The sequence below is a fragment of the Peromyscus eremicus genome, chromosome 2 (genome assembly GCF_949786415.1).
Source record: "Peromyscus eremicus chromosome 2, PerEre_H2_v1, whole genome shotgun sequence".
NCBI classification, from domain to species: domain Eukaryota; kingdom Metazoa; phylum Chordata; class Mammalia; order Rodentia; family Cricetidae; genus Peromyscus; species Peromyscus eremicus.
This window is the reverse complement of record NC_081417.1, coordinates 139034333-139106421: the sequence shown is the minus strand read 5'-3', so window position 1 is coordinate 139106421 and position 72089 is coordinate 139034333. Positions and strand designations below refer to the sequence as shown.

Here is a 72089-nt window from a genome sequence, read left to right as displayed (position 1 = left end):
CAGAAAAGTTTGTCTACAAATGGTGCCCAATGTCTGGCCACATCCACAAAGACCTGAGAAAGCTTTAAAAAGGTTCTAAACACACAAAAACAGCCAAACACAGCTTCCTAGTCTTGTGTCTTTCATGCCGACCACAGTACAGAGACAAGTCTCTTGGCAGCTGCTTGAGTGCTTAAGCTGCCAGTGTGCCATGAGCTAAGCCTCATGGGTTTAAGGTCATGCAGACAGAGAAGGGTACAGATACTCAGTAAAGCAGGTTCAGATGGAGAAAAACTCTAACCAGGTTACAGTGTGTTTAACAATGTGGGTTAGAAAATAATATTAAGAAAAAATATGGGTATAGACAGTCATGGAAAAAATAGTTTGAAAATAATAAAATCTTTAAAGAGAGAGTAAAGTAATAAAAAATCAGTCACATAAAGATAGGAAATACACAGGGAGTCTGGATCCTATATGTGTCTTGTTAACTTTGAATTACTTAAATGCTAATGTATAAAAAACAAGAGCTTCTGAGAGACATTGGATTATAGAAACTGCTAAATTAAACCAATCTATGTATTTTAAAAATGTCCCAACTTCAAAATGGACATCAGACAATGTGTTGCATTGGGGGAGAGGTTATGCCTTTGTTTCCACAGGAAACAAAAGACTGTGGATTCCTTCCAGAATAATCGAAATCAGATTTGACCAGGGGAGACCTCCTGAGTGTCTTGGCTACAGACATGTGGGAGAAAGCAAAAAAAGACTACAGGACAGGTGATGTGTAAGCTGATCCCTTGACATGAGAACAGCTCTGAGATGAGACATGATAAATCTTGTTGGCTAATAAATCATGCTTTATTATTACATGCCATCTTTTCATGTGGCATGGATAAAGATTTTTATTACAGTTTGATTATATAGTTCAAATGGACTTATGAAGTTGACAGATACCTTTTACCTGCTCAAATATAAAACAAAAAATCTTCTTTAACTGACTTCTGCACAACCACACATTCCATACTTGTGTTAATGCAAATATGCATGTTACCTTTGAAAGTTTATGTGTTTTCAGAACAAGGAGATCAGACACCAATAAAAACAGGTGACCCAGGTGATCCAGCATCTCAGAGTGCCTCTGTTGCAGTTTCCTCAGAGTTCTGCATTCAGAACAGCTTCAAGGCTGCTGGCTGAGATGGTTCAGCCTCACAGACTACTCCAGCCAGGACTTCAGATAACTCTTGTACTTTTCCCATTGCACAGAGACTAGACAACAAATAATACAGCTAACTCTCCCAGAACATGACCATTATACCAATTTTCCCAGGGTCTCCTAAAGATGCCAGTACCCCCAGACAACAGGAAGCAGTCTAGAGAACATGATGCCCACATTCCCAAGAGGTAGAGTAGATAAATTTTGGTCATTCAATGGGTTATAGATGCTTGTCATCATTTAGGGAGGTTGGTTACAAGTTGTAATTAGTGATGGTCAGGAAAAATGCTAAACAAAGGAGTTAGATTCAAGGATCTCTTTCTGAAGGAAAAAGGGGGATATAGCATAGAAATGATAGGATAAAAGGGTGAAGTGTTAAGTCTACTATTGAACAATCACTAGTCTCCAATATTTTACATTGGTATGAATTTTTTATATTGATACAAATTTAAGATTATTTTTGTTAGAATATACTCTATGAAGGCCGGGCGGTGGTGGCGCACGCCTTTAATCCCAGCACTCAGGAGGCAGAGCCAGGCAGATTTCTGTGAGTTTGAGGCCAGCCTGGGCTACCAAGTGAGTCCCAGGAAAGGCGCAAAGCTACACAGAGAAACCCTGTCTCGAAAAACCAAAAAAAAAAAAAAAAACTCTATGTATGTTTCTATTCTTGTTTAAGGCATTGTACCTATTCTACCCATTTAACAATGTAATGTAAATTTCTAGTCCTTGAAAATTATTATTGCAAACTATTTAGGATAACAAAGAAATGAAAATTAGTAGCTAGTCGCCTCCTGTAATCAAAATTGTAGTCATGTTAGATATGTTTTCAAGGTCAAACAAATATATTTTAGATGTACTGTGGTCTTCAAACACTTTAGATATATACAGAATACGGCATTTAAGATGTTTTAATAACATAAAGTTCCTTTTTTAATGACAATAAGACATCTCTGCTCCTGGCAGCACCAATCTACTTCAGAGAAGATGGTGGGCATCAAAGAAATTCCATTTGGAGTTTGCTTCCTTTGTGGCAAAAGTTAGCCACAGGGCAAGAAATTGCCCTTGCTCCGACTGCTTGGAAGCAGGACACAAAAGGAAGCAACTGCTGAACTTTGCCAAGACAAAGTGGGACAGTCCTTCAAAATTCCTGCTTCACAGAAAAGTCTGTCAGATATTCTAGGACTGTAGGCCAAAGATGGATGCCTCAACATTGCAGAGGAATCTTGAGTGACTGTCCAGTCAGCCAAATGTCTGTCATTTCTATAGGTTTGGAAGTGGCTTACCCTGCACTTCTTGTTTACTCAGGTAATATTATCTGGGGTCTTTGATGAGGTTGAAGACTATATAGTTGTAGTTTTCCTTAGTTATAATAGAAGGTAAATTAGGTACAGAGCTTTGGACTCATCAAGATAGAATAAATAATGAACTGCTTTCCCCAAATATGCTAAAAGCAAACGAACTGGACATTGTAAATGTAATTCTTACCTGATAATTGTTCTTATTGTTTATAGTTTTATTATGTTAGAGTTAAAAACATTTCCTTTTTATTTAGACAAAAGGGGGAAATGTTGTAGAATAATCTTTTTGTACACTGTGAATATGTGTCACTCAGATTGGTTTAATTAAAAGCTGAACAGATGATAGCAAGGTAGGATTTTCAGGGCAGAGAGAATCCTGGGAAGAAGAGTGGAATCACCACAAGACACCAGGAGATGCAGAGCAAGCAGGATGGGAAGTACATAGATGAGGTAAATAAGCCTTGGAGAAGCATATAGAATGATAGAAATAGGTAAATTTAAGTAATAAGAGCTAGCTAAAAATAAGCCTAAGCTGAGCTTTCTTAATTAATAAGAAGTCTCTGTGTGGTTATTTGAGAGCTATCAGGCTAGATAGAAAAGTCTGTCTATAGCTCTACTCCAGCCCTACTTATCTTCAGCCTTCTCAGACAGAACAAGCCCTCTACTGTATTGGGCTTAATAGACTCTATCCTATGTGCCTTTATATTCTCTGTTCACTGTATATGGCTAATTGCTTCTGATGTTATATTTGTATTCAAAACAAAATGTATGTTTACATGGAAACACACAGATATAAGCTTTATAATTCTGACAGCTTGATAGACACCCATGTAACCCAGATCTCTTTTGAAAACGTTCCCTTCCAGTTAATCTGTCCCACCCCAGAGGTGAGCCACTGTTCTGACATGTTTTGTTCCTTGTTTAGAAATTCTTGCACACATGTTTATCCAGTGTGAGATCTTTTTGTGCCTGGCTTCCTTTGTTCCAGCCACATCTGTGATGCTTATCCATGTTGATGCAACATGTCGTTTTATTATGGAGTATTTCATTGTATGAAATATCATGATATTAAGACTCATTCTTCTATTCATATACATTTAGATTATTCAGTTTTTCTGTTATTATGATTAAATTTGCCACAAACAACTTTTCCAGTGGAGATCTGTTTTCATTTCTCCTGGGTAAGTGCCTGGAACTAGGATTTCTGGCTCACAGGAGATTCTTGGCTTAACTTTGTAATACACTTGCTGGAGCTCTTCCAGTGTAGAGCGGCTGTTCCCAACTCCACTCACAGTAGATAAGAGTTCAGACTGCTCCGCACTCAGTGATATTTTGGTTTTGTTCTGTTGATTTTTTTGTTTGTTTGTTTTTTTGCTATTCTAATGAGTTGTAATGCAGCTAACTGTGATTTTAATTTGCATTCCCCTGACAACTACTGAGATTGGGAACCTTCTCATTTGCTTTCTGACCGCTCCTATCCATTCCGCTGACTCTCTCTGAGACACTTTGGATGCGCCTCGATTCCTTTATCTGTGTATTTATTGGGCTGTTTGCCTACTTTATTTTGGACTTGTGGTTCTTTACAATTTCTGGATACAAGTCCTTTGTAAGATGTATGTTCTCTGAACATTTGCCCCTGTGCTGTAGATTGCCTATTCATTTTCCTAATGGTGTCTTTCATGAGAAGACCATTTAAATTTTGATGAAGTCTAATTTATCAATTTCCTATTTTATACTCATACTTCCCATGCCAGCCCCAAAAAGACAGCTCAAGGTCACAATTGGATTTTATGGCCTTTCCCCCTTAAACCTTCATAGTTTCAAGTTACACTTAAGGCTGTCTATACACCCTAAATTGATTTTTTTGTTTGTTTTTTTAAACAGAGTTTCTCTATGTAGCTTTGGAGCCTTTCCTGGATCTCACTCTGTAGCCCAGGCTGGCCTCAGACTCACAGAGATCCACCTGCGTCTGCCTCCGGAGTGCTGAGATTAAAGGTGTGCGCCACCACAGTCTGTGTACCATGTGCATGTGGTGCCTAGGGAGGCCAGAAAAGGTGTCTGATCTTCTGGAACTGAAGTTACCAATAGTTGTAAGTCACCAGGCAGGTGCTAGCCATCAAACCCAGGTCCTCTGGAAGAGCAGCCAGTGCTCTTCACCACTGAGCCATCTTTCTATTGCTTTTGTTTTTTGTAGTCCGGTGTAGCACTAGCTGGACTGGAGCTTACAGACATTCATCCGCCTCTACCTTCCATGCCAGACTTTCCTCCTTCATTTCTGAAGGGCTGCCTTGTCAGATACCAAATTCTTCACTGATACCGTTTCCCACCCAGAGCTCTAAATAAACTATTAACGTCCCTCTGGCCTCTATAATTTATGATGTACAATTAACATTTTGAGGACCTAGTATGTACAAATAGCTCTTTGTTGCTGCTTCCAAAACATCCTCTTTGGTTTTGGCTTTTGATAAACTGATTATAATGTGTTTCTTTATTTTTTTAATTTATCCTACATGGAATGTGTTGACTTCTTGGACTTGTATGATCATCTTTCTGAACAAATTTGTGCAGTTCTTGGCTATTTCTACAAATACCCTCCCCTCCCCTTTCTTTTTCCCACCCAGTACTTGCCATCCATATGCTGGTTGACTTGATGGCATCTCACGGAGCCCTCTGATTCCACCCATTTTCCTTCAGTATCATTTCTTCCCATTTCTCTGACTATAATTTCACGCTCCTACCTTAATTTTACCACTTCCTGTTGTTGAGCACTGTTAATGAAATTCTCATTTCCATTCCCCTCAGTAATGACAAATCAAGCTTGGCATAGTTTATTTGTCAATGTTGGGAGGCAGACACTATGAGCTTAGAGCTCCCCACATTGTCATTTTTGCTCGTGTGATTGCTTAGAATAAAACTTTCTTTGGTGTCTTTGTTGAAAAATCAAGTGACTGCAGCAGTGGGAGTCAATTTCCATACTTCGCCTTCTGTGGCATCAATCCTGCGTGTTGTCTGATCCTTTAATGCTCGTCCTGGAGGGGAAGACTAGTGTATCCTATTGACCTAGATAGTTTTCATTTTTGCTTCTACCCTTTTGTTTCTCATGTCTCAAATTCTCTGCTGGAGTACTCCCCTATCTCCCAGGCCTTCTTTTAGCAAAACCGGTGAGTCTTTTTGAGAACCGGGAACCCTTTCTTACACCATTTCCTCATCTGATGATGTCAGGCCTGAAAGACTGTAGTTGTTGTTTTTCTGGATATAGACCTGGATTGACAGTTTCCTCCAGTATTTAAGACGTGCTGGGGCATTTGCTCCTGGCCTCTGTGATTTTGAATGAGGAACCCCCAGTCATACAAACCATTTCTTTATAACAATACGGCCCTTTCCTCTGGATGCTTTCAAAACTGCTCTGTCTTTAGTTTAAGATATATCAGTGCTGCTTGGAGATGACTCAGTCCATAAAGTTCTCACCTTGCAGGTATGAGGACTGGAGTCCAGATTCCCAGCATCTGTGTAAAAGTTGGGCGTGGCCACATGGCTGCATACATGCACTGGGTGATGGAGAGAGGAAGATCCCCAGAGTTCACTGTCCAGCCAGCTTAGCCAGATCAAAAAAATCTGGGTTGTGGGAGACAGCCTGTCTCAAACAATAAGATGAAGAGCCTTAGGGGAAGACACCCTCATCATGCACACACATACATGCATACACACATACCCATACAGAACACTTATAAACACCACACACACAAAGAGACATCAGAAAGGTGGGAAGTTTGGGTTTGCTGTGTTTGATATTCACTGAACTTGCTGAATCTTTCTTAAACGCAATCAAATTTAAGAAGTTCCTAGGCATCACCTACCTTCACGGTGGATAATTTTTCCACTTGCTTCATGAATATGTACATCGTCTGTTGGAACATTTTTGTAACAGTGACTTTTTTTAGTATTAGTCAGATAATTCCAACATCAATGTCATCTCAATGTATGTTGACTATCTTTACCAAAAGTGTTGAGATTTTCTGATTACAAGAAATGCTTCAATTGTATTCTGGCCATTTTGAATAATTTGTTATGAAACATTGCCACTTACATATTCCTACACAGAGGCTGGTATTTTAGGGAGCAATCAACCAGTTAGCTTCAGTTTGAGTTCAGGCCTTATGTGGGCGGCTATTCCGAGGTAAGTGCAGTATGTTTGACGCCTCTTTGTGCGCCACCTAGAGGCCTGCCAGGGAATTGGTCTATCTGTTAGATTGGGTCTCAGAATCTTTTTTTTTTTTTTTTTTTTTTTTTTTTTGGTTTTTGGTTTTTTGAGACAGGGTTTCTGAGTAGCTTTGCACCTTTCCTGGAACTCACTTGGTAGCCCAGGCTGGCCTCGAACTCACAGAGATCCACCTGGCTCTGCTTCCCGAGTGCTGGGATTAGAGGCGTGCGCCACCACCGCCGGTCTCAGAATCTTTAATACGCTGATTGACTGTCTTCACACATACATAATTTGAGCGTAAACCCAAGAGTTCAGACTAATTTTTGGAGACTTATTTATTTATCTCTGTTCTTTATGTGATTTACCCAATACTTCACGATTCCCCGAAGAGCCGCTTTTTGGTTCTCTGGCCATCAAATTGGAACTTTAATTATCCTATTCTGTGGGCAAGCTTTTGTAATTGTCTCACTTCCAGGGCCAAATCTGAAGAGGAAAAGGAGAGGGGGAGATCGCAGAGGGATTTCCTGAGACTTTTTTGAGACTAAACCAGAGACTTTCACACTCCAAGTTTGTGAAACTCCCCTCCTGCTCCTAGAGTTAGAACTAATGACTTCTCTTGTATCAATCACCAGGGACTGGAGAGCGTGTATTGCTCTTTTGGAAGGACCAAAGTTGGGTTCCCAGCACCCAGGTCCAGACGCTGTCAACAGCCTGTAACTCCAGCTCTGGGGCACCTAACGCCCTCTTCTGGCCTCTGTGAGTAACTCTACTCACAAGCACAAAACCCCACACAAACTCACACATATACACAAACAAATTAAAAAAAAACTTTTTAAATTTCACTGAGTTTGGGATGGTTGGGATTAAATTTATGGATGATAGAAGAGGAACATTCTGGAAAATTCTGCACAAGTATGATGGCACCTCAAATTCTCTGTCTTTCCGGATCTGCTTCCGACTGTTTTCTTTCCATAGCCCCAGTCAGCTGCTCTGTGTAGTCCGTCAGAGCCCTGTAGCTGCATTCAGTGGGAGAAGCAGGAGTTTGCTCACTCGGTTCTGCGATGGATGTCTGGGCAACCGATTTCCACTTCCCTCATCTAACCAAAGTTAAGTGCCTCAAATTTTGATGAGTTGGTTTTCGTTATCATTCTTTGTGAATAGGTTCTGTTTTCCCTTGTGACATCTCCCTTTGGCCACATGGCTAATTTTAGAGAGTATTGTCTAATTTAGAAATATGGCTTTCTGGTTGGATCCTCCCTACCTGTGGTGTGTGTGTGTGTGTGTGTGTGTGTGTGTGTGTGTGTGTGTGAATATGGTGTTGTCTATGTGTGCTGTGCATGCACATAGAGTGGGGCTCTGCTCATTTAGATGCCAGAGTAAGACAGAGGGTATCATCCTCTCCTGCTCTCCCCTTTATTATCTTGAGATGAGGGTCTCTCACTGAACCAGAATCTTGACACCAGGTTGGTTGGTTTTGGAGATGCACCTGTCTCTGTCTCCCAGTGTTAGAGTTATAAGCACACTCAGCCATGTCTGTTTATTTAGATATATGGTAGGGACTTGAACTCATGCATGCTGAACAAGTGCTCTTACCGCTGAGCCATCTCACAAACTCCTGGATATATTTTTATTAATTACTTCTTATGTTGGCTAGAGAACGTATCTTGGTAACATTTAAAGATTGGGAGGGAAACTTGACAGAGATGTGGTTTTGACCCAATATATTTTTGTCTTGTTGAACATTCAATGTGCCTCTGAGAAGCATGCATTTTTTGTCACATAGGTCAAAGCAGTTGGCAGTGTTATTTAGAACCTTAAAATCTTGCTTTAAAAAATTGGTTATCTTATGAATTTCTGAGAACTCAAATTACATATTTTCTCTGTCTTCCTTTAATTCTATGAATTTTAGCTTCCTGTATTCTGAAACTCTATTATTAGATGCAAATGTATCTGTGTCTTAGTTCATTTTCTGCTGCTGTGATTGTGGTGGTTTGAAAGAAAATGGCCCATAGGGAGTGTCACTATTAGGAGGCATAACCTTCTTGGAATAGGTGTGGCTTTGTTGGAAGAAGTGTGTCACTAAGGGATGGACTTTGAGTTCTCAGATGCTCAAGCCATGCCCAGTGTGGCATTCTCTTCCTGCTGATTCAGATGTATAACTCCAAGCTACCTCTCCAGAACCATGTCTGCCTGCATGCCACCATGCTTCCTGCCATGATGATAATGAACTAAACCTCTGAACTGTAAGCCAGCCTGATTAGATGCTTTACTTTATAAGAGTTGCCTTGGTCATGATGTCTCCTCACAGCAATAAAACCCTAACTAAGACAATGACAAAGTATCACAGACTATGGAATTTATAAATAATAAAGTTTACTTGGTACTGGGATGCACCAGTATTTGGCAAGGACCTTTCTGGTGTGTTGTTAGATGGTAGAAAACAAGAGAACTCACAGGCAAGATGGAGAAAGCAATCATGACCTCTCTGAAAGTAAATCCACCATCATGATAGCAAACCCACCTGCTTAATAATTGGCATTAACTCCTTCATGAAATAAGAGAATTGAAAATCTTATTATGCCTACTTGTCTATCATTTAACACCTGGGATTAAGTTTCTAAAGCATAAACTTTTGTGGATACATTTAAACCATAGCAATTTGTATTCATTATGTTTTCTAAAGTAGTGACATTTTAATCTTTTGATTGAAAAAAAAACCTGGCAATATGCCCTGCCTTAAAGTCTGTTTTGTCTGGTATTTACCCTATTTCACTTCTTAAAAATGTTTTTATGCATGGAATATTATTTTCCTTATAAAAGAATATTTTAAAACTAAGCCTGGCATGGTTGCATGCTTTTGTAATTCCAACTCTGGAGGCTGAGGCAGGAGAATTCTAAGTTTCAGGCCAGTGCAGACTACATAGGAGTTCAAGTCCAGCTTTGGCTACAGAGCAAAAGCCTTTTTCAAAACAACAAACAAACAAACTAATTTACACTATTTGTGTCTTTGTATAAGTGGTATGTCTTATAGACAGTCTATAGGCAGGCCTTCACTTTTCCCTGTCTAAAAAGATCTGCCTTTTCCACAATCCATGTTTTTCTGTTCTAATTTGATTCTTGTTGCTGATTTGATCACAACACCTTAGGAAAGAAAAGGGTTTATCTCACCAACAGGTCAGATCTATCACTGAGGAAAGTTAGGACAAGAACTCAAGCAGGAACTTGAAGCATAAACCATGGAGGAATGCTGCTTGCTGGCTGCCTCACTCAGGCTCATCCTCAGCCATCATTGTTATACAGGTTGGGAGCTCCTACCTAAGGACAGTGCAGCCTCCAGGGTGCTGGGCCCTCCTACATCAGTTAACAATCCACACAAATCCCTACACATGCTCACGGTCCAATCTGATCCAGGCAACCCATCAACAGAGATTCCCTTCTCAGATGACTTTAGGCTGAGTCAAGCTGACAGTGAATGCTAATTAAGACACTATTTAACATAATTTTTATAAATAAGTTTGGGCTTGGGGGCACAACCTGCTAATTGATCTCTAATATAAATTTTATTGAAATAATTATAAATTCACATGCAATTACAATATAGTTAAAAGAATGCTAACTAGGATGCTTTTTAACATAATTAAAAATAAATTTGGGCTTAGGGGCACAACCTGCTAATTGATCATTAATATAAACTTTATTGAAATAATTATTGATTCATATGTAATTACAATATGGTTAAAAATACAAAGTTTCAGATGTGCAAGACAAAACACTCTGGAGTGCTATAACCAACCAACTTGCATGTATTTTTTTTAAGATGGAGTCCCATGTAGCCCAGGCTAGCCTCAATATCACTATGCATCCAAGGATAAACTCTTGATCCTTCTGCTTCCCCCTTCCCAATGCTGGGACTACATGTCACCAGTCTTTCTCTGTCCTGCCTGCCAGCTCCCAAATAACCACATGGAGACTTCTTATTAATTATGAATGCTCAGCCTTAGCTGAGGCTTGTTACTAACTAGTTCTTATAACTTAAATTAACCCATGTCTTTTAACCTATGTTTTTTTACATGGCTCAGTGTACCAGGCTTTTTCTTTTAGGCCACCAACCAACTCCCAAATCATGACACAGACACTTATTATTAGTTTTGAGGGCTAGGCCTAGCTTAGACATGTTTCTGGATAGCTCTTTCAACTTAATTAATTTGTTTCTCTTCATCTACCTTTTGTCTTGGTGCTTATTACCTTTTTTACTTCTGTATATCTTACTTTCACTGCTTCTTTATGTCTGTTTGTCTGTCTAGCTTCTGCCTGGCTTCTTGCCCTGGGCATGTCCTCATTCTCTCCTCCTTCTCCTCTTCTTCTTCTTCTTCTTCTTCTTCTTCTTCTTCTTCTTCTTCTTCTGCCTAAATTTCTCCTCCTATTTATTCTTTCTCCCTGCCAGCCCTGCCTGTTCTTTCTCCTGCCTAGCTATTGGCCATCCAGCTTTTTGTTGGACCAATCAGGTGCCTTAGGCAGGCAAAGTGAAACAAATGCAACACATCTTTACATAATTAAACAAATGCAGTATAAACAAAACTAAAAGTAATATATTCTGCAACATAAACAAATGTAACACATCTTTACATAGAGTATTCCACAACAGTTCAGTTATCTTTACTCTGTACTGTCCTGCTTCCTCTATGCCTGGCTCACAACCCTGCCTTTCTTCTTTTTCCCTGAAACCTCTCTGTCTCCAGAAGTCCCACCTAACCTTTTCCTGCCTAGTTAATGGCCATTCAGCTCTTTATTAAACTAATCACAGCAACACATCTTCACACAGTGTAAAGGAATATTCCACAACAGGCCTGTGTTACCATATCTGGGTTTATGCAGTGTTGGAGATTGAACCCAGAGTTTTGTGTACACTAGGCAAACACTCTATCTCTAAGCTATATTCTCCAATCCCAACTATATGTATTGTATACTTAAAAACTGCTACAAGGGTAACTCTCTCATTAAGTGTTCTTACCACTAAATTAATAAAAACAGTAATACAGTCACAGGAAGAGACTATGGGAAGTCATGGATGTGGTCACAGTCCTGATGGTGGTAATGGTTTCATGAATGTTTAATTATCTCAAACCTTACCATTTGTATATATTAAGTATGTACAGGTTCTCCTATGTTAACCACACCTCAGCAAAATGTTTGTAAATGCCAAAAAATTATTAAAATAAAGAAGGAATAGTGTGGAGTCTCTTGTGATTTTGCCTACTTTCCCCTAAAGGTAATGTTTTGAAAAACCATCCATGATGTCACAGTCAGGATAGGAACATGGATGCAATCTCTCCTCTTTCTTACTCAGATGTCCCAAGTTTTGTCAGTATTGGAGTGTCTGTGTGTGTACAGTAAGTTCCATACATCTGTATAGATCTTCTCAGCAGCTGCCACAGCCACAGCCCTAAGAGTTCAATGCCATCCCATCCCTCCTGCTGTCCTTTTCTCTCCCAGTCTCCCCACTTCCCCTCCCAAACCCAGGGACACTATTGCTCTGTTCTCCATTTCTAGAAGTTTGTCATTTCAAAAATGTTCTGTAAATGGAACCCTAGTTACAGAAAAAACATGTGGAAGAAAGGCTAGTTGGAAGAGGAAATGGGCCATTAACAGGGGTCGTAGGAGGACAGGAGAAGCCATCGGCAGGGAATGTGATTGAAATACATTATGTACCTGTAAGAAAATGTCATAGGAAACTCATTCCTGTATACAGTTAATATAAGCTAATAAAACACTTTAAAAATGCATAAATGAGCTGAGTGTGGTAGCTTACAGCTTTAATCTCAATACTGGGAGAGGCAGATGGATGTCTGTGAGTTCAAGGCCAACCCGGTCTATCTAGTAAGTTCCAGGCCAGGTTGGCCTGTGTAATTTGAGACCCTGTTTCAAAAAATGTATGAATGTATGCACGAACACACACATAACACACATGCTCATGCACCCATGGACCACCATAGAATATAATCTCCTGTGCTCGGCTTTCTTTTTTCTTTCATCATTCTCCCTCTGAGATGGCACCCAAATTGCTGTCTGTATCAACAGTCGCTCTTTTGCTGGCACCTGTGGTAAACATATTCCACAGGTATGTGGTCATTGGCCAATGAACATCTGCACTGATTTCACTGTTTGCTACTAAAAAGAAAAGGTCATGAAGGAGTTATGTGTAAGCCTCTGTGTGAACACAACTTTTCCTTTCTCTGGGATAAATGTCCAAGAGGGTTTTACCAGTGGATTTAATGGTAAATGCATGCTAGTTTTCCCTTCTTTTCCTGAATTTTATGTTAAGTGACTGGGTGTTTTGTCTACATGTGTGTCTGTGTACCATATGCATGTAATGCCAGTGGATGCCAGAAGAGGGCGTAAGATTCCTTGTAACTGGGATTACAGATGACTGTGAGCCCCTGTGTGGGTGCTGGGAGACAAGCTGGGTCCTCCAGAAGTGGAGCCAGTGCTCTTAACCACAGAGCCATCTCTCCAGCCTCCTATATTTAGTTTTCAAAGTCACACTGTTTTCAGATTAGCTACATCTGTCATATTTCCCATAGCCATGAATACACAATCCAGTTTCTCTGCATCCTCACCAATATTTTGTCACTGTTTATTCTCCCTGTTGATAGGTGGGCTGTAATATCCCACATGATTTTAACTCTATTGACCTGATAGCTAGCAATGCCCCACATCTTCTTCCGAGTCATTTTCTACCCATGACTCTTCCACAGGGAAACATCAGCTCATATCTATTGTTCATTTGCTGACTGATTTTTGAAAGTTCTCTATGTGTTTTGGATTGCAGTACTTTGCAGAATGTAGTTGGCAAATATTTTCTCTCTACATGGTGTTTTCATCTTTTCCACACGGTCTCTCACAGAGTGAAAATTTTAAATTTTTATTTCAAAGATAAAAGAGACTCAAAGCACCAGGTTTTCCCTTTTATGGGTCTTGCTTTTGGTGATATAAGTCTAAGAACGCTTTCCTTGGCCTTAGATCCCAAAGAGTTTCTTATATATATTCTTTGCTAAGTTTTTCATTTTATATTCCATCTTGAGTAAATTTTTATTTGAGATGTGAGACTGAGTTGAAGTTCATTTTCCTGTTTATATATGTTCCAAATTCTAGCCCCATTTGTTAAAAACTCTATTCTCTTCCATTGGGTTGTAGCAAGACCTTTGGCAGAAATCACTTGGGCACATTTGTGAGAGCCCCTATTCCTTTCTATTGATCTACAGAGATTCTGAAGTTACCACATCTTTTTATTGCTACAGCTGTGGAATACGCTTTAGTGTTTAATGACACTGTCCATTTTACTCTTCTATATCAAAGTCATTTAAGCTATTTTAAGTATGTTTCTTTTTACACAAAATTGGAATAAATATATATTTGTTTCCATAAACCTTGCAGGAATTTCTTAAAGATATTCTACTAAAACTATAGATCAATCTGGGTAGATCTATCAGTCTACATCTTTGTTATATTAATTTTTCCACTTCACAGATATAGTACATCTCTCCATTTATTTAGTATTTATTTTCTTCATTATATTAAATTTTCATTCACATATATAGCACATTTTTCTATTTATTTAGCATTTATTTTCATCAGTAGTTTGACATTTTCTTTATAAAAAAGATTTTTTTATTTTTTAATTGTATGTGTGTGTGTGTGTGTGTGTTTATGCATGTGGGAGTGTACATGTGAGTGCAGTGCCTGCTGAGTCTAGTAGAGGGCACTAATGTCTCCAGAGCTGGAGTTACAGGTGGCTGTGAAGTGCCCAGTGTGAGTGCTGGGAACCAAACGCAGGTTCTCTGCATGCTCTGGGAACCAAACGCAGGTTCTCTGCATGCTCTGGGAACCAAACGCAGGTTCTCTGCATGCTCTGGGAACCACTAAGCCTTCTCTCCAGTCTCCTGTCTTTGACTATGCAACACACACGTTCACCAGTTCACGAAAATCATCCACTAATCATGGAGGGCTTGGGGGGTAGATTTTGTCTGTCCTGTCTGTGTATTCCCTCATGGCATCTGCAGATTTGTAGCCTTTCTTCCTTCCCAACCTCTACCTGCTAATGTCACACCTTTGTATTTTGCTTTCTTTGGACTTACTGTGAAAGAAATTGCGCTTTTAATTGTGGTTTCTGCACATTCATATATTTGTATGTTAGTACATAGAAATATAATTGCTATTTTATCTTGTGTCCTATTGTTCTATGAACATCATTGAACTTGTTTATTAATTTAGTAGGGTTTTTTTTTTTGAGGATGTCTTAGTTGGTGTTCTATTGCCACGAAGAGAGGCCATGACCATGGCAACTCTCATAACAGAAAGCATTTAATTGGGGCTTGCTTACAGCTTCAGGGGTTTAGTCCCTTCTCATGACAGGGAGCATGGCAGCACACAGGCTGATATGGTGCTGGAGGAGCTGAGAGTTCGACATTCAGATATGCAGGCAGTAGGAAGAGAGACACTGGGCCTGACTTGAGCTTTTGAAACCCCAAAGCCCACCCCCAGTGACACACTTCCTCCAACAAGACCACACCTACTCCTCCAAGGCCACACTCCTAATCCCTTTCAGGTAGTGCTGCTCATTGACACATTCAAATACATTAGCCTGTGGGGGCCCATCCTTATTTAAACCACCATGGGCATTGGGGGTGAGGTGAGGTGGGGTGGTGTCTGGATATTTTCTGTCACTATGGTCATCTACAACTAGATCGGTCTGTGCCTTTTCTTTCCAAATGGTAATGTCTGCTTATTATTTCTTTTATTTTGCCTTAGTGCTGTAGCTAGAATTTCCAGGTCTGTTCAGTAAGGGTCATTAGAATAGGAATCTGTGATGTAATTAACATTCCACCTTTAAATATGACATTAACTTGATTTGTGAAGGTGATTTTTACTTAATCAGGTTGAAATAATTTCTCCTATCCCTTCTTTTCTGAAAGATTTTCTCATGAATAAGCGTTGAATGTTTCAATTACTTTGTATAAATTTACACAATCTTATGATTTTTCTTTCCTCCCTTTAGTTTGGTGGATTATATTGATGGAGTATAGAATACTGAACTTCCCTGTTACACTGGAAGCCACATTTGGCTCTGGGACCTAACAGGCCTTTCACTGAGACGTAATTATTTTATACATTGTAAGCTTTGGTTTGTTCCTTTCTTTTGAGGGTTTTCATGTTTGAAGTTATGCAAGGTATTGTCCTGTGATTTTTTTTTGTGAAAAATTTAGGCTACTCTTGTCTGATTTTTATGTCAGAATAATACTGATTTCATAAAGAAAATTGGGTCGCGTGTACTCCATGTGTTACCCTCTTGAGTTTCCCGTTGCTATTGTAACAAATTACCACAAACTCAGTAGCTTACAACACAACAAAAAAACGGATCACTTTGCAGCTCGAGAGCTGACAAGCTAAAATAAAGATGTCCTCGGAGAGGCATTCCTTCTGGATCTTGGGGAGAATCTGTTCTTTCACTTCTTTTTTTTTTTTTCAGTTTCTAGAAGCCACCTGCACTTCTTGGCTCCTTCCCACATCCTCAAAGCTATCCACCGAGCATGGCCAAGTCTTTCACTCACGGGATCTTGCAGTTCCCCCTCTCAGTGATGAGGAAAGGATAATAGAAATCATCCCCCCTGAGCAACAGGGGGAAAGGAGACGAGGAGAGCAAAAGCCAGGAGCGTCAGACACCCGTGGGGCGATAACCAAAGGTCTAATGTCTACGTTGGGGTCCCAGAAGGAGATAAAAAGTAGTGCTGAAAGAATATTGGAAGAAACATTGGCTGAACATTCAGAAATGTGGCTAAATACAGAAACCAACAGATTGAACAAGCTTTCACAGACCTCAATCAGAATAAATCTTGTGATTACCCTAGATCTCCCTGGATAATCCAAGATGAAGTCCGTGTGATGGCTAGCCTCGGTTGTCAACTTGACACATGAAGGAAGGAACCTCGACTGAAGAATTATCCTCATCAGATTAGTCTGTGGACATGTCCATAGGGGTATTTTCTTTATTGTTAGTTGATGTGGGTGAGCTCGGCCAACTGAGGTAGTACCATCACCATCCCTGTGTGGGTACTTTTGGGATTCATAAGAAAGGTAGCAAGCCACTAAGCAATGTTATTTTGTGTTTTCTGCTTCAAGCCACTGCCTTGACTTCCCACAATTGACTGTAACTATTAAGATGAAATAAACCCTTTCTTCTTGCTTTTGGTCATGGTTTTTACCACCACAATAGAAGCCGAACTAGGATTGTCCCCATGTCAACATCCTTAACAGAATTTTTTTTTTTTTTTTTTTTTTTTCGTTTTTCGAGACAGGGTTTCTCTGTGTAGCTTTGCGCCTTTCCTGGAACTCACTTGGTAGCCCAGGCTGGCCTCGAACTCACAGAGATCCGCCTGGCTCTGCCTCCCGAGTGCTGGGATTAAAGGCGTGCGCCACCACCGCCCGGCTCAGAATTTTTTAATCGTGAAAAGTAACATTTGCAGGCCTCAGGGTCACTGTTCTGCCCACCACACTCCTCTTCTACCGTTTGGAAGAGATTGTTAGCAAGTCAATGATAATTCTTCTTTAATTGTTGTTCAGGTTCTCTGGTGAAGCCATCTGGGCCTGGATATTTTTTTGGGAATTTTTATGTTTATGTCTTCAATTTCTTTGATGGTCTCTATACTCTCAAGATTGCCTATCTTGTCTTGATTGAGTTTGGGTAGTTTGCAATTTTGGAAGCTTTCATTTCTCTAAGTTGTCAAATTCATGAGTATAAAAACTCTTTATCCATAATACAATAAATGTAAAACATACCTCTATTATCTTTTAAAAGCTAGATGGTTTTTGAAAGCAGTTTTAGATTCACAGATAAACTGAGCAGAAGGTACACAAATTTCCCCCATAGTCCCCGTCCCCCATCCCCTCACTCTTAGAGCTTCATACTGTTACCCTCTCCCACCAGACCTGTGCATTTGTTAAAACTGATGAATCTACAATGACACAAAATTATCATTCAACTTCTATAGTTTATTTTGACTTTATTCTTGTTATACAGTCTGTAAGTCTGGACAGATATATGAATCTATCATTTCAGTCTCACACAGTAGTTCCATGGCCCTAAAGATCCTCTGAGTTCTGCCTACTCTTCTTTCCCACTCCTAAACTCTCAGAAACCACCACACTTTTACTTTTGAGATAGAATTCTATTATGGAGTCCAGGCTGGCCTCAAACACACTGTGTTGGGCCAGCCTCAGACTCCTGATTGCCTCCCTCTAAGTGCTGAGATTTTACATGTAAGTTCTTCCACTCAGCACCTTGGATTCATTTGGTGTCTCCACAGGTTTTTTTCCCAGATGTGATAAAATTGGAACCATAGAATTGGAGACTGGCTTCTTTCACTGAGTAATTTCCAGTTAGGTTTCCTCCATATCTCTTTGTGGTTTGGAAGATCATACCTTTGCAGCCCTGACTAATACATCATTATTAATGAGGCTGCAGAAATGGCTAAGTGCTTAAGGATCTGGGTTCAATTCCCAGCACCACAGTGACTCATAACCATCTAAGCCCAAGGGATCCAGCACCCTCTTCTGGATTCTGAGGGCAGCAGGCATGCACATTGTGCTCAGATGTGCATGCAGGTAAACCCTCACACACATAAAATGAACATATCTTTAAAAATATATATTGTATTGTATAGAGGGGCCCCATATAGTTTATCTAGTTGTCTCCTGAGTTATAATTTGATTGCTTCCAATTTTTGACGGTTACCTGCACAGGTGTTTGTGTGGACATACATTTTTAACCCCTCGGAATAAATGCCAAGAAGTGGGACTGCCGACTCCCATTGCAAGCCATCTTCCAAAGCAGCCACATTGTGCTACACTCCCACCAGTAATGTGTGAGTTTTCGGTGCTCCAGGCCTTCATCAGCATTTAGTGTTGTCAGTGTTTGGATTTGGGCCATTCTAATACATGCATCACATACCCATTGTTGTTTCAGTTTGCATTTCTCTGATGACAGATGATGTGGAACATCTTTTCATGTGCTTATTTCCCTCCTTGTATCTTCTTTGGCAAGGTGTCTGTTCAAGCCTTTGACCTAGTTTTTGTTTGTGTTGTTTGTTTACTTATTGCCCAGCTTTACAAGTCCTTTGTGTGTTTTGAAGAATAGCCTTTTATCAGATATGTCTTTTGCAAATATTTTCCCACAGCCCGTGCCTCATCTCTTTATTCTCTTGACAGTATTGTTCACAGAGCAGAAAGTTTTAATTTTAATAAAGTCTATCTTACCATTTATTTCTGTCATGGATGGTGCTTTGGTGCTATGTCTAAAAAGTCATTGCTAAATGCTGAGTTGTCTAGATTCTCTCTTACATCTATGGTTTTGTAGTTTGACAGTTTACATTTAGGCCTGTGATCCATCTTAAGTTATTTTATATTACATTTGTGTGTGTGTGTGTGTGTGTGTGTGTGTGTGTGTGTGCGTGTGCATGTGCCCTGGCCCATGTGTAGAGATAAGAAGACAATTTGCAGGAATTAATTCTCTCCTTCCATCATGTGGGTCTCAGGGATCCAAGTCAGGTCACCAGGCTTGGCAGCACATGCCTTTACCCGCTGAGCCATCTCCCTGGCCTTTGAGTTAATTTTCATGAAAGGCATAAAGTCTGTCTCTACATTCTTTTTTGGCATATGGACGTCCAGATTTTCCAACATCATTTGTTGGGTAAACCATCTTTTTTGCAGGATATTGCCTTTATTGTTGGCCATGAATGTTTTAGCACCCCCTCTTGATTTGTTAGAGGGAATTTTTCTGGTTTTCTTAGTGTTTGTCTGAGTACCATAATATATACATTCGATGCAGCCTGCTGCTGTCCACATTTGATCACTCGGACTAATCCACAAATCCTTTGCCTTCCACTTAGGTCCTTTGAGCCTCCTCATTTACATATGTTTGACCAGGTATCAGATGGCACCTTAATTACCTCCTCATAGCTGCGACAAAATTTCTGACAAGAGCAATTTAAGAAGGCAGGGCTAATTTTGTCTATCATAGCAGAGAAACCATCGCAGCGCGAGCTCTATACTGGACACACTGTATTCTCCATCAGGAAACAGAGGGATGGGTGTTCAGCATTCTTTCTCCATTTAGTTGAGTCAGGGAACCCAGCAATGGCTCCACCTGCTGTTAGGGTGGACTGTCCATCTCAGTTCACCTAGTCTACATAATCCTTCATTGGTCTATCCAGAGGCTACCTAGATCTAGAAACTCCCTGACAAATGTACCCAGAGGCTTATCTCAATGATTATAGTTCCCGTCAAGTTGGTACTCAGTATCAACCATCACAAATGTATACAGCTTTGTTTCAATCATCAGATAGGACTTGTAAGGTAGATGATTTAAAGGAGGGTTCATTGTTCTGCCCATAATCCCACTCTTGCCCTGTCCATCTCTTCTTCCCGATACTCCAGGATTCCTACCCTGACTTCCCTCTGTCCAGAGAACTCTATTTTCCCACTTAGAAGCACTGGTCTGTTGGTGATGAGTCACTTTAGCCGTCTCTCCTATGAGCATGTTTTTCTTTCCCCCATGATTCCTTAGGGAGAGTCTTTCCAGAAAGAGACTGCAGTGACAGCTCTTTTCTCTCACCCATGGAAAATACGACGCCATCTCCTTATGGACTCCATCATTTCAGGCACACCACCGTTCAAACTGGAGTCCCTTCCTGGTGATGTGTCCTTTTCCCTGGCGCTTTTCACACTTGGCAAGATTTCCAAAAGTTTCATTTTGATGTGCCTCAGCGTGGGTACCCTGGGCTTCACTTGGGGTTTTCACAGGCTTTGTTACCAGTCAAATTTGCAGTTTTATCCAGCATTTCCTCAAATATCTTAAAGCGCCCCCCTTATCTCTCCTTCTGGGGCTCTGAGAACATACATTAGTTGGTTTGTTATTGTCCTACAGATAACTGGGTTCTGAGTGTGTGTGTGTGTGTGTGTGTGTGTGTGTGTGTGTGTGTGCACCATGGCACAGCCTCAGGAGTTGATCTTTGCCTTCTTCCTTGAGTCAGGGTCTCTTGGTTGTTTCTACTGTGTACTCCTGGCTACCTGCTCTCTGAGCTGCCAGGGGTTCTCTTGTTTCTACCGCCCATCTTGCTGTAGGAATGCCAGGTTTATAGTCACTTACATTACACATCAGGCTTGAGTTGGGTTCTGGGACCCAAACTCAGGTCCCCATGCTCACATAGCCAGCATTTCACCCCTGAGTCAGCTCCCCGGCCCTGGGTGCTAATTTTTCCACTCTGTTTTCCCACTGGCGTTCTGCCATTCTTTCCTCAGTCTACCAACTCTCTCTTGTCACCTCTGCTGCCTCTGAGATCAGCCAGCCAGAGCCTCATTTATTGTCCTCCAAGTTCTAGACTTCCAAACTGACAATTTCATAACCTGTGCTTCTTACTCAGATTCGCTATTTTTAATCATTTCAGGAAACAGTGTGATTAATCATTAAAAATTCTTTATATTGTGGCTCTAAAACGTGTGTTATATAATTCCAGTGTCTGAGTCAACTCAGTGTCAGCATTGGTTAATTATGTGCCTGTGCTTCTGCCGTTGTCCATGCTAAGAACTGGGAGAAAACATGGGTGTCGAGGAGAAGCAGGGCTCTGATGTCTGGGGGTGCTCTCAAAGGCCAGACAGCATTGTGGGGGTCTCAGAGGCCAGACAGCGCTATGGGGTCTGGGGCTGAGGTCTGTTGCAGTCACCCACTGTTTACCTGGTCTTGGCAGATTGATGTTTCTTATTTACATTGTGGGTTTCTCGGTGTTGGCTTTTTGTGATTAACAATTCTTCCATGGTACTCAGGACACATACATAATAATACATCTAATTGATAGAACCTCGTTGTGAAGCTTTGTTCTGGCTCCTGCTGGTTCCTCCTGAGGAGAAGGAAGGGGTTTCCAAAGGTCTGCATGACTGGGTGCCAAGGGAAGGAAGAGATTTGGAAAGGATACAGTTGTCTTCCAACTATCTGGCTTCTATTAGTTGGTGAGAAAAGTTCTAGGTCTTTGGAGACAACAGGACTTCCAGGGCCATGCCACGGTCTCTGTCTGGGTCTGTCACTAGGACTATTAGCCTACCTAGAGAAAGAGTCTCCAATCTGTGTGGACAGACAGGCTTCCAAATCCTAGCATCTTAGTGGATCTTCTTGGATTGTCCCCCTCACCGTCTGATATCTAAGTATAGAAAGAGGAACTGTGGGTTCAATGCGAAAGAAGAGCACCCCTCTGGCAAGGAGACTCCCCCTGTTGACGTTATACTCATTGGCTTTATTCAAAGGCTGCTGCTCAATCCAGTGGGGTAGGAGTGGGGCCATTTGAATTGAGATGAGTGAGTCCTAGTCTTTTGCTAGACTGGAGTTCAGGAAACATCAGAATGGATGAGTGTCCTCTGTTCCTCTTTTAGGAAAGTGTAAGGTTCTCTGTCATCATGCTTTTCTTTCTGAATTCCTACTTCCTTCTCTCTAGAGGTCTCTGTCAGTCTCTTCTGTCATGCCCAAGTCTTGTAGCTCCTCACCAAGGAGGAGCTGGGAGATGGGTGTGCATCTTTTTTCCTGGACGACTATTCTGCTGGTCCTTTCTCATCTTGTCAATGCTGTGTTCCTCTATCCTGCTTTTCCTGTCTTCTTTTGAGTTAGGAGAATACTTTTAGCACTCTATTTTGATTACTGTCTTGGCTTTTTATCTATATCTCTGCTGTATTTTTTTTTGTGGTTACCCTGGAGATTATAATGCACATATTTCACTTGTCTCAGTCTCCTGTATTGTCTTCCAGGAGTTTTATAGTTTTGAGTCATAGATGTAGGTCTCATGTACATTTTAAATTAATGTTATGAAAGATGAATGGTCTGTATTAGATTCATTGCTTTTCGTGTGGGTGTATAATTGTCCCAGCCCCACTTGCTGGAGAAACTATCATTTCTCTGCTTGTTGTCTATGTTTCTTTGTCAAAGGTTAGTTGTCTTTAAATGGGTCAATTACCATTTTGTTCCATCAGTCTACTCATCTCTTCTCTAAGAAAATACCCCCGTATTGATTCAGCTGTACTAAGTGCTGAGATAGGTACTCTCAGTCCTCCAACTATTCTCTGTTGTCTGCTTTTCCATATAAACTTCAGAATTAATTTGTCAGTATACAAATAACAACTTGCTGAGATTTTGTTTGGGATTGCATTGAAGCAATAGCTTATGTTTAGAATGACCGACATCCTCATCTCAAGCCCCCACCGGAAAAATCTCCCCATTGGCTTATATTCTACTTCATTTCGTTTTTAGAGTTTCAGGGCTTTCCTGATATGGATCCCCTCCTCCCTCCCTCTAGTTTTATCTGTACCTCTGTATTTCCTTTTAGGTAAGCTCACATCAATGATGGTCTTTAAAATTCTAATTACAATTTTTAATTTTATTACATCTCTTAGTTACTTTTCTCATTGTGGTGGCAGAGCAGCCGACAGAAGCAAATTAAGGAAGATGTGGCAGTCTGGACAGGAAAAGCCCCCATAGGCTCATATACTTGACTGTTTGGTCCCCAGTTGGTGCAATTGTTTGGGAAGGATTAGAAGGTGTGGTCTTATTGATGAGGTGTGTCACTGGACTTTGAGGCTTCCAAACAGCTACCCATCTAGCCCCGTGCCTGCCTGTCTTCCTGCTGCCATGTTCCCTACCATAATTAAGTCACCCTCTGAAACTGTAGCCCCCCCATAAACTCATTGTTCTCTAAGTTGCCTTGGTCATGGTGTCTTATCACAGTGATTGAAAAAAAAATCACAAAGGCAAAGGGCTTATTTTGGCTCAGGGTTTGAGGGTACCGTTCATTGTGGTGGAGAAGGCAGGGCAGCAGGAACCATGATGTGGCTGCTCACATTATGTCCGCAGCCAGGAAGCAGAGAAAGATGGATGCTGGAAATCAGCTTGCTGTCTCCTGTTTCAGTCAGCCTCTTATCTCAGCCCATGGGACAGTGCTGCCTGCATTTGGAGTGGGTCTTCCTTCCTTAGGGATACCTTTGTGGAAATAACCCCATAAACACAGACTAAGACATTTGCCTTATTGCATTGTCTAGGGTGTTGGAAGTGTATAACACTATTCCTGATTTTCCTAGGAAAATGTGTAGTTTCTTATCATAAAACAGGTTGCTGGCTGTGGGGCTTTGTAGGGATATTTTGTCAATTTGAGGAAATCTGCCTCTTTTTTATATTTTGCTGAGCATTCTTATCATGAATGGATGATGGGTTTTTTTTTCAAATAGCCCTTTATGGATTTATTTATATGCTCCTATGATTTTTCTTCTTTGGCCTGCCAAGGTGACGGATTACATTAATTTCTCCCCACATAGTTTTAACCACATTTCTTACTGTTGTATGTGTATACACATTGTTTACCCGTTTTTTTTTCTGTTGTTTCCATTAAGATGGAAAGCCCAACACATACTGTATTAGCACTCATAAATATTAATCCAACAAGTGAAGTCTCTCCAACTTGTATCCATGGTGGAGCTATGGAAGAAGGAGAGAGCTTGTTTGAGTCCAGCTACAGGATAGAGATGGAACAGACTAGAGGGAGACATGGCCTCCTAGTCTATTCCTCTCTGTCCCAGATGGCAGGTTTGAGCCTCACTGGGTAGGGCGTGAAAGCCAGTAACGGATTGAGTTGTTTTGTTGAGGGCTATTATGGATTTGTGGACAAGTAAACCACTTCGGGCCTAGGTGGCAGACTGTGACAGAACTGTCAGGAAAACTGTGATTCTGTTTTATAAATTTTGTAATCCAGCAGGTGGGAGCTTGGAGCCATGGTAATTTGAGCATTAGAGATGACACCTTTTGCATCTGAGGGCTGCATCTGAGGTCTATGAAATATACAAAATAATCAGAGCTCTACTTGATATGTCTCCAATGTTTTGGTTTTCTCAAAACCCAGCCAGTTTCTTTCCCAGGCATTTTTATCTTTGCTCTGAGTCTCTATCCCACGTAACATCCTGGTCTGCCGGTTCCAAATGTACTCTTGTATGGTACCCAAAATGGGCTGCTAGGTGCTTCTGGACCCCAAGAACTGCTGTGACCCAGAGCCCTCCAGGCCCAAAGGAGTTCTCCAAAAAGCCTTTTCCCTTTCATAGCTAGCCATGATTTTTCTGATTTTATCAGCACTCATTATTGTGTTAGCTAGTTTTGTGTCAATTTGACACATACTGGAGTCATATGAGAAGGGGGACTCTCAACTGAGAAAATGCCTCTGTAATATTGGCCTGGAGGCAAATCTGTGGTGCATTTTCTTAAGGAGTGGCTGATTTAAGAAAGCCTGGCCTGTTGTGGGTGGTACCACCATGGGCTGGTGGTCCTGGAGTGTATAAGAAAGCAGTTTGAACAAGCCACAAAGAGAAAGTCAGTAATCAACACCCTCTACAGCCTCTGCATCAGCTTCTACGTTCAGGTTCCCACCCTGCTGGAGTTTCTGCCCTGACTTCCCTCAGTGATGGACTGTTATGTGGATCTGGAAGCTGAAATAAACCCTTTCCTCCCCAAGGTGCTTTTGGCCATGGTGTTTTATCACGGCAATAGAAACCCTAACTAGGACAATTGTCTACACTTCTGTGCGTTGCTCTCAGAAAAGCCCAGACTTTCCTGTTGCAATTTTCTGATTTATGTTCCATATTCTATTGCTAGCTGCCCGTAGTGAGCACTGGAATTGATGGCAGCTCCCATGGACACATCTAGGTAAAGAAGAGGAAAAAAGAACCTTGGATTCCTTTTCAGGAGCTGCCCCAAACTCTTATTGTGCAGGTCGGTTTGATACCTGTCAACTCTTGGGCGGGATCCCATTAGCTAAAACTGGTTAGGAACCGTGACTGGTTCAGGCAAAACCACCCAGCTTTACTGGTCCCCAAGAACTCAAACCCAGAACCCAGAACCCTTTAACCACCGAAAAACGGCGTGTCTTGCTGCTGGATGCAGACTGTGAACGAGGGAAGCTCTGGTGAGGCCGCTGCTTCCAGTGGTCCTCAAGGAGGAAGATGTCAAAGTGTCTATGTGGGGAAGAGCTGGACTGAATGAAAACACAAGGGGGAAAAACATCTCTCTTGGCAACACTGCTTCAACTCCTGCCCTCAGAGGGACCTGAAATTTAACTTCTCAGCTTTGTGATCCACAAAACTACCTTTCCGATTAGTAGTTCATTTTTTAAATTTTTCTATGATGTTCAGCAAAAAAAAAAAAAAACCCCAACACTTTACTTATTTATTGTACTTACCTTTGGGTGCTGGATCTGGAACTCGGGCCTCCAGCATGCCCAGCAAGCACTCTGTCGCTGAGCTGTATCCACACTTCCGTTAGGATGCTTACCCTGCTTAGAACAGTTTTCCCCCAAAGTTCCCTTCGGCTTTGCTCCCTGCTTTGAGTCAGCCCAGGTGTGGACTCTGGTGCATGCTCCTTCCTTGACTTTCTCGAACTTCGGATTGATGGTGCTTTGCTGTGCTTGTTCAGGCCTCCTCATGGGAATGTTTTCTTCGGATGCTACAGTCCCACCATCTATCTATAATGCTGACTTCTTGCCCATGGACACCGTCCTCAGGCAGACTCCAGATTTTGGCTTCTAATTAGGCACCTCTGAGATTGCATCACTACAGTGCGTGTCTGCCAAACTGTGCAAATTGCTAGAGCTTGCTGAGCTGTGTATCACAGGCTACTATCCTAATGACACAGGAGGCAGAGTCCAGAGAATTATAAGTTGAATACTTTCCTGAGCTACACAGAATGAGGCTTTACTATGGTCAAATTAGAGAGACCCTGACCCCAAATAAAAAGTAGAGTGAGGGGTAAGGGGGTGGCTCAGGGGAGAGCACTTGTCTAGCATGTGCAAGGCCTTGAGTTTAATCCCCAGTACTGCCAAAAATATTACTAACATTTATTCACAATTGCCAACAAGAAAGGCTTTTTTCTTCACTTATCAACTATGCATATATGTGCTCAGAACTCAGGAACGAGCTCCATGAACCCGTACCTTTAGAGATTAACTTATTTATATTATGTGCCTGTGTGTGTGCCTGAGTGGAGAAACATGTACCATGTGCATGCAGGTGTCTGCTGAAGCCAGAAAAGGCATCAGATCCCTTGGAGCTGGAGGTAAAGGCTGCCCAGTGTGGATGCTGGGAACCAAATCCAGGCCCTCTGTAAGAGCAGCAAGGACTCTTAACTTCCGAGCTCCCTCTCCAGCCCCTCATCAGTACCATGGTGTGTTGATCTTTGTGCCGATCTTGGAATTCTTAGGAAAGTGTGCTCGTTTCTTTTCTGTTGCTATGACAACCCTGACCAAAACAAAGGAGAAGGGGTTCCAGAGGGAGAGTCCGTCATGGTGGGGAAGATGTGGGAACGACAGGGAAGGCCTGGTGGCAAGAGCAGAGAGCTGGCTGGTCACATTGCCTCTGCCCTCAGGAAACAATCAAATAACAACAAGGGGAACCAAGCTACAAAAACCGCAAAGCCTGCCCCTAGTGATGTACTTCTCCCAGCAAGCCCTACCCCCTAAAGCTCCCATAATCATCCTAGACAGCACCATCAAGTGGAGACCAATTATTCAAACACACCATGAGCCTACTGGGGACATTTCATATTCATACCACAATAAGAGAGACTCAGTCTCTCCTTAATCCTCGCCTTCTGGGAGAACCTGAGAGAAGACAGACAAGGAAATTATTTGTGCTTCTTTGGAGGAATACGATGGAGACTGCGTGTAACTGACAGACATGGGTTCTACTCCAGTTTCTGATATTAGCTGAAAGTCAGGGTGTTCACACATGTTGATAAAACCCAGTGAATTATCCCGAAAGCCATTCCTGTTGAAGATACTCATATTCCTGAAAGTGCCAGCAGTAGCCAAGGTGCCATGAGGAAACAGAACCTCATCTTTTGGGGTTATCCTGCAAGGCAAGGCGGATTAGCCTTTCTTGCCTTTACGTGAAAGTACCAGAGACTGAGTCTCACCGGGCTGTATGTGTGACAGGGGCTGAAGGGCTTGAAAATAGCTTAAGTTGCTCTCTTGATACCCACAGAAAGGAAGCAAGGTCCCACAAGCTCCAGCGACTTGCCCAGGGTCACACAGGGTCGGGATAAACCGCTCAGCCTCTTTGCAAAGCAGTGCCCTTTGACCGCATCCCTTTGGAGCCTTCTAGTCACCGGGAGAATTTCCACAGGACTCGATGTGACAGAGCACATACTAGAGTCAGGAAAAAGTCAGATTTAAATCATTCATGTAAGGAACCACTTCCAGGGGCTGGAGAGACGGCTCGGTCCATGAAGTGGCTGCTCTGCAGCCATGAGGACCCAAGTTCAAATCCCTTGAACTCACATAAAAAGCCAGGCACAGTGGCGAGTGTAATCTTAGCAACGGGGAGGCAGAGACAGGAGTTAGTTGGTCAGTTAATCCTGCTGAACTGGGGAGCTCCAGGTTGAGTGAGAGACCCTGTCTCAAAGGATAAAGTGGAGAGCCGTTGAGGAAGATGCTAAACCTTACCTCTTGCCTCCATACACACGCGAACACACGTCCATACATCCACACACCCACACAAAGAAAGTGTATTCATTGGTTCATTTAGGATAATTAAGTTCTTCACATAACAACCGTTGGTGATTACTCCAGGTCATGGGGTTGGCTGATCAGTTGTCATGGTTGGGCTAGGGTGCCTCTAGAAGCTTTCACTCCCATGTCTCCTGTTTAATGGAAACTTGCTTGTCTAGACAGAGTTCAGTTGAGAGAGAGAAAGAGAGAGAGAGAGAGAGAGAGAGAGAGAGAGAGAGAGAGAGAGAGAGAGAGAGAGACTTTAGTCTTGAGACACAAGCTTTTGCAGGGACACTTTGTAAATTCTGGGAACTTCATGACCAGGGAGAGCAGCCTGACCTTCAAGGATGGCAGAGCCAGGCCCCTCCTCAAGACCATTCAAGTGGCAGACCTTGATTGGTCTCGGTTTCTGGGATGAGAACACACTGGGTAATGGTGTTCTTATTTCTGTGTTAGAAGACACAGTGTTTTCAACACAGACAAAATATTTCCCAGAAAAACCATCTCAAAAAGACCACACCAGCAAAAGGGGCCCTGCTTCGGGCAGCCACAAAACTCTCCATCCCTTCAGCACAGCTCACCTCCAGGAGTCAAGGCCACCACTACACTCAGCATGTCGTTCTGAGCTGCCCTACTTTCATGGCTTCACGGTGGCTGGTGTCCATCCCCTTTGGTTCAGTCACACACAGGTCATTGACTTGTCCACAGCCGGTGTTCACCGCATAGCTTCTGAGGGTCAGGTGTTGGTCAGATGCCTTAGGTACACAGAGTGAGAATGGCAGGCACAGCCTCTGTCCTCATCTTGCTCACCGTCTAGTGGGACGGGGGCAACAGACGGTGAAGCTGTCCAATACAAACATACAGCATTGGGATAAATAACGTGAAGGGGAAAAAAGTGATTTAACGGGATTAAAAAGGTGTCTTAAAAATCTCTCCTAATTCATATTGGAATTTAGTTGTCTTTGCACCAGGATGAGGAGGTGGGGACCTTGAGAGGCCACCCTCCAGTGTGGAACTGCTGCTGTCATTAAGGAGGTGGCCACTTGTGGGAGGGTGGGAGGGGTATTAGGCACTGACTTCCAGAGCCTAGTGCATGCTGGGTAAGCACTTCTCCATAGCGTTTCAGTCCCAGCCCAAGTCTGGCCTGTCAATCTCTCCCATCCTCCTGTTATCCGCCATGGGATGCCATACCAAGAAGGTGGTTTGCCAGATACCCAGCTCCTTAATCCTGGACTTTTCCTGGCTCTAAATCCATGAGCCAACCCATTTCTGCTTGCTGTAAATTCCCCTGTCTCCTGTTTTCTTTGGCAGTTACAAGGTGGACAGGGACAGGAGGAGAAGTTGGTTCAAAGTGGGAGGCTGTGAAGATCTTGGCTGAGGAGGCGATGCTGGGAGTTGCAGGATGAGGGGGGAGAGCTGTGTGAAGGAGCAGGAGTGTGGGTGAAGGTCCTGAGGCAAGAAAACGCTCATGTTCAGGGGCTTGAAAGCCGCTCAATGGAACCGGAGTGAACAATAAATACCAATCAAGGTGAGCGTTGCTTCTAGAGCCGTGCTGTGGAGTTTGCATTTTATTTTATTTTGAACCTTTTTGAATTTGCTCCTTGACAATTTCATATTCTGATGACTATAATCCCCCACCCTCTCTGGTCTCCCTCCCACCCCTATCAGCCCCCACCTACAGTTCCTTTTCTACCATTTTGTTATGACCAAGTTTAACCAAGACCACCTGTGTGGCCATGGATTGAAAATTGTCCACGGGAGTCTGTCAGGCTTCTCAATGAGCACAACTGAAGATAATGGCTGTCCCTTGTACTTGGTTGTTTTTACTCTTTGGGGGGCCCACCACCCAGCTCCCAAATAAACCACACCGAGACTTGCTCTTTCTTATAAATACTCGACCTTAGCTTGACTTGTTTCTAGCCAGATTTTCTTAAATTATCCCGTGTATATTTTGCCTCTGGGCGTTTATCTTTATTTCTGTATACCTTTTTTACTTCTTCCTCCATGGCTTTCTATGTAGCTGGGAGGCTGGCCCCCGGAGCCCTCCTCCTTATCCTGCTCCTCCCAGATTTCTCCTCCTCTTTATTCTCTCTGCCTGCCAGCCCCGCCTATCTTTTCTCCTGCCTTGCTATTGGCCCTTCAGCTCTTTATTAGACCAATTAGATATTCCAGACAGGCACAGGAACACAGAGTTAAACAAATAAAACATAAAAGAATGTTGCACAGCATAAACGAATGTAACACATCTTAAAATAATATTCCACAACAGTCCCTCCTTCAGAATCCACCAGCAGCCAACATGCTAACAGGGAGGAGCAGGGGCCTGTGGTCCCCTCCCAGATCCCTGACTGGGTGCAGTCAGGATTCATGGCACATCTGGAAGATAGCATTTCCCAGCCCTTATCCTTACCTTCTGGTCATGCACGGGCAACAATAGCAGCTGTGAGTTTGTGTGACAGCCGTGTTGTGCCTCAAGGCTAGCCTTTCACAGTGACCCTCCCCATCCTCCTCCAGCCTTTGCATTCTAGGAGATGAAGAGAGAAGCACCCCCTGGTTCCCCAGTCTCCAGAAGTGAAAAGGTTTGTGGGCCAGCCTTGGGGACCAGTCTAGACACAGACCCAAAGTTATGCAGTCTCCCCAGACTGAGCTTTGTATTCCTGAACTGCAGAGGTTCCTTGCCAGGCCTGGGGACTCTTGTGTCCTGCTCAGGACCCATCCTCTCTTTTCATGCCATGAAGCTGAGGAAATGCCAGTCCTGCTCCCCATCCTCAGCCAGCCTTTGTTTCCACCTCCTCTTTCCTGGCTTCTGGACCACACAGCTCCTCTTGCTCAAGACTCCCTCTCCTGCAGCCTGTAAACTGTTCCTTTCCCCTCTAGAAGTCCTGTCTCTCTCAGGACCATTTAGCTCAACAGACGGGTGTTCAGCTTTTGGGAAATCTTATCTTCTTGGCCACTGTCATGGACCAGTGCTGCCAACACATTACCACCAGTCACCCCTTTTATTCCTTCCTCAACTCTCTCCACCAACCCGATGTGTTGAGAGGCACTTCCCAAGGCCATCATATCCAATAACAGCAGCTACTCTTTACCAAGCACTTTCTATATGCTAAGCTTTGCCTTAAGTGGTCTCTGTGTGCACAGCTGCAGTACAAGGGAGGCAGATTGCATTTTCCAAAGCTGATGACACAGCAATATGCCTCTTGGAATTCCCTCCTCCTGCTTAGCAGCAGACCTTGATTGTATTCCCCTTGAACCTGGCCATCCTGTGACTCACCCGTCATCAAGTGACAGAATGACTGGTTGGTTCTAAAGTCTGGCTGATAAAACCGATGTGTTTTCCCTTCTTAGAAGGACTCTCTTTAGGAGCTGTTAAATGCCATGTGAGAAACCACACCCCAAGACTGCTCTTCTAGGGGTAGGGGGCCACGTGTAGGCACCTCAACAACTCACTAAAGTGTCAGGCAACATCAGACACTGTGACTAGCCCTGTGATTCTACCATTCTGAATGTTCAGCCCAATGGAAACTTCAGACAATATCAGGCCTGGGTGATTTCTCATTTCAACTGTGGGTGTCCTTGTGCCCATTCTGCACAGCCCTGCCTTTCCCATGCCTGACCCACAAAATCGAGAGCAGTTATTTTAACTTGCTTAGTTTTGGGGGGTGGGAATTCATTATAAAGCAGCAGTTTCAGAACCATTGGTGTTGCTATTGTTGTGGTGTGACTCTGCAGTGTCCCCCACATGCTTGTGTTGTGATGGTTGGTCAATAGCTTGTGGCAGCATTTTGAAGACTGCAAGGCCTCTAGGAGGTGTGGGCTAGCTGGACGAAGAAGACGATCAAGAACAAGACCTTGAAGTTTGTATCTGCATCTTGCTTGCTCTCTGCTGCTTGATCTACTGGGGTGTAAGAATTCCCATTGCCACAAATTCTGCCATGCCATCCATGTTACACTGAGACCCTCTGAAATCATGGGCCTAAGTAAATGTTTCCTCCCATAACTCCTTTGTGTCTGACATCATGCCACTGTGATGAAAAGGTATCCAGTACTTTATGTTCCAGAGATGAATCTGAGCTTCAGACCAATAAATCCCTTGTTCAAGGGCAAGATCTGGGAAGTGCTAGGATGAGAATCTTAGGGTTTTCTCATCACAAGACTTGTACTGTGGTCATCCATCTGTCTGTGCATCTTGGGTATGGGTTGGACACAAGGTTCAGGGTCACAGACTTCCGGTCTAGGGATGGATCCAAGGTTGGGAGCTCTTGATCTAAGGTTGTCTCAGGAGCTGCACACTAGCCTCCAAGGTGAGTTCCAGTATCATGATAGTCTGTACATCTCACCTACCCTGTCCAGTAACTATGAAGGGGTCTTCTTCAACTTTAAAAGGTAGCAGAAGCTGCAGGAAAAGGGCATGTGGAACACAGTCTGCCATTGAGCAGCTGCATGAACTTGGAGCAAGAATTTACTACAAAACTTGGGAGAAGCTCAAGCAGCCAAGTGTTTGCTTTGCAAGGACAAGGATCTGAGTTCAACCACCTCCAGAACCCACATCTACAAAACAAAGCCAGATGTAGTGGCAGCGTGTAATGGACAGGCATAGACAGAGATTCCTGGGGATTACTGGTCTCCACCCTAGCCCACCTGGTAAGTTCTAGACCATGGAAAGACTCAGGCTCAGAAACAAGAAACAGCACCCAGGGTTGCCCTCTGGCCTCTATATGAGTGTGTACACAAGTGCACACACACATCCACACACCCACAGTCCTGCTCACATACATATACACATACAATAGAGACACAAACAAAGAGGTTATCTCAATGTCTGAGCCTCCATGTTCTCAGATGGCCAATGGGATACAACCAAGTTCTCCACCCGAAGAGTCAGAGACTCAAACCAACGCTACATTAACAGAGGGATTCATGGATTGTGCCAGCTGTTCAGTGACATAGTGTATACGAGGTGCTGATCACATCACTAGCAGGTTTCATTGAAGTGTTCCCTCTCTGTTAGTTACAATTGTTATTACAGGCTAGAGACAGATATATGTTAAGCCTGGGGAGAAAAACGGGTCTCTTCCCCTGTCTACTGCTCTACAGAGCCCGTTTAACCATACTTCACTTGCCTGGTTGTCCTCACAAAAGCACTAATTAAAGGTAGAACACCTTCTCGGGTGGGTAACAAAGCCCACGCTGAGTAAGCAGCCCTCTCCTTCCTTCTTCACCTGAGGCAGGATGGCTATAGCAGAATGATTAGCAATTTGGATCCAGGACTCCTCTGTCTCTTTGTGTTCTCATAGAAAAATAATGGGAATAGTATCGACTGCCTCATGGTTGCTGTGAGCAGTCGATGAACTGATGGATATCTAACCCTGGATCATGATATTTGGAGGAGACTGACATTTCTTCTTCCTCCCCTCTGTTCTTCTTTGGATCATTCGCCAAAGTGTCAATCAGATTCTGCCTCTTCCTCCCTCCCCACACTGTAGCCAATGACCTCAGCGTTGGAGCAAGGACATTGAAGGGACTGAATTCTTTCTAGGGAAACTTAAGTAAAACTCAGGCAAATGGGACTCAATCCTTTTTGCTCTGCTCTTTTCCACCAAGGCAGGAAGATCAAGAGTTTGGAGCTTCTGAAGGGCTCTGACATCAGCAAGGCTTTGGGAAATCCAGGAGAAGGAAGGGGGCAGTAGTAACTTGGGTTGTGGGACAAGTGTTGGATTTGAGCTTCAAAAGACCGGTTTAGCAGTCTCTTGCTTCTCTCTTTTTTGGTCCATCTCTACTTGACCATGACATAGTCTCATTTCTCTTGCTCCCGGGAATGGCATTGTCCTAGCCAGCTGCATGGAAGATTACTCTAGACTCACCCTCTAACTGATGGCCCATATGCAATCATCAGGTCTGGTGGACTTAATAAAAACAATTAGCAATTCCAGAGCATTCATAGTGTGCCAGAGGCTTTGCATGGGTCACCTCATTTCATCCACAGAACAACTACTGTGCATCATTGCTTTTATGAGTATTAGTTTACTGATGAGGAAAATCAAGTGCAGATGGGTTAAGTAGCTTATCCAGGGTCATGCAGCTGGTAAGGGATCTAGGGGAGGTGCTGATCTCTGGAGGTTGGTTCCAGAGCTTTGACACCCAGCCACTTTACCAAGGCTTACCCATGATGCTCGTCTCCATCATCTCTTGTGAAGATTCTTGCAGAACCTTCTAGAAGGTGTAAGTGCCCTGGTCTCACACCTCTACAAACCACCCTCCATTCAGCTACCATTTAACACTTTCTAAAAGACATCCTTGGCTATGTCCCTCTGACAAAAGCTTTTCACAGAATGAAAATCAGGGCATCCAGATGGGCCACAAATCCCTGCACTGTCTGCCCCCTGCATGCCTTCTGCCGATTTTATTACCATGGAACTCTGTTCATTGTCTACTCAGGGATGCTGGAGTGTTTTATGTCCTTTTATTCTGCTGCATTTTGGTGAATTCAATCCCTCTTTCCTCCTAAAATTCCTCTTCAACACCTAAAATGCATCACCTAAAACACCTACTCATGCAACTCCAATACAAAGCCTTTCCTGCCCTGCCCAGACCCTTCCTCTGACTCTCCAACATCCAGGGTTCCTCCCATCACAGCATCTATCACCTCAGCATGCAGCTACTTATCTGTACACCTCTCTCAACCAAATGGCCACAAGTTCTTGGATTCAGGATCCTGTTTTAATGCCCAATCTCTTTTCAGATGGCCAATAAAATAGAGCATTGGTACACATTGCTTAAAAATACTGTTAGAGAGTCAGAGAGATGGCTCAGCAGTCAGCGCCACATTCTGCTCTTACCTAGTACTGAGTTTGATTCCAAAAACACATGTGGGGCACTCACAACTTCCTGTAACTCCAGCTCTAGAGGACCCAGTGCCTCTGACCTCCATGGGCTCCAGCACTCACTTACACATACCACCACATACACACAGTTAAATATACTAAAAATAATCCTAAAAATACTGTTAGGTGTGAATGATCTTTCCCGGTAGTGTGGTGGCACAAATCCAGGTAGCATCACCTTCAGGGCTCTAACCTTGGCTTCTCATAGGAACAAAACTCAGCAACTCAGCCAGGTCTTGCAACAGACACTAAAAGCAAAGAATGACTGAGTTCCAGAATTCTGGTGTCTTTATCTCTCTCTCTTCTCATTACTCCAGCTACTCGGGTTCCTTCATGTGCTGGAGACGGCTCCATCATAGTCCACACCAGTTCAGGTTCACCTCTGAGACGCCATTTCCATCACCCTCACTGTTACCTCGGTACAGCTGAGATCAGACACAGAAGTTTCAAGAGACACTTTTATTCAAGAGATACTAGGAGCTGGTCACAGTGGGATTTTGTGTCTCCTAAGCATCTGTTTGGATCTAACTTCCATGCTAGTCTGTAAGCTGCTTTTAACGTGTCATGCCTGGGCTGGAGATGTGCATGGGATGAATGGATGAACGAGCGAGTGAGTGAATAAATAAATGAGTGAATGAATGAATGCATGAGTAAGTAGATACATGCATGAATGAATGAATTATTGCATGCATGAATGAATTAATGAGTGAGTGCCTTGTTGGGCAAGGATTTGGCTCATTTCTCTAATCAGGCTATAGCTGAGAGCACCACCTGCATCAGGGTTACTGGAAAATATCTTTTGCAGGAGGAGGCAGGAATTGCTCCTTCAGGACATCCCAGGGCACAGAATGTCTCAAGGCCAGGTCCCAGTCAGAGGGAGAAGAAGAAGCAGTAGCATTTTCCAGTGGCCAGAGACTGGAATTCCAATTCTCCACTTGAAAGGGTGAACAGCACCAGCTACATCCGCTCCAGCCCCCAGGGTAGTCCTGTGAAAGGCTGCCAGGGAATCTGCCAGGTGGTTTATTTTTTTCCCTGCATTGGTGTGTAAATGACATCTAGCTGCCTTGCCAGCCAGAGGGAGGTTTCTGCTTGGCTCAGGCCCTGGAAAGCCACCTCCAGCAGCCCACCATACCCGCAGTGAGGTCTGCCTCATTGTGCATGCAGGCTCACTTTCCTGTTCTGCTTCAGGAGGCTTGGCTATTTATTGCTCACGCTGCAATGCATGAGCTGCCACCTCTTCTGTGATGCCTTTCGAGCCACGTGGCTCATTTCTCCACAACTCCCCCCTGTCACCCAGACTGCAGGAGCCACGCATAACCTGCTCAGTAGCGGCATTCACATTAGCTTTTGCTACATAGCCATCACACCATGGCTCGTAGACTTAACACAGTAAAGCATCGATGAGCAGGCCACTCAGTGGGTGGCCCTGTTGGTCTCCTTTAGGGGTTCCTCCTGCATCTTCAGGCACCTGTCTGTCAGGAAGGCTTGGTGGGATCAGCCACAGAGCCCTGCATCTCTCAGGTTCTATCCTCATTGCGGTACAGATGTCAGGGCAGGGAAAAAGCGGGCATCTGGCACATCTCGTCTGACCTAGTTCATGAGTAAGGCAAAGCCACAAAGGCCAGCACTGGATTCAGTGCAGGGAAACAAGCTTGGCTCTCCAAGGGATGAGCTTTGAATCTATACTGCCAAGAGGTGTATAACCAAGAAGAGAAAGAGCCGGTGGCCATTTCCACCCACTAATGGTCTGATACTTTGTTTCATTACTTAACCAGTGCCTGGTAAGGGCTCTGTATGAAGCTAGAGTGTAGAAAATGCATTCATCACACTATCTCGGGAAAATATCTAGTGTGTAATCTACAGTAGCAACTTAGGAGTCATCAGAGCTGGGACTGAATTATGTCTGTATTTATTCATCATGGGATTTGGGGCAAATCATTTCTGTCTTTTGAGCTTTCATTCTCTCTTTTGAAGAGTAGGGGAATTGGGGCTGGACAGACAGCTCAGTGAGTAAGAGCCCTTACTATGAAACATGAGGACCCGAGTTCGAATGCCCAGTATCCACGTAAAAGAGGCTGGGCATGGGTGAGTGGGCCTACAACCCAGTGTTTGGGGAGAAAGCCAGGTGGATCTCAGAGGCTTGCCGGCAAGCCAGCCTAGCCTAGCCAAAACGATAAGCCTCAAGTTCAGTGAAAGACCTAGTCTGAAGGCAGTAAGACAGAATGATAGAGAAACATCCAATGTCTTCCTCAGGTCTCACAGGCATGTATATGCCACATCCCCCTGAATATCCATTAAAAAAGAAAAGTAGGACTATTAATAATACCAACAAAAAGAACCAAAGAACTTATGCATCTAACGCCCTTAGCACAGTGCCTAAGTGGTATAGAGTCAATGCTTAAATAAAACCAGCTTTTATTATTGTTGTCACTAAAAGCAATGCCAATATGTCACCCACCACTTACTAGAGCCATGGAATGCCTACCCCCAAATTCCTACGCTCCAAGTTCCTCCAGGAAAGACTGTAGGTACAGAAATATTTATAATGGTCTTGTTTATGATGGGGAGAAAAAGTAGAAGCTGCATAAATACCCAACAGCACAGTGTTGGTTAAATGAAATTTAGTGTATCGACCCAAAGCATTGCAACGTAGTCATTAAGGATGATGGAGACCTCTGTGGGCTGACACTGAGAGGTGTGTGTGACGTTTCATCAAGTCGAATGGAAGGTGACAAAACAGTACATACAGCGCTGGCCTAGCCATCTGTGAAATATATTTATGTATAGACACAGGGACGTTCTGGCAGATGTGAACGTTCAAAGGTGTAAAAAACAGCAAGAGTGAGGTTATATAGGACTCCTCAGTTCTCCACTTTACTCCGGCTTTTCTAACTTTTCTACAGTTTATATGTTCCTGTACTAAGTGATCTTCAAAGCAACAGCAAGAGGAGCAGCTGATAGAGTGTTTGCTTTGTATGTATGAGGCTCTGAGTTTGAGCCTCAGCACCACCGGAAGGAAGGGAGGGAGGGAGGGAGAAAGGAAGGAAAGAAGGGAGGAAGGGAGGGAGGGAGGAAGGGAGGAAAGAAGGGAGGGAGGGAGGGAGGAAGGAAGGAAGGAAAATAATAGACGTAGGTGGAGGGACTGGAGAGCTGGATTGGTCATTAGGTGTGTACACTGCTCTTGCAGAAGACCCAAGTTTGGTTCCCAGCAACCACATCAGACAGATAACATAACTCCAGCTCCAGGGATTCCACACCCTCTCCTGGTCTCCTCGGGTTCTGTGTATATGTGCCATACATGCACACAGAGAGACACATACACATATACCTTTTTAAAAAGGAGATTATGTAAGAGTTTTTTCAAAGCTGCAGTGGAAGAGCCACTCGAGGCCACCCTCCAGGCAGGTTTCAGAACACTGCCGGGTGCCAGACCCTGGACTTGGCACCCAGGGCACTGGAACTTCTTCATGCCTGGTGCTGTGCAGGTACCAGCGGTTTTTAGAATTCTCCAAGAACTGCAAGAATCACTCCTGATGGGGCTCATTCCATGACAGCACTAAGAGTCACAGACAGTTACTTCATGCTCTTCCTGTGCCAGGTACCAAGCTCCAGTGGTTCCCAGAGAAGGGCTCTGTTGTCAGGGACTGCCCTACTCCCCTCCCAAGCTGATCTAGTGATGACTCAGATTCCCAGACCAGAAACTCAGGCCTTGGCCTGGGTGCAGCAGAAGATCTGGGTTCTCTAGGATGAGTACTCCTTGTCCTGCTTTTGTGGATCAAATCAAAGTTAGAACTGCTGAGGAGGAAGAGACCCATCTAGGATTAGGTGTGTGTGTGTGTGTGTGTGTGTGTGTGTGTGTGTGTGTGTGTGTGTGTGTGTATGAGCTATTTGAGGTTCAAGACTCTCTAATAGCTACCATAAGCTCTCCTCTGGGGTGTGGGTAGGGGATAAACAGTCCACCCTGGGCAACACCATCTCTCTCTATCACACCCAACTCCCCAGCTTCCTTGGGTCTGGGTCTGTGCACTTTCATAGCTCAAACCATCTCTTAGTTCCTTTCTCTTTGATGGGCCTAGTGTTCCCCTGTAGGGTCTTGTGGCTCAGTGCTAAAAGGAATGAGTATCCCCAACCACTTAGACAAGAGGACATTTGATGCTATCAATAGGTACTTGTCACATCAGAAGTGAACACTCTGGCAGGGGTGGGTTGGCTTGATGAAGGAGCTACAGATGGCTTCAGGCATCTGGAAAAACAGTGGTTGCTGGCTTTGCATAATGACTGAGAGCTTATGGGCCATGAGAACGAGGTGTTAAGGAAATGGAAAATGGCCTGGTAGGTGGTCCAATACACTGATCTTGAAATGATTTTGCTGAAGCACCTTCCTCCTACCTCCTACCTCTTTGGCCCCATCAGCAAGCTACATCCGTGGTCACTCAGAGAGATGCATGCCCACTGTGGTTCCACCCTCATCATGCCAAATAAAAAGCCTTGTGGGATTTTGTGGCTGCCATGCTTAATCATAATTGTTAATTGTGAAGAAGTTTGGGAGCTGAAGCAAGCTTTCAACCACCCCCATTTGCCATCAAGTAAGGCAGGCTGGCTGGGAGTCACTAAGCATCATTTCCCCTCATTTTCTCCCTCTACTGGGCAAGCATACCTCCAGAGTTTAAGCTAAGTTGGAACTTACTTTATAAGAGAGGCCACCTGTTGGAATGTTTTCCCATCCGGTATCCAAACTGAGGAAATCTGCTGTTTTGCATGGGGACCAAAATTAGCAGTAGAGCCCAGGGTGCCATGGTGCAATGGGTGCTTGGTCCTCAGAGCACGCAGCAATGATGAACTTCTAAGGTGTATAGCGGAAAACCAGACTTCGTAGTGAAACTTCTGTTCTTTCCTTCATGCCACTTCTGGCTCGGCTGTTTATCACCTGTGTGGACTTGGGTGCTGCCTTAGTTTCTCCAAGGTTGATATGATAAAATACTCTTGACAACATCAGCTGAAGAAAGTAAGGGTTTATTTTATCTCACAGTTCAGTGTTCTAGCTTATCATGGTCTCGAAGTCAAGGCACTAGGCTCTTGCCGCAGCTGGTCACATTGCTTGAAAAGAGCAGCGAATGCATACATATAGTGCTCAGCTTACTCTCTCCATGCTTATAGAATCTAGCATTCCTTGCCTAGGGGATGGTACCACCCACAGTAGTGGGTCTTCCCACTTCAACTAATGTGTAATCAAGATAATCCCCCACAGATATGCTCAGGAGAGTCTATCAATCAGTCCAAACCATTAGAGACGCAGACATGTCAATCTTTCTGTGTCTCTGTATTTTCATCAGCAGAATAGCTTATCATTAAGTTTGATAAGATAATCCACTTGATATGCTTAGAATATTATCTGGTGCACCTGTAATCCCAGCGCCCAGACTGAGGCAGGAGGATTATCATTAGTTTAAAGCCAGTCCCTGGGACATATGACAAGTTACAAGCCACCCTGTATAACAAAGTAATACTCTGCCCTGCCTCAACCTCCCCCAAAAGAATGCCACTGAGTAGAGAGGGATTCATCAAAACTTAACATCCACAAATCTACAATTAAAGCTTAAGAAATTTCAAGGGCACAAAGACACCCTGGTACCAGAGAGATGCAGGAACTACTGAAGAAAAATACAGCATGGTGAGTGTACTCTATTTTCCTAATTGTTTTAACCCAGCTTGGGTTACATCTATTGCCATGTTCACAGGCACACTTATCCACGTACAGCTGAATGTGGCTTCTGTGGAACAGCCAGCCATTCTGACTGCTTTTCCTTCCAGTGTATGTCCACCAAGCCCAAATAAGCCATTAACACAGCCTGGAATTAACACGCACTCCAAGGACTCCTGTTTGCTCTACTTCCCCTCTTCACTCTCGCTTGCAAGCTTCCCTCCTAATTCCATAAAAATGGCAACACTGAGCAGTTTTCCTGAGCATCTCCTAGGGTTGACCCGCTTCCTGTATAGAACTGCATGTGTATCCATCAGGGCCAACCCCTCAATTATACCCAGAGTCTCCTCCCCTCTGGCCTCAGAAGGATGCCCATTGATCCTGAATCTATTTCCTCTATTTCGTTGGTGAAAGTTCATTCTCTAGGGGACCACTCCCATAAGCATCATAACATCACCTCTCCTGCCCTACACCTGCTCTCTCTATATATAGCACAGCTGTTCAGAGCATTATCTGGGTATGTTCTGTCCACACTTTTGCCTCCAGCAACCTTGAACCCACTCAAACAGTTTTCATTCCCGCTGCTCCACAAAGCAGCTCTTCCCAGAGATACCAGCGACTCCATGAGTTCTAATCCAAGGTCATTTCTTACCCATCTCAGCCTCCTACAGCAGTCAACACAGTTACTAGAGTGTGCCAAGAACCACTCTCCTCTTTATATTAGATTCTCTTTTGGCTGTCTTGGACACATCTCTACTTCCTCTCTGGGCTCCTTGTCTCAGCTGACTTTCAAAAATGAAGCACAGTTTCTCCCAGCCTCAAACTTCTCTATTTGAACTAAGTTATCTTATTGGATTTGTAACTTTAAACACAGTGTCTAGGCTAATGGTCCTAAGTATGTATCCCTAACCCGGACATCTCCCTGGACAAGCCACGTATGTGATTATAGTATATGTCTCTACTTGAATAGTTTATGGCACCTCTAACTTGAAATATCCCATATCAAACCCTGAGAGCTGCCTCTATTTTAATGTCTCCCAAAGCCTTTCCCTAGCTCAGGAAATGGAAACCTCTTTCTTCCTGTTGCCCAGGCTCAAATCCCAGAATTGTCTTCACTTCTCCATTTCCTTCCACGTCCATGCTGCCAGCTCTGCTCTCAAACCTGGGCCAGAATCAGGCTATTTCACACAACTGAGACACCGAACTCCAGCCAAGATTTTAGCATCATCTCTTGCCTGAATTGTGATTAAATACCATCACAAGCAGCTCTGGAAGGAAAGGTTTTATTATGCCTCACAGTTCAGGGCGATGGATCCATCTTGGTGAGGAAGGTCTGGCAACAGGAGTGTGAGGCAGCTGGTCACAGGGAGTCTGCAGTCGGGGAGCAGAGGTGAAGCCTGGGGCTCAGCTCATTTTCTCCATTTTACCCAGCCCATGACCCCCACCTACGGAATGGTGCTGTCCATGGTCAGGATGAGTCTTCCCACCTCCTCCTCTTGATAGACCTCCACAGACATGCCTAAGGACCTGCCTCTTAGGTGATTCTGGATTCTTCTGCATTGACAATCCAATCGGTATTACCCATCACAGTAGCCTTCTAGTTGGTACTACTTCCTCCACTGTCACACCCCGGCACCCTCCTCCACAACCCTGAATCCATGCTCAATCTAACTACTAGGTAAGATTTTGATTGTTTCGAAATACACATCAGATTTTATCATTCTCATGATGAAACCCACCCCATTTCTTGCCTTATGAAGAGCTGAAGATCTTGTAACATCCCAGAAAGACCCAAGTTCCCCACCATCTTCTAGACCTCAGAGCCTCTGCCACCAGCCAGCACTTGACCCTGTTCTAGCCATATTGACTTCTTTATTTCTTGAGTGCCTGGAGAACCCACCTCAGGGCCTTTGCATTTGAGCTTTTTGTCTCTGGAATACTTCCCTCCCACAAGATTCATGACACTGACTCTGCTTGTACATTATCTCTTCAGAGGAAACTCTGATCTCTTCCACCCCTACACACACACACACACACACACACACACACACACACACACACACAAGCATACTGCTTTATTGTCCTCAATGGTACAGAACTTCTCCAACAGCAGAACTTCTCAACTTCTCTGTTTGTTGTTATAGCTTCAGAGTGCACACACGGAGTCGTTCTCATCGATGCACCGCTGGAGGAAGGCATACACGAGTCCACACTCTGCCATGACCTTGTCCTGGAGCTACAGTGCTGGGCTGGCAGTGAGGTGGGAGAAGTCATGCCACGGGAATTGTCATTTCAGTCTGACTAGCAATTTCACTGCTTTCCCTTTGAAATTCTGGTCCCTTGCTTGCTTGCTTGTGACTCTGTCCCAGGTAAGTGCTCACTCAGAGCAGGTTATCAACCCTAGATTTCAGTGGCTTAACAAAATAAGATTTCATATCTCATCTTTGGTGTTTGGAGAGTGGCCTTTAAGGTGGGAATTCTGGGATCTGGATCCACCTTTTCTTATGGCTCTGTTAGATCTTCCAGCCTTGTTCCCTGTAGAAGCCCTAATGGCCAAATGGAAAGAGAGCAAGTGCCATACACAGGGTGGACATGTGAGCCGGGCCTTGAAGTGGCAAACATGGCCGTTCTCATGCCAGTATCCAAATCCAGTCACATATTCACACCCAGCTCCAAAGGAAGCTGGGAGACATTATCCAGTCTTATACACAAGAGCAAAAAGAAGGGTTTCTGATGATTCGTAGTCCAGCTCACTGAAGGGCCACTTCAACTCGCCCAGGCCACATAGCAAACTCCATTTCTTGGATAACATGAGGTGCATTAAAGCCATTCTGCCTCCATTTTATCTCTCCAAAAATCCTCTTCTTCACTCTTTGTTACAGATTCCATTAGCCAACTCCATGTGGGTGAAAGGCTTCACACGGATTTACTCAGGGAGTGGTTACTCTTTCATTTTTTTTCCAGGTTCTACTGATGAGAAGTTAACTTCTGCTATAGCTGAGATCTGAGGCAGCGGGGGCCTCGCAAAAACTTCCATTCGATTCCTCTGTTGTTATTCATTAGGGAGACCAGCCCAGGCAGAGGCTCCAACATAAGCCAAGGCCTGGAGGCAGCAGAGAGTCCAGGGTGGCAGAGGAGTATCTATGGCCTGGAGGCTTGGCACAAGGACTCTGGAATCTACCAGTGCCAGCTGGGTGAGCTTGGACAAGTTATGCAACACCCAGGGCTGAGTTCATCTTTTTGTAAAGTAGGGATGTTAGAGGCATTGATCTCTCCAGCTTACGATGGGGATTGAATGAACTGAAACATCTGGGGTACTTAAAGCTGTGCCTGGCGTGTGAGTTGTGATTATTGTTAGTCTTTCACCATAATGGCACCATAAATTATCAGCCACCCTTTGCCTGGGTCCTTGCTTCCAAGAGCTCATCCGTCTAAGTCTGTGTCTTTTGAACCTAGTGTCCAAATGACACAAGCACAGCCATCGGGACAGACTGCACTTTTCTTGTCTTGCATTCTGCAGCTCCTCTGACATTCCCCTGCATCCCTGCTTCGGCTCCATGGTCCCGCTTCTCTTACGGCCTGTTTGGAGTGCTTAAACACTCATCAGCATCATGTCCATCTGTCCACTCCTGGCCTGCTTTTTCATAATTGCACTTGCCTTGAGCAGTGTGGGTCAGAGTTATAGTTAATAGACCGCTGTTTCTGGAAGTCCTTGCTGTGATGTAGTGTTTAAATTTCACCACAGAGCCACAGCCAAGAGACTCTCTGAAGCCAGTCAAAGTGACACCCTTATGAAAAAGGAGGCAACTTGGCCAGGCTCTCTTGTGCTCCCTTCTCCAGGCAGAGAGGCTGCCCTCTCTACTCCTTAAGGACTTATTCTAGACTGCCAAGGGTCAAGGAGGTGACCAGGAGTCTGCTATGTGAGGACCTCTGAAAATAAGAAGTCTCAATCTAGGGAGTCTTTAGGCCCCATCTCAGCCTTTCATTCCAAGCAACAAGCGGTAAAACAGGTCCTTTAACAGAGGGGTTCTGACAGCTGATGGCTCTTCCTGTGAGGAAGGTGCAAGCCCAGAGGAGCTGGCTTGCTGCTGGCAGCCTTGTGTGGTGTTTACCTACAGGAGGGGGCTAGAGTTAACCCTTCATGAGTCCAACTCCAACATAGCTCTACTTGTTCATTTGTTTAGCCCGTCCGTCAAGAGTTTAATAAACTCTTATTATGGCTTTGGTCCTCAGATTACAGTTGGATATACCTTGATAAATAAAGTTGCTTCTTTTCCTGAAGGGACACACACAGAGCGAAGCACAAACTAGCCTTCAAAAATCCGCTAGATTCACTTAGTGTCACAGGGACACCGAAGAGCAAGGGGACCTCACAGGGGATAGTAAGTCAGAGAAAGGCCCCCTTAGAAGGAGACCTAAGCCTGGCAAGATGGCTTAGCAGATAAGAGTGCTTGTGGCCAAGTCTGATCATCTGAGTTCAATCCCTTGAACCCACATGGTGGAAGGAGAGAAATGACTTCTGCAAGTTGTCCTCTAGATCTCCTCTTGTTCATTGTGGCATGCCCATGTATGTTCACACACACACACACACACACACACACACACACACACACGCACGCACACACACACACACACTAAACCATTCCAAGAGAACTTAGAGAAGAACACAGTAACAATGATGTCCCTACAATGAGAAAGTGTTCCTATGAACTTCAAGGTTGGGGAAGGTTTTGCTGTCGGGGAAATTATTAAAGTTTTGATAAACATTCAATATCCAGTGTATTTTCTGAAAGTAAATGCTATATCAAAACACCTAATTTCTATTAGTTAACCTAATAAAGCCACCTTTGATAAACTAAAGCAGAATAAAGGTTACCTTACTTTATAAAAATTAAAGGGGATGTAGTGGTCTTAAAGGAACAGACAGAAAATCAGGAGTGTTGAATTGGGTTGTTTTGGTTGTAAGTCACATTAATGGATCGATTAGTTTAATAAAAGGGAGTTATTGGGATCCTGGTTGTTTAAGAATCCAAACAAGAGATGAACAAGTGTCAGAAGTGGCAGGACCACACTTGGGAGACTTGAGTAGCAGCTGTCCCCAAGCTCCTTCCATAAAGTCAGCACTGAGACAACATCTCACCAGCAACTCTACTCTGGGCCTCTCTAATCCAAAGTTCTAGATTCTTAGAAGAACCTGATTGGCCCCAGCCTGGGTCAGAGGCCTGTTCCTGGTTTATTCAGCTGGACCTTAAGATCAGTTCAGGTAGCTCAGACTCAATCTCTGGATCCAGGTCATCTCTCAAAGGACAGAAGTGTCTCTGCTTTGATGCCTACCTCCGGAGATGCATGCTGCTAGCAGGTTGCTGTGGTTGGAAAGTGCAGCATGGGCAAGCACACCAAGATGCAAGACAAACAAAAGAGTGAGACTGGGATTACTTCCCTGCCCAAGTTCTGTGACATTACATGTGAAGTATCCATCAGTCACGCTGCATTTCATATGCATGAAGGGAATTTGTTGTGCACAGTCGTCTCAACTGAGGTCTGTAATCTAACTTAATCATAAAGAGCATGTAGGAGAAATTTATAGGGCGTGGTCACAAAATTGAAAAAGAATTAAGAAAAATCACTCTTGTTATGGGCAGGATCTAGACACCACCGGGAGATCTCGATGATACATACCTTCCCACCTTCCTCTGGCCATCCCACTGGAATGAGTGGAGTTGAGCAATGTATGGTAGAATTTCATGTGCAAACCAAATAACGCATGGCAGTTGTGTGCACTGGTTCCTGGGAACTCTGCCCTATGGAAAAACCAAAACACAATTGATGGATAGATTCAGCCTTCCTCAAGTGAGGAACTTTCAAAGACCTGGCTTAGGCACACTTAGCAGGAGCCACTGCTTTGCAGAGAAATGGCTGTACTGAGAACAGAAGCTAAAGGCTGGTGTTCTTAGAGGTGTCAGCTATCGGCTATTGACTCAGAGTCCACAGAAGGTTGTCAAAAGACACTAGGTAGTTGAGTAAATGAACTGTGACAAGACAAGGCCTATATGTTCCTGGTCCCTTCTCACTTTACCCCTCTGTGAAGCATCCCACACCTACTGATTTTACACATCAAGGAGGTTAAACCATGGTCACAGAACCAGGAAAGTCTTGGTGTATCTGCAGGTTTGGCCCCTTCCTAACTGGTCAACTGCACCTCCCTGAGCCTCAGTGTCTTCATCAGAAACCTTGATACAGTAGTCATTAGGTCCCTGGGAGGCTGAATGTGTGGGAGGACTATGAATCACGGAGTATGAGGATGCTCCATTTAAGGCAGCTGTGGGTGTAGGTATGTCTTTAAATTAGTCACTAGCATAATGTTCAGGAGTGTCTATGCTGCACCCTTCCTAGAGTCTTAAAAACATATCATGCAAAGTTTCCTTCACTGTTCCTCTGGGAGTCTTTCCAGACTTTGCTCCCAGGTTTTACCAGTCTGCTTTGTCTGTTCCTCATTTCTGATCAATCACAGGAAATCTGTCAAGCAAGACTAAGAAGAAGCTAGAGCTAGGTGGGACCAGGATGGAGCAGATGGTTCAGTCCTAGCACCAGACTCTCAGAGACTTTGGCTGTCCATCCTCGATTCTGTGCTCCTTGAGATATGGAAAGCTTGGGCTGGACTCTGGGAGGCTTTTGGGTTGCTTAGGAAGGCATTCAGCAACACGTAAAAGAAAATTAGTTCAAATTATTTTAAATAAATCATGGCTTGCTAATCTCACACCATTAGACATTTGGAGGTAGGGAGCTTCGAGAAATGGCTGTGGGATGGGGTCAGAGATAGCGTTCTGAAATCTCCTTGGATTTACCTGTGTGGTTGGCTTCATAACTGAAGGGTGGTTCCTTGGGTGTACCCCCAAGCACAAGGAAGGAGGGAGGAAGAGGAAAGCAAGAGACAGTTCTAGCCTTGCATTTCCCCTTTATCGAAGGAACAGAAGACTCCCAGAACCACTAAGATTTCCAGGCAGATACAGTTGGTACCAGATACCCAAAGGGTCATCTTGCTTGCTGGGAAAACAAGGACTTACATCTTTGTGCTTGGATTAGAAAACTAATCATGGTCCATCTCTAAAAACTGGGCACATTGTTACCCTGGACAAAATGAAGCTTCAGTAGGCAAGGGAAGAGGGAGCGGACATTTGAAGAGCACTAAACAGAACCTGCTCACCTTCTAGCCAACAAGTCACCCTTGGGAGTGTGGCTGTAGTAGGCACCCTCTGCATGAAGCAGTGCTGCTTGGGCTCAGCCATGGCATATGAAGGCACAGGGAAGTGAACTGTGGGGAGAGGCGGGGAAAGCAGGTGCAGTCTTGGCCTGCTTGCATTTCTGCACATTTTCCAGGTGCTGCAGAGGCCTTGGACTCCTCCCACAGGACTCCAAACGGGGCTGCTTTCCAGTGCTGTCCACCTTCATCAGCCTTGGTTTCCAGGGCAGCTGCTTCTTCGCAAATCAAAGCTTCTAATGTGCTCCCAAGCCAGGCCTTGGCAAGCTGGTAACTGGACAACGTCTTAGTCTTGTCCACCTCCTGGTGTTCTGTGCTTCTTGGGAATAAAGTCCCTGGGAAGTAGGGTGTCTGGTCTCCACTGCATGCCTGGCTTGCATATCCATGGAGACAGGTGCCCTGACTCAGTTTCTCTAAGGGCATCTCTGAACCATACTGTAGACAGTGTTGAGTCTTTGCTGGGCCCCTTTGCCTGCCCTCTCTGAGCTGTTGCTGCCACTCTGAGTATTGTGGCTCCCAGTTTGTGACTGTGCTTTTTTCTGGGGATTTATGTCCCAGCAATGTCTCAGACGTTGTCTTCAGTGACTGGCTGGAATCTCTGTGTGAAAACGTGTCCCTTTTGTCTACCTGAATGACTACACTGTGCTATGATTTACTCCTTGAAGTAGACAAGGATAGACCTTGCTTGGATATCTCCTCTCCCATTTCCCATTTCCCTCTGTCACCCACAAGCTTCTCCAAGAGTCCCCTCTCAACAAAGCAACCAAATCCACCAGGCTGTTTTCAGGGACTCAAACCTACGAGGAGGTTCCTATTAAAATCATGCGGCAAGTGTCATTAAATCTGTGTGCTGTTTAGAAACTGTCACCTGAGATCCACCCCACCCCCAGCGTCACACCTCTTTCATCCATTGTTACTTACCTCAACTACTGAAGACTTGCCCTCCCTCCAGCCTCTGTCTCCTCCTGTCATCTTGCCCTCTCCTCCCCACACCACTGAGCCCTGGTCTCACCTCTCAGCTGCCCTTCACTCCTGCCCCTCCCCCTCCCCCTCCCACCCTCTCCTCCCCACACCACTGAGTCCTGGTCTCACCTCTCAGCTGCCCTTCACTCCTGCCCCTCCCCCTTCCCCTCCCACCCTCTCCTCCCCACACCACTGAGCCCTGGTCTCACCTCTCAGCTGCCCTTCACTCCTGCCCCTCCCCCTCCTGTTGCAGACAGTCTTTCATACCTGCTGTTCTCAGACTCTTCCAAGATCCCTCCTGCCGCCTCCTGCCTTAACTGAGAATGAGATTTCCCCAGAGGACCATGCCACCTCCATGGTCTCCTCAAGCAGAAGATTCTAATTCTGCCAAGGTACAACATTCTCAGGTCGGCAACAGCTCCCCCCCACCCCACCCCCCACTCCTTAGGACCACTTTCAAGCCATTACGCCTCCACTCTCACATTAAAACGCGTCTCTGCCATTTCTCATGCCACCTGGCTATATGCAAAAGTATTAGTGTGACATGGAAGGACACCTGTCAACACTTTAATAGCAATAAAAAAAGAAAGGAGTGGAAATACTCTAAATATCCACTAACAGAAAGCCAACCAAAAAAATCTGTAGTGTCATGAGACCCATCACCCTATGGGGAAAGGTGTTTGTTATTCTCTTGAGCCACCATGGGGGCAGGTGCATGGTATGTAATGGGGAGCCAGCAGAAAAACTGACTGTAGACAAATAGAGTGTGATCTCATTTTGTAAAAGCAAAAAAGAGAAGACGCAGGTGGATGCCTGTAAGATAAAAATCTGTCCTTGGGGGTGGATGACCTTTGCTTGGCGATGATGCTGTGGCCACTGTGCTTGTCTCAGCCAGGGATTTCTCAGAAGAAGCTGCTGATCTTCAGAGTCCATAATAAGAGGGCAGAAGCCATCTAGATCCTACTACAATATCTTGATGCCTGCTTTGTCCTCCTGGCAAGAGCCTAATAGGCCACAGGAAAACTCAAAGGCCCTGAGAAGCCCATTTATAAAGCTCTTCAAAAGAGACTCCTTGAAGCTGTGTATGGGGTGGACAGGGTGGCGTTCCCATCTCATCTCTAGACTGGAGGGATACAGGCAGCAGGTATGCCCCGAGTGCCAGAAGCTTGTCACGAAATGAAAGCCTGATTGCTTCTCCTTATGTCAGCCCTGCCACAAATTGAAATAAAATGAATCCAGCTCTGTGTCCTCTCTGTCCACTTCTTGTTAGTTGGGGACTGGTGCAAATGTATGAGACAGAGACCTACAGGGGACAATATGAGGATGAGGGGATTTTGATGAGGTATTGATTGCTTTTGTAACATTTGCCTTGGCTGCTAGAAGCATGCAGTATCTTTGTAATAACAAATATTAAAAATGAATTTAAGGGCTGGGGAGACAGCTCAGGCAATAGAGCAGAGGCATGAGGATCTGAAGTCAGATCTCCAGCACTCACATGAAAGGCCAGGTGGGGTGGTAGAGATAGGAGAACACTAGGGTTCTCAGGTCAGCCAGTTTGGCTGGACTGGTGAGATCCAGGTTTAGCAAGAGACTCTGTCTTAAAAAAAAAAAAAAAAAGGTATGTTGTGGCTGGAGAGCTTCTCTCCAGGTCCCACCAAGGCCCTGCAGTCCTACAACCCATGTATAAAATAATCACACAGATGCTTATATTATTTACAAACTGTATGGCCATGGCAGGCTTCTTGCTAACTGTTCTTATATCTTAAATTAACCCATTTCTATAAATCTATACCTTGCCACATGGCTTGTGGCTTACCGGCATCTTCACATGCTGCTTGTCATGGCGGCGGCTGGCAGTGTCTCTCCCTGCCTTCCTGTTCCCTCAATTTTCCTCTCTGTCAGTCCCGCCTATCCTTTCCTGTCTGGCCACTGGCCAATCAGTGTTTTATTTATACAGAGTGATATCCACAGCAGTGTGTAGTCACCACAATAGACAGCTGACACTGGTCTCTGGCATTCACACTCATATGTACAAACATGCAGGTTACTTTCATACACACGAAGATACCCAAAGACATGAACACTATACACACATATGTGAACATGTGCACTCATGTGCCTATTCACACAAAGAATTGAAAAAGTACCACGTGGTCTGTGCTTACAGTGTGGCTTCTATGTGTTGCTAAAGGTGTCTCTATGAAAGGTTTTTTCCCAGCTTAGCGGCACCTTCAGGAAGTGAAACCTTGTGAGTGGTTTTCTGGTCACAGTCACTATACTTTGGAAGAAGATAGTAGGATTCCTCTGCTTTGTACCCTTTTCATGCCCCAGCTATGAGGTGAATGGCTTTGCTCTGACATCTTGTCACCTCTGGATTGGTGCAAAAGGAACAGGACTAACTGATCCTGGATCAGAAGCTCCAAAACCACAAGCCAAAGCAAACCTTTCTGCTTTATAAATTCATTATCACAGCCATTTATTACAACAATAGAAAGCTAACACAGCCCATCACACCTGCAGTCTAATTGCCTAGCCAAAATCCTGGTACAGAAGGTCTGGAAGAGTGTAGCGGTCAGAGACTAGGGCTCTGGAACTCAGCCATCTGCTGGTTGTCTTTGAGACCTCAGTTAAGTTTCAAACCGTCTCTGCCGATCAGCTGCAGTTTGTGTCCCCAGACAACTCCAGTGGACTCCACTCACAGGAACCACGGGGAAAATGGCCGCCGCCCTTGGAACTGTGTGGTGTGGTGGAACATAAAAGCTCTACTCTTGGGGATTTGGTGTTTAAACCAGGACAATAGTGGTGCCCACCTCCGAGGTTCTTAACAAAGCAATGCACGTGAGGTACATAAAACTGCAGCTGGAGCACAGTAAACAAATGATAGAAGACACCCATCACTGTCGTATTGTCACCACCAGGATCATGATCAGTACCACACATCAGGGATGAAGGCTGTAGTGTCTACTGTAGGTTTGCTAGGGAAATCTCCTGAGAGCTATCAGCTTGATAGAAGCTATGCCAGCCCGTAGACACTCTCAGGTTACTCCAGGACAGAAAGGAACTCTCCATGGTCCTGGTCTCTCTACATCCAAATCAGCTTTGCACTCTGCCTCTGGGCTTTGCAAGAAATTTCCCTTCTAAAGACTTGTCTGAATTCTGAAAGCTGTTACCTTTCTTAGGCATAACTGTGCTGCAAGGACATTTAATTCAAATTAAAATAAAATACCTTGCAGAGTGCAATTTACTGACCTTTAATGGATGAGACGGTCTTTTCTTTCTAAGGAGGTTTCTAAAAAGGACTACTGTTGCCTACTCTCTTCAGTGAGCCCCGAGAAGCATGGTCTTCCTCATGGGCCCATAAACAAGTCTCCTTAAGTCAAATCCTCAGAAATAGAGAGGAAGTATGTGTCACATACAGCAGAATCTGTACAAAGATGCAGATGGCACTAGGGTCACACCCCAGTATGTTCTGTCACTGGGGCTGTTAATGGGAATGACAGCCAGGACACTCATCTTGCTCCCAGAATGATCAGTGCAAGGAGCGGGAGCAGTGATTGGTATTGCCCTTCCCGTGGCTTCTCCACTTTGGCTTTCTGCAACTGGTTGGTTTTACAAAGCAAACTTAAGGGAAACACAAGAAATAGATAGATCTCAGGCCAGGTACTACATTAATCTTCAGATCACTGTGGACTTATGGTGATGGAGTTAGGGCTGCAAGAGTGTCAATTGGCCTTCTGTCTGGTATGAGATGCATCTTGTTGGAAAGGAGCTGGCATGTTTCATATAATATCCTTACCTTTTATTTCCTTCATCATTTCTCCCCCTCACACAGTGCCTGTGAGTCCACTCTACACATCTCTTCAAGCTCTCAGATTCCCATGTCACCACCCACTTCCACACATCTTCCTGCTGTGGGTAATAGCTAAAAAGACACACCCTTGCTGTGTTCTGGAGACATCTCTGTCACCCTCTGTGACATTATTGTGTCTGGACTTCCAACGCATAGCCATTGTCTTGAATCTTTATAAGTCAGTCAAGTTTTTGTTAGATTCTTTTGAAAGCTAGAGAAGTCGGAGTCTTATTTTACTGTGTGAATGTGGGGGTACTAAAAACAACTTAGTTCAACTGCTATGGGGTTTGGAAGTTGTGTTAACAATGGTCACATGATAAACAAGGTACATGAATTAGTCACTTGTGTGTCACCATGGCCAAAATATTGGACAGAAACATTTTATTGGAAATAAAGCATATGCTTCCTAAGGGACTTCAGTCCCTCACTGTGGGGAAGGCATGGTGGAGTTCATGTTGGCAGAAGCATGTGGCAGGGACTCCTCCATCAGGGCAATATAGGAAGCAGAAGGAGACTGCCTCTAGTGAGCTACTTCTGCCAGCCAGGATGGCCCCATCTGCTGACAGATTCCACAGTCACTGAAGTAACACCACAAACTAGGGGTCAATCTTCAAAATGAGCCTATGGAGGACATTTCGGATCAAAGCACCCCAGCATGCAGCACCCTTCTTTGCTGCCCTACCAAATGCCTTTTCTAGACCACAGACTCCTGGAGGTGTGACGCGAACACATTTTCTAGTTTCCAGCTTTGCTCTTAAATTGGGTCCCCAACACACTGGGGATGTGTATCCCCCATTCTTTAGACATAACTGCCATGTTATCATTTCTTACAGCAAGGTGCCAGCTTGTTGGAGTAGAATAATAATCATAATGATTATGTTGCTAATAACAATTATTATTTAACCGACATAAGATGTAGGCTTATCATTGTCTGTGTTTTACTGGCACGGTGACGTTTACTTCAAGCTATGTTGGGGAATCACCCCAAATCTAAGGATGTAGAATAAAGAAAAGAGTTTGATATGCCTCCCCCAACCTTCTCTTTCTATTAGGGGATTTAGTAACCTCTGCCTCTAAATCCCATCCCTCTTGAGGTGCATGCCCAAAATATCTTTACCTTCCTATCTTCCTTGGCAGCTTAATTGCCCAGCAACTCATTTGGAGCCTGCAGAAAACTCAGATTCCTGAGTGCTCCTGCTCCCCCTCCCTCTACCCCTAGCATCCTCAGCATTACATCTGAATCACGCTATCAAGCCCTTGATTAGATATCGACTTCTAGAAATTGATAATAACACTAATAGCAGCTACTGTTTATTGAGCCCTTACTAACTACGTTGGATCCTTTGGCACCACAACCACCCTGACTGAGCAGCATTGCAGTTCCCATTTTACAGGTGTACACATTGGGCAGCTGGTCATTTGCCAAAGGTCACTCGAATACTCAATGTCACAGCTGAAAGTTGTACCTAAATGTGCCTCTCTGCAAAAACTGTGCTCTTAACCAATGCTCCTGAAACATTCTGTTGAATCATTTGTCTTAATTTTGTCTCAATAAAGATGGAAATATGGAGCTGGGGGTGGGGCAGATGGCTCAGTAAGTAAAACACATGCCGTGCAAGCGTGAGGACCTGAGTTCAAGCCCTAGATATGGTGGCTTACACTCGTAACCCTGGTTTAGGGAGGTAAGACAGGTGGCTTCCCAGGGCTCTCTGGCCAACCATCTTTGCCTGATTTGTGAGTCCCGGGTTCAAATGAGAGACCTTGTCTCAAAAATCAAGGTGGATGGCTCCTGAGGAATAGCACTTGAGATTGACCTCTGTGCATCACACATACCCACATATAAACACACACACACACACACACACACACACACACACACACACACACACACACACAGATACACAATAGAGATAAAACCAACAACAAAATGGCAGAGATGGTCTGAAGACATGGGTTTTTCTGACAGAGGGAGTCTAGTGTGAAAGAAATGCAGGAGGAATTTCCCCTAAGAAGACAGTCACAGCTTACCAGTTCCCGATGAAGAAGTGCCTCTGGTTGAGATGGAGACATAGTAAGTTAGGAATGGGGATAAGAAATGATAAACTGGGCTAATGTGGATTTGAAGTTTGGGACCTCAGATAAGAATGTGCTCCTACTGAGGGGCTGATGAACTGAGAGGACACAATTAAGACTTAGGAAATATTTTTTTATACAGTCTTACTATAAAGTCCCGGATGGCCTGAAACTTGCTATGTAGACAAGGCCGGCCCAGAACTCACAGAGATCTGCTTGCCTCTGTCTCCGAAGTGCTGTGACTGAAGGTGTGCACTACCATGCCTAGCTCTTCTTTGGAAACTTTGAAGTTAGGTAAAATTGTGTTACAATTCCTGGTCCAGGTTGTAAGCAGACATTCTTGTCTCTTTGGAGAAGATGCACTCAAAAGTTATTGACTGAATGTCCAGTTCGCTCTCCTGCCATGGCAAACCATACATTCTAGTAAGAGAGTCACACAGGAAATCCAACCAGCTCACCAAAGCACTGATTAAGGGGGAATTGCTGTGAAAGACAATGAACATGATGAGGACTTTGATGGACAAGGAACAAATCATGGTGCTAAGCCATTTATATCAAGGTAGGAGCATGTGTCACTGAAACATAACTCCATCCTTCTTGACCAGTATCCCAACATGTCTCATATACTCACCTGGCCAGATGAGTAGAGGTTTGGTGGTAGAAAGCAAGTCACTGACTGTGGAATGAGATGGAAAGATCAGATAGAGTCACGTTCTAAGAATAGATACTGAGGGACCTCAGGTGTCTCTTACACAATCAGGGGTGAATGCTAAGAGTAGGTGGCATGATTACCAATCAGGCCAAAGCTGGAAGCAGCGCACAAAGGAAGAGGCTTGGTTTGGCATGCAAGCTCTAAACCTGCAAGGGGTGCACTAGCAGGTGAGTGGTTGCTGCTCTTGGCTTCTCCAGTTGCTCCTCACACTGATGCTCAGTTGAGTCAGATGTTATTTCAGATGGCCAGTCCAACCCTTCACTTTATCCCCCACAGGCGTTGTCAAAAGGCTGAACACCCAGAAGATGCAAGAGGACCATCAGGTTTCCAGTAAATCCTCAGAGCTATGCTCAGCAAGCCTGCTCACATCTCCCCCTCCAGACTGCACCCCTGCCTTCCCGTTTCTCACAGCATGCTGGCTGTAGTTTTATTATATTAGTAACTTTCCTTCAACTCATATGCCGTATGTCTCCTGGATCCAATGAGTGCTGAGGAGAAAGACACCAAGTTTTCGTGCAGATTGGAAACTTCCCTCCATCCCTTTTCTCTCTTAGATGTATATATTCAGTTATGTGGAGCTGAAAAGAAATCAGAAGCCTTGCTTGGATTCTTTCTGATTCCTAACCCCAGGGTACCTTCCTTTGCTTTTGAAGTTGACATAGACACTTGTATAACACAGATTATACATCTACGGGATTTTAATTAATGTATGTGAACTCAGTTCACATATGCCTCCATGTAGGCAAACACTGTGTCCCTTTGGCTCATTCTAGATATATCTGTATCTTACCGTAAGGTCCGGTCTGTGGTAGATGCTTGATAAAAGTGATGGATGGATGGATGGGTGGATGAGTGGATGGATGGACTAGTTATCTGTGAATTCAAGGTGGAATATGTCTACTTCTTTCCATTTTAACCTGTCTTCTTGACTTTCTTTTCCATCATGTTCTTAGCCAAGTCTTCAAAAGAGGTCATCAAACTCCAATCCCTTCTGTTTCTGCCTGCCGACCTTCTGACTTGGGAAGAAAGCTCTTCATTTGAAACTTCTTCGGCTTTTCAGAAGACAGGGGCAGAGAGAAATGGGCCCTTCATTTAGCTGATTGAACCAACAAAAGAGAAGTTTGAGACAGAAAATGAATATAGATCCTGCTCCGGCAATTAGAGGGGAAATCAATAGAAGATCATCAATGCCATGAGCCCTGTGTAAGTCAGCGTCTCCGGGGAAGGGTTGCCAGAACCACGTTCATTTCAGTTCTGTTTTCCTAACTTAATCCCTAACAAGTGAAGAGGGGCAGGTGGCGTGTGTAGGGAGTAGGGGACATAAAGGAGGGGCTTGTATAGGGCAGGATGGATACATAAAGGAAACAGAGTCCCTTCCCCTTATGCCACTGCCACTATGCATGTTCATGGAAAGGAAAGCCTGATCCTCACACAACACCAGGTCTATATGACCATGGTTCTGGGACTGACTGTAGAACCCATGGGTGCTGTGTGTTATATTACACTTTTTTTCTTGATTTTTATCACATTACCCCACAGAAGCAACATCAATGGGAGTTACTTTTATGTGGCTTTGATAAAATACCACAACCAAACACAACTTAAGGAAGACTTTATCACAGCTTATGGTTCTGGAGGGCTAGATGCCCATCAGGGCAGACAACGCGTGGCAGCAAGTGAAGGAAGCTGAGCGAGCACACCTCAACCTCACACAGAAGCAGAGAGACAGAGCAAGAAGCACAGCAGTGGTACAGAACCAGCCTGCTCCCAGTGATGCACTTCCTCCTGCAAGGTTCCACCTCCCAATGGTTCCATACCTCCCCAAACAACACCACTAACCAGGGACAAAGTACTCAAATGCATAAGTCTACGGAGGACATTTCTCATTTAAACCACAACAGGGAGAAAGGAGTATTTTGGTTCACGGTTTTAGGGATACAGTCTACCCTAGAAGGCATGGTGGAATGTCTCTGTCCATGGTGGCAAGGGCTTGTGGTTGGTACTTCCTACAGCATGGCAGATCAGGAAGTAGAGAGTTCAGGCTGGAGTCAGAAGAGAACATCACCTTCAAGAATCGCACAGTGACCCACTTTCACTAGTTAGCTGCAGTTCCAAAGAATCCAAAACCTCCTGTCTGGGAACCACGTATTCCAAACTCATGAGCCTGTGGAGGACATTTCACAGTTAAACCATAATGCATGTGATTATGGACAAACTCCTGAGCCATGATGTATGCATCTGCAAAATGGGCATCTGGTTCATGAGGAGAGAATGAAACCTCCTGCAATCCCAGTCAACAAGGCATCTGCTACCACACTACAGGCCTCCTGGGTTATGAGTTTCTGCAATATTCCCTTTCTCTATGTTTTTACTACTCAAGAGCCTTTTCCAGTTTTCCCACTTCCCCTTGCATCGAGGTTTTGGCTATGTCAGATCACACATGTCTTTGGTACTTTAGTAATAAAATATAGAGGGTGAAAGCAAAGATGTGGATTCACTGGACATATTCTTGTCTCCTTGTGCCTTAGTTTTTTCAAGAGCAATATGAGGGAAACAGACTCCACCTCACAAGACTTAAAGATAGGGTTTGTAAAATTATGTAGCTACATGGATGCTGAGAACAGTGCCCAACACACAGTAAGATTATTCAATGCTATGTTTAATAAAATCAATGGAACCCACCCTAGTAAAACGTACTCCAGCACACACAGGCTCTCATCTTCGTGGATGAAGACTTGATTTTTGTTTAGTGGTCTTGCAGCCCAAAGTCCAAACTCTAGCCTGGCATTTTCTGCTATGCACTGATTAATCCCTTCTCTCCAGAACCAGATATTTAGGTTTATGGCAGCTGCTATAACAGGTACCACAAATACTGTTTAACGCTAACCCACAGCTTCTAGCTCTGACTGCTTTAAGCCAATATGCAGGTGCTACTAGGCCTTGATTTTGGGCAGAGACCCTGCTGGAAACAGAGAGGAGCCACCAGTATATGCTCACTAAACTTGTTCCAGGATTAGGCTAACATTCAAAAGATTGTTCCCAGAAACAGGGAGGAGACAGCCACAGGTGTCTTGGTTATTTCAGCTTGAGAATGTACATATGGGCCTGGGGGACTCAGACAACAGCTAAGAGCACAGGGAAGCAAAGTTGAGAGAGGTGTGTTGGGGTGTCTCAGTATGTGTGGCCAGGCACCAGCCAGTCAAACTGTAGGAACTTAGGATTAAAGCCTGGAGGAGGGTGGTGGAGGGGCATGACCAGAAGCCTCCTAGTAAAGTGTGGGCTCTAGGATGGGCTTCAGCACAGGGGCAGCACAACTCCCTCCTTCAGTAGAGGACCAGGTATTTCTGACCTTGACCAGGCAAGTGTCTATGGGTTCTGGATGTGGACAGGGCTAAGAATGAAGTAAGAGGTTTAATTTTACTCTAAGAAAAGGGAGTTGGCATCCAGGACCCGATTGCAAAGGGTGGACCCACCTTCTCCATAATCGCTGGAACAACTGCCACTGCCCTAGATCCAGAGACAGCTGGGAAGGACATGGAGGCGCTGCCCCAGGAGGCTGCAGAACAGAGCCAGCCTCATATGCAATGGTGTGATCAGGAACGAGTAGAGAAAAGCAGAGCTGGTGTGTGGAGCTGCCAAACTAGGTGTCTTGTGGTCATCTTTAGCCTGGATTGTTCTGTCTAGGGGGACCACTGGGAAGCACGCACTGTGACATTGTGTGGTCTGCTGCAGAGCCCTCTGCACCCAGAAAGTGACACAGCTCTTGTGTGTGACACAAGCATGCAGCTTAGCCACAGCTTCTAACGTCAGGCTGTGGAGAGTGGAGATCAGAAAGAAGAATGGATGGGAGGGAACATCAACTGGACCTGGTAGGAATGAGTTTGCACCCATGACTCAATTTCCACTTGCCTCAGCTGTTCAGTTTGCAAAATGGAGACTCCTACACATTTCAACAAGGATCCCAGCTTGAGCTCAAATGAAATTCAGATAGACTTGGAGTAAACTAACCAGAAACTAATTGATGTTTTATCAGTCCATCTATTTACACATCAATCCATCCATTTATGCCTCTATGCATCCATTCATTCACCCATCCATTGTTTCTTCATCCTTTTCACCCACCCACCCACTCATCTATCAGTCTACATACTGACCCGTTTATCCATCCCTTTTTCTTTCTTCCATCTATTCATGTATCCACCCATCATCTAATCCATCTACCCATCCATCCATCCATCCATCCACCCATCCATCCATCATCTATCCACCCACTCATCCATCCATCCATCCACCCATCTATCCATCCATCTATCCATCAACCATCCATCCATCATCCATCCACCCACTCATCCATCCATCCACCCATCCATCCATCCATCCTCCATCCATCCATGTATCCACTTACCCATTCAAGCTTCACTGCAGCTTTACCATCTATTCCAGCAGTAAAGCTAAGTCAGAATAGTCTGAGCTTGAAGCATTTAGGAGTTTCATGCAGCTGAGTCTGGGGATCAAGTTTAACATAAAATATCTTCATACAGTGAACATAGCTATCTCTACTTTGAGATGTAGAGACACTCTCCGGAGAGAAATTGGACTAAAGCCAGAGGGAAGGACAGACTGGAGGAAGAAAATGAGGTGGAAGCTAGCCTCCTTGGGGCCACAGCCTCTGCTCAGAATCAGGTTGCCTTGGTGACAAGAGCATCCTGCTGGCTCTTCTCCTGCAGTGAACTTTGTGTGAGGAAGGAGAGGGAGAAGGCAGGATTACTAATTATGCTGCTCACTAATACCTTTGTTCACCTCATTGTCTGTCCTGGGCTGCTGAGGTGCTTGGCACTCATTCTGCCTACAATAACAGATGGCCTCATACCAGCCACCATGTCGCCCTGGGCATCTTCCATGGTTCTCTGGTGAGCTTTCAGTTTTCTGCTTTCAAATGAGACAGATCTGAGTTTGACTGACCTTGGTGCTGGGAGTCCAGTCCTGCTGTTTAATACTAGCAAGGCCATTGTTAGTACCTGTTCTACCAAACCCAATTATTTTGATCTTGACATTTTATTTTCTAAATATAAAAGTAATTCTTGATTAATTCAGAAAATTTGGAAAGCACACAGAAACATAAAGGAAGCAAAAAAAAATCAGTAATCTGATGCCAAGTAGATAAAGTTAACATTTGTAAAATACATGTTCATAGAAACACATACACACACATATACATATACATACAAACATGCATAAATACACATATGTAAACCCATATACATACACACATACATACATAAACATACACACATATATATACATTCACCCCCTACACACATATACATACATAAACACACATGACATACATACCCATATACATATACACACATATCATGTGCATATATATATATACACACACACACATATATATACTCGCCCACAAACATACATATACACATAAACAAATACACAAATAGATAAATATACACAAACCATGGTGTTTATTTTTCTTATATTACAGCCATCTTTCTTCAGTTAGCAACATGTTACACACATTTTCATATGTTAGTAAATATTCTTCAATAGCTTCATTTTAATAGTTCCTACTATCTCACATTCTTGCCTATGGTTGGCTATGCAGATTATTTCCAGATTTATTAACATAAATAATGCTTTATTGAATGTCCTTTTGCATAAATAGTTTGCATATATATTGGCTTTGATCATTAAGATAAGTTCTTGGAAGGGAAATGGCTGAGTCAAATATATAAATGTACGTTTTAAAGGCCTTTGATAGATATGGCCAATTGCCCTCTGAAAAGGTTGCGCCAACTCACACTCCTTCCCGCAGAGCACAGGAAGCCCAATTCCCCATGCTCATTGCTGATTTAATTTACGGAGCTTTGTTTCCAGCCAGGCTGAATCTGTCCTCATAAGTTTATTGTCTATTTGTAATTTTTCTTTAGTGAATTGCTTATTTATGTCAATTGCCCATTTTTATGGGCTTGGTTAGCTTTCCCTTTTTGACTTCTGAGAGCTCTTCATATGCATCAACCTTTAATCTATAATATATGCTTATTATATTTTCCCCAGTGTGCCATTTACTTTTTAATTTTGCGTATGGTGTTTTTTGACCCACTGAAGGGTTTGTTCTTAAGTAATCGAACTCATCAATCTTTTCCTTTATTGTTTTGCTTTGAAAGGCTTGCAAACTTAAGAATGTTTAAAAGGCTCAAATAACCCAAGTTTATATAAACATCTATTTAGACATGTCTTTTTAAAAAATCTTAGAAATTTTTGTACATGCAAACAACAATGTTTCTTGGTCATATCCAGCTCCCACTCCTCCCCCAAGTCCTTCCTCTCCCAACGTATCTCCATCCCAACTTTATATTCTCTCTCTCTCTCTCTCTCTCTCTCTCTCTCTCTCTCTCTCTCTCTCTCTCTGTGTGTGTGTGTGTATGTGTGTATGTGTCTGTCTCTCTCTCTGTCTCTCTGTCTCTCTGTCTCTGTCTCTCTCTGTGTCTCTCTCTTCCCAGTTTCACTTCCTTCCTCCCTCCCTCTTTTAAATAACCCACTGAGTCTAATTAGTGCCATTCATATGTGCTTGGATGGGAATCATCCACTGGGCACAGGCCACCTACCAAGGGCCCCTCTCCAAAGAGAAGTGACACTCCTCCCAGCAGCCAGAAGCTGCCAATAGGGTCGGGGCATGGAGACCTTTCCTCACTGTATGCTGGATGTTTTTGACTGGCTTGATCTTACACACAGGTCACCAGAGTGTCTGTGAATCCATGTGTGCCACAGCCTCCTGTCCAGAGGCCAGCATTTCCCAGCCCTCCTCCCCATCTTCCGGCTCTTCCGTTCCTTCCATCCCATTCCTCCATGTTCTCTGAGCACAAACAGGAGGGTTGATACAGATTTCCCCCTAGAGCTGAGCACACGCAGTCACTTATTCTCTGCACTCTGAACAGTTCTGGATCTCTGTAGCTCCTCTGACCAAGGCTAAGAGCAGCACAAATCCATGGAAATGAACATGCATTCTTAGAAGGCTATTGGATCAGATTCTCTTATGGTCTCATTTTTTATTATTAACTTTTTTTTTTTTTTGGTTTTTCAAGACAGGGTTTCTCTGTGCAATTTTGGAGCCTTTCCTGGATCTCACTCTGTAGACCAGGTTGGCCTCGAACTCACAAAGTTCCACCTGGCTCTGCCTCCCAAGTGCTGGGATTAAAGGCATGTGCCACTACTACCCTGCTGTTATGATTAACTCTTTAAGTACCTGAAATTAATTAAACAAAATACTGTCTTTGCTGTACAGCTGCAGTTTTGACTCCCTGTTCTCAATAGCTAAGGCCTCCCAGATCCATGCTGCCATTTCTTCTTCTTGTCTGAAGTCAATTTGTACAGTTTAAGTAATATCAAGCATCTTTCAAAGGTGGTAGGGATTTCTCTGGATAGGGTAGTGACTAGAAACAGGGGCCGAGGGATCTATACTACTGTCATCTTATCCTGGGTTGGGGCCTCATAGTCTGTGAGATACCATCAATGTCGTTGTTTTAAGAACTTTCTGAATCCAATACAGAGCTGCCTTCATGTACATGGGCGTGGGGTCATCTGCCAGGGCCTAGCATATGTGCTCTGGGAGATTCTGCCAATAAAGGGGAGGGTAAAAGAGCATTTCTTCTTAGTGCTTTGCAATGTCTACACCTGCTGTGTCATGGGTGCTGGTGTAAGCCTCACGGAGCCTTCGCTGAGAGGAAGACCTGACTCAGGTGGCCCCAAGGGCTCAAAAGTGTTAACTGTGGATGGCGCACAATGCCCTCCTAGGTAACTGCTCTTCCTCTTCCAAGGCTGTGACCTTGCCTAGGACTATGTGCTATCCACCTTAGCCTGAAGCCCATAACTGGCCATCTAGTAGAGTCATAGGTTTGGTTACCTTTGGAGGGACCACCTAGCTATAGGATCTAAGGACTCTGATAACTATTGCATCCAAACTAAAGTCCTCCGCCTTTCCCTATCCCACTCATCCGACCTTTCTGGAGATGACTCCCTCCTCCAGTCCTCCACCACTGGGCGTTATACATTCCAGATGCAAATGACCACCATAGTGTCTGTTCCCAGGGGACCTCTACCTGAGATAGCCACAAGGTCTTGGCTTCCATGTGGCAAGAGATGAGGTGGGGAGGGAGAGGAGATTGGAGGGTGATCTCTGAGGACACTGCAGGCTGACATTGGCTAAGCTAAATCCAGCAGGCTCGGCACCATCCTCCATATGAGAGCGTTATGTAGCAGGCACTGGCCATCTCTTGAATTGCATAATCGTCTCCTAACAGAAGGACCATTTAGCATCAGAATTATGAGTTTTACTTTTAACAACAGAATTATGGCTTCAGAAACTCTCTCCTGGACAAATGTGTACCAATTAGGCCCTATGCTCAGGGACCAGACACTAATAAATGTCATGATTTAATTGGCTTGTTCACACCCAGTCCTACCTGGTGTCGCTTCATTTCCGAGATATGAATAAAACAGGGTCCTTATGATTTAGACTTTAAACATAAATAGGTTCTCCCCTTAGGATTAGTCACATGACTGCTTCCATTTCCTGCCTGATGTGAACGTGTGTGTGTGTGTGTGTGTGTGTGTGTGTGTGTGTGTTGTGTGTGATTTGGAGGACCAGGTTTCTTTGCAGATCGATGACGGCACAGGCAATGGGGCGGCCAGCTCTCCTGAGATGTCTAGATCTAATCACACGTTTCACTTTTTCGTTTTTTGCTGCAGCAAATTCAACTCAATAGCTCCAGACAATAAGAAGACTTATTATCTCATATTACAACTCATCCAGAGGCAGAGCAGCCCCAGGGTTGATTAACTCAGAGGCTACTGGGGTCATGGAGGACCTTGGTTCTTTTGATATTCTCCCTCTGCTATATACAACATCTTGGCTTTGTCTTAAGTTGGGTTCTTCCTAGAGCTACATCTATTTCTAGTCATCATAGCCAGGCCTGCTGACAATAAGAAAAAGATAGCACCTTCTCTTTTCTGGGTCCTTTCGAGAGCAATTAAACCACTTTGTAATATCTATGTTGGATGCATCAAGACCATGGGAGTGAGCCATCAGTACCCTCCATAAGAGGAAAACATGTCCTCTCCAAGTGGTCCCACCTGCTCAGTAATGCTACCTGAGGATGGCTCACAGTGTCCTCCCTAAGAACTGCCATTTTCTTTCCAAAGTTGTGGGCTTATTCAAGGTCATGTGCCATCCCAAGACAGCCCCCATCCCATAACTGGCCATCTAGTAGAGACATAGGCTCAGTCTCCTCCAAAGGGGCCACTTAGCTGTGGGAGGTACTATGATCTCAGGCATCTATTGACTGCATCCCAAGTCAAGACCTCCCCATTCTCAGTCCCATCCACCCCACTCCAGCCTTTCAGAGATGGCTGTCTCCCCTACACCTCCCAGAAACAATCCTGCACATTCTCCTCATAGGTTTCTGGCCAGAAATGGAACCCAGTCACTGGCAGTGAGCACAAAACGACCACGGTTCAGACTTCAAATGCAGTGATGGGGCTAAGTCCATCACATGGACAAGCTGGAGATGGTGGACATCCAACAGAACAGGGAGTTCATTGAGAAGAAGGAGAACAAAGACAGGAGTGGATGTTCAGGACAGACAACCACCAGCTTGCCACACTTATGAGTTTACGTAGGCGAAGACAGAGCAAGAAGGTTTCGCCTGGGGATATCACAGGAGACCTACAGGCAGTATCAAAAAAGTAAGGGGAGGGGATGGGTCTTACACGTCTCAGGTGCATGGGAACCTGAATCCCCATGTACACAGCATCTCTGCTCTGCTGGTGTGCTCCTCCATAGCTGGGATTTAAATTATGGTCTGTTCAGCCATAAAATTTTCTTTAAAAAAATTCATGTGTCTGTCTGTCTGCATGCCACATGTGTGTGGGTGTCTAAAGAGGCCAAAAGAGAGTGTCAGATTCTTTGAAGCTGAGATTGCTTATGGTTATGAGCCACTGAAGTTAGGTGCTGAGAACTGAACTCAGGTCCTCGGGAAAAGCAGTAAGTGCCCCTAATGGCTAGGCCATTGCTCCAGCCTCTGGCATGAAATCTTGGGCGCATTCACCTCTCCTCCATCCTTAAAGGAGCCTCTGTAGTTGAGCAGTCACAGAGAAGGGGCTAGCAGGGAACAAGATAAAGAGAGCTGTGAACAGTAGGATGTTTCTGAACTGCCTACAGATCTTCCATGGCCATGGAGCAATCACCAATGTCCCCCATATTTTAACACAGTCTTTGGACTGTTAAAGTTAGAATAAACACTGGTGTGAATAAAATGTGTCTACAAGAGGAAGAAAGCTCTATGAGCAAGCTCTAAGTACCATGTTTGTCCTTGCCTCTGTGCAAAGGCAAACAATATGCTAAAATATTTTTAAATATCTAGCAGAGGTAATTCCCCAACCATGATTTGTTGACCATTGCAGAACAATGCTAGTCTGATAATGGCTGGAAGTCTGAGGACAGACAAACGTCACTCATCTTTTCCAAGCCTTAGAGTAAGGGGAGTTCTCTAAGCCATTGTCTTCATCCAGAAAAGCTTATCTAGGATTGATGAGTTCCCAGAGGGGGAGTGATGCTCACTGTCAGCTGCATGGGTACATTCCCAGCAAGTCATGTCAGACTGACCTAATCTCCTCCATTGCTGGGCTCACTTGAGTTTGACAGTGGGATACACAGTAGGCATAATGTCAGCCCCCATAGGAAGCAAGACTCTCAATCCAGTCTTGCTCAATCTTGACAGCAAGTAAGACGCCACAGGCCTGGCTGGTTTCTTTTCAACAGTGCGTCTTCTCCAGGGATAGGCAAGCATTCATCACCAAAGACCCCAACACACACAGGGGAGACTCTAAGCTATACGGCCATCTGTTCACTGATTCATCTATGTGCTCACTCACTCCTGTATCACTGCAGGATTTTCCCACATGCTTGCTGAGTGTCAGGGGCGGGATGCTAGATACTGAAATTACAACTGGGAATAAAACAGACCCAGTCGTGGATGCAGTTCATGTCCAGTCCAGTGGGGCAGCAAAGAAAAGGCCTGCACTTGAATCCATGGCCTTGCACTTGAACTCGGAGCACTTTTCAACATTTAATGTGTCACATGTGTGTCCATGAGCTCTGGCCAAAATGTAGGTTCAAAACATCTGACCACCACTGGCCTCAGCAGGGAAATAGTTTCTGTACTAATTACACTCCTTGTTGCTGCACTGAAATTCTGACAGAAGAAACCAAAAGGGAAAGTTTATTGTTCACACATCAAGTCCATTACTGTGGGAAGAGCATGGTGGCCGGAGCTTGAGGTGGCTGGTCACATTGTATTCACAGTCAGGAAGCAGAGAGTGTCGAATGTCTAGTACTCAGCTCCCATTCTCTTTCTTTATTCATTCTGAGACCCCAGCCAAAGAATCGGTACCACCCACATTAAGGGTGGGCCTTCCCACCTCAATTACCACATTCTGGAAAGTTCCTCATAGATGCTTCTAGATCCTGTTAAAATGACAATGTTAAAACTGTCACAACTTTTTATCTAATGGACTCAGTGCTGGTGTCCAGGGACCTCTTTTGCATACACATAGATTCTCCTAATCCTGACAGTGATGGGAAGGAGGTGCAGAATCATGTAGCCAGTCAGCTCCCACCCCTCCCACCTTCTGTGGCTAAATGGTCATCTTCATCATCCATGATCCTGGTCATTGCACCTGTTTCCCACTTACCGGAAGCTGGCCATTCTGTTATTTACAATAGGCCTGGACACATGTGATTACCACAAATAAGCCAGTCAGATGAGTTTTGCTAGCAGGTGGGTTCATATTAATGCCCTCCATCATGTTGGTGGAGAATCTAGGCACCGAGAAGTCAAGTACCTTGTCCAAGTCCATATGGCGTGTATCCAGGCTTTTGTGACTCCTGGGATAGTCTGTATTTTTAGCCATCAGTTTACATTGTCTCAGAAATGCTGAGTTGGTGCTGAGGAGGACCTCTGAGTCCCCCTGCCAGCTCTCTGCTCTCTCTCCTCTGGGGGAGGAGCAGAAGAAGGAGGAGGAGGAGGAGGAGGAGGAGGAGGAGGAGGAGGACAGGACGGGACATGCAGAGACTGGATGGCTCTGAAATCTTGGTGAGATTAGATCTGCCTGTTAAATTGCCTGTGATTCCAGGGTGGATTTGGGGAGCTCAGGGGAGGCGGAGGTGTGGAGGTGGCTGCGGCTGCTCTTTCACAAAGAACAGGCAACAAAGGAGACCAATTTCCTGGCTCTCACTGCAGAGGCTGGGGAGAGATACAGTCTAGACATGTGGCACCTAGCAACATGAGGCCAAATGCAGAGTTCCTAACATGGGGATCACTCCTTAGGGATGAGCCTGTGGCCTGGCCTGATGGCAGAGGCATCTGGAGAGGTCAGCCCCAACAGACAGTGTCTGCCACTCCACCCTGGCCCTCTCATACCTACTGTCACTGAGAAAATTATGTTCTGGAGGGGTAAGGGGACAGGAGATGAAATTCCCATGAACCACATAAGGACGTCACTATGAATGTGTGAATGTACCTGCTCATTCACTTGCTTATGTTGTGAACATCCCCCAAATAATTTCATGAACTTTAAACTGACTTCCCTGTAGCCTCGGGTTTCCCAAACTAGCTTTGGTCCATTGGAGAAATTGTCAATTATGTGGAAACAAACTTTATTCTAAAGGCATAACCCAGAGGGGCTGGAAATACGGCTCTGCTGTTAGGAGCACTTGCTGCTCTTGCAGAGGACCTGGGTTTGGTTCCCAGAACCCATGTCGAGCAGCTCACAACTAACTATTACTCCAGGTCCAGGGGATCTGATACCCTCTTCTGGCCTCCTCAGCAACCTAACACACACACACACACACACACACACACACACACACACACAAAGAGAAAAGAAAGAGAGAAAGGAGGGGGGAGGAAATGATAAAAAAAATTTTTTTTAAATAAAATAAAATATTTAAATAAAGTGAAGGTACAACCCAGAGCTAAAGCCTTGAAAAACCCAGGGTGATGAAATGGCCATCAGATCATCCTGGCTTCTTCAGGGCTGTGGGTGGGAGAAAGGGACTTGTGGAGTTGGCCATCTGAGCCTTGGCTGCTTTGTGTGATGTGCCTGGAGTCCAGGTCTACCCCACAAAACCCAGGTCTCCCTTACTCAGTGGGTGGGATTCCCATTGGGAAGTAAGATAATTTCAGCCATGACTTTTCCATCTTCTTGTCTCCAGTGGCTTAAAATTTGTGGACTTCTTTTCTCCACTTCTGTAAAATGAGAAGAAATTTTGACCTTGAGTAAAGTGAAAGGGCCTTGATTTACCAAGAGTTTCCGGTTTGCCTACTTGGGCCAGACGAAGCTGTGTGAACATGAGCCACAAACATCCCTTTTCTAGTGTGCAAGTGTGGGGGTTGGGCAGTTCCCAGAAATGCACAGCTTCATTGAATACACACAATGCTGTGGAAACGTAGGAAGCAAGGATCAGAAGCTGCGTCTGGAAGGGTTAGATCGTGCTAGGACTGGGCGGGTATGGTGATATTTTATTTGTATTAAAATGTTATTTGCATGTTAATAAATAAAGTTGCCTGAGGGTCAGAGCTATTAGCAAGCCATAGGAAAGCAGGGCAGTGGTGGAGTATGCTTGTAATCCCAGCACTTGGTAGGCAGAGCTAGGTAAGTCTCTATATGTTCAGGGATACAGCCAGTATTGGATACACACGCCTTTAATTTTAATAACAATCATAGGAAACCTGGAGGCCTATACAGACAGGCTGTGATGAGGCGGTCATGTGGTTGGGTTTACAACCAATGAGAAGGCAGAACAGGAACTCTATATAAAGACTTTAACACAGGGGTAGCTCTGGTTTGGAGAGGTAGGACCACCGCAGGAGGAAGGGTAAGGTTTTAGCTCTTAGCTCTGACCTCTTGACTTTCTTCTTTGCATTGGTTCTGTGTTTCTTATTTAATAAGAAGGTTGGTTACATCTACAGGCAGGTGGCATATGGACCGGTGTAGCCACCCTGCAGAGCAAGCTGAAGAAGCATATGTCCTATGACCCTGTAATCTTCCAAAGAAAACCCTACACCAGCCCAGAGAGACACGTACAAGAACAGACATGCCTCATGATGTGTAGAAGAGGGATCCAGAGACAAGCAAAATGTCCTTGGAAGATGAAGAGAGCAATGAAATGAAATGTGTGCACGGCGATGTGGGCAGAAGTCAACAGGGGGATTGAAGACACAAGAATCATGACCACATTTATAAGACCAAAGCAATCCTTATTTTACAAAGGCATATACACACTCAAGGATTCACTTGAAATAGGTGCGTATGCCAACAGTGGTAGGTTGGAAAAGTGAGGAAGGGAGATCTACATATATGCATAAGTTGGTGGGCATCTTGTGTGAATCATTAGTGAAGCACTAGTATTTCACAGCCCCAGGGGTGGCTGTCTCTGATTGAAGCTCCTTGGTCATGAGAGAGCTCACCAGAGGTAGATCTAGGAGGTTCTACCAACCTGATCTATGGAGCTAGGGAAAGAGGGTTGGGCACAGCATGGAAGTGGGAGGCAGTGAAAAGAGGTAGAAATTTCCATTTTGTTTGTCCTTCCCCGGCGCGCGCGCGCGCGTGTGTGTGTGTGTGTGTGTGTGTGTGTGTGTGTGTGTGTGTGCGCGCGCGCGCGTGTTGTACAACTTTGCCAATAGTGCTTGTGTATGTGTGCGCACATGTGTGTGGAAGCCAGAAGTCTACCTTAGATATTGTTTCCTAGATGCTGTCCACCTTGATGTTTGAGGTAGGGTCTCTCGTGGGCCTGGAAATCACCAGTTCAAATAGGCTGGACAGCAAGCCCCATGGTCTCACTTGTCTGTACCTTCCCAGTTCTGACATCCGAGTGAGTCCCACCATGCCCGGCTGTTTTATGTAAGTTGTAACTTCTAGGGATCAAACTGAATTCCTCATGTTTTCACGGCAAGCACTTTACCTAGTAAGCCCCCTCACCTGCCTTTGATTTACATTTTTCTTTCAGCTCAGTCTATTTGTCAAGTCCTCTGAGACTTGATGGCTCTCCATCCATCACCCCTTGTCATCCTCACACCGCCCTGAGGGTTTCAGTTAAAGTGGCCAATTTTGACCCTAGGCCTTTACGTATAGAATTTCCCATTTATACTTTGAGTATTCCAGACACTCCGCCACCACTACCATTCCCCTTCTCCAGCTCCCAGCAGGCACTGGGAAGCTATCCACCTGCATCACTTTCTCCCTCCTAGGACTGGCTCCATGTCTCTATACTGGCTTATTCTTTCTGGAGAAAGAATGGCTCCCCTTATTCTCACACCAAGTGTGCCAATAACATGTCTTACTTCTGACATCTGGCCCAACCCTGACCTGTCCACTTATCTCTGATCTTTGAGACCCTGCATTGGTATTACCTCATGTCACCTGGCAGTTGTCATGAGGCAGGTTGATGGGCTCACCCAAGGTCACACAGCAGGGCAGCAGAGTGGCATCTAGGTGTGGCCACTCCAGGCCTACTACTCTTGACATGGACTGGACTACAGGGAAAGAGGGAGGTGTGATCCCAAGGTCAAACTGCTGATCTCCAAGGACACTAGCAACTACTACCTGCCAAGACATAGGGAGCCACTTGGAGACAGAGCTCAGAGGAAATGCCTTTCTGTGGCAGATGAGCCTCAAAGTTGATTTCCCGGGAGGAGCCCAACAAGGCCCTTGAAAGGCGGACATCAAGGTGGGAAATCAATCGTCTTTTAAGTTTTCACCTTGATGATTGATCTACTGCTTCCAGCGCCCCCCTTTTTTCTCTCTCTGTCCAGTCTCTGCACGAGTCCTCTCTGGCTTCAACACTTTTTCCTTCTCATCTTTAAAGTGCAGGGCTTCCTAATTCTGACCAGGAACCCAGAATACACTGCATTATGCAAACTGACCAGATATATTGGTCACAGACCACCAAACTTCCTTTCCTTTCTCTGTAGGAGGAGGCCTCATTAGCCCACCAGGAAGGAAAGGAAGAAAACTCACTTACTGAGTTCCTTCCTGTCCTCATATAAGCCCAGCACCCCCTTCTAGATGTTTGTACCCTTAGTTCTCTTCAGCTCTGTCTGTGGAATCCCACGTGCTAAATGAGGACTCTGGAATTCAGAGCAGGACCTCGCCCAGTGCCTGGCACATGATTTGTAGAGCTAGAAAAAGCAGGGTTGAAATAAACACTCTGGCATGCTACCTCCTTGTTACAGGACCAGCCTGAGCACCCCAAGCAGAATGGACAATCG

General features: G+C 44.5%; 1 long non-coding RNA gene across 2 annotated transcripts; it reads right to left on the bottom strand.

Moving 5' to 3' along the window:
- Nucleotides 1-28888: 28888 nt before the first annotated feature.
- Nucleotides 28889-49484, bottom strand: LOC131904062 (uncharacterized). 2 transcript variants are annotated; one of them, XR_009377664.1, is made up of 4 exons: nucleotides 49376-49484; nucleotides 46567-46688; nucleotides 39874-40182; nucleotides 28889-29145 (listed from the first exon to the last, which is right to left on the bottom strand). It is a non-coding gene; the product is annotated as an uncharacterized LOC131904062 (long non-coding RNA). The 2 variants fall into 2 exon arrangements; XR_009377663.1 differs by lacking the exon at nucleotides 39874-40182.
- Nucleotides 49485-72089: the final 22605 nt, after the last annotated feature.